This window comes from Aquarana catesbeiana, linkage group LG05 (assembly GCF_042186555.1).
Source record: "Aquarana catesbeiana isolate 2022-GZ linkage group LG05, ASM4218655v1, whole genome shotgun sequence".
In the NCBI taxonomy this organism is placed as follows: Eukaryota; Metazoa; Chordata; class Amphibia; order Anura; family Ranidae; genus Aquarana; species Aquarana catesbeiana.
Window position 1 is genome coordinate 559,793,785 of NC_133328.1, and position 72,089 is coordinate 559,865,873.

Here is a 72,089-nt window from a genome sequence, read left to right on the forward strand (position 1 = left end):
TGTGTGGTGACTCAGATTTAATTGCCTTTTAAAGTTAATATGTGATAATTCCCTGGACATGGAAGTCTCCCACCTTTAGAAATGGGACATATCTATCTATAATCTCAATGGCAACATGTCAGGAAAGAGAGCAGCATGGCTAATTTGTTTTCAATCTATTGGACAAGTATGGATTGATTAGTACCAGTGCGTGTTTATAACACCATGTAAGCTGTTGTGCTGTGTTACTTATATTATAGGAAGGATCCAAGCTTACAAAGACTATGTGTGTGTGTATATATATATATATATATATATATATATATATATATATATATACATATATATAATATATGTATATATATATATATAATATATGTATATATATATATATATATATATATATATATATATATATATAATTTATATATACATTTCTTTTCTATGCACATACTATATTAGGAAAAAAATGAAATGAAACTACTGTTACCAGTAGTGTGGTATCATTTTAATTCAGGAAATCACACAATTGCTCGAAGGTTCTTTGAATGGAGGACAGGCAGATGATTGAAAAGTCTACACCCTTCATTCATAGACCATGTTTCATTCATAGAAGCTATAGTATCCCCACTTCCCAACTATGTATTTTTGAAAGCAGAGTAGCTACTGTAGAATTGAATAATATAAATCTTCTTTTTTCTCAAATATTTCTCAAATCTCAATATTTATAGGGTACAGAAATGGTGTTAATGCAATTGTAAAGGAAAACTTTTTTTTTAAATAAAAATAACAAACATCCCTAAACTTAGCCTGCACAGAGCAGCCCCAAACCTCCTCTTCTCGGGTCCCCTGTCGACGTTGCTGGCTTCTCCTCTCTGTCCAGTGCCCCCATGGAAGCTGCTTCCCATGGGGGTACTCGTGCATGCTCGCTCCTGAGCCCCACCGCTGCGTCCATTGTCACAGACAGCGGACTCACCCCCCCTCCCCCCATCCCCACTCATCCCCGCTCCCCCACTGGCTTTGATTGACAGCACTGGGAGTCAATGGCTCCTTTGTGCCCCAGCAAAGCCAGTGAGACACGGAAGTGAGGGGAGAGAAAAGCTGCAGACGTGCCCAGCACTGAATCGAATGAGGGCTCGTGTAAGTATAAGGCGGGGCGGGGGGGTGGGTGGAAAAAGGAATACATTAAGGTAAAAAACTGTTTATGCTTTAGAACCACTTTAACTTAATGAATAAAAATTTTGCTAGGCTAAAAATCTTATGCACTATGTTGACAAATGCAGATACACAATTTTTTTTTAAATAAGCGGTGTATACAACTAAAAATATGTTTATCACTGGCATGTGTGGGGAAACCTAATGTGTAGTGTTAGGTGTTTATGTACAAATGGATGCATAACTGCATGTACATTAATGTTTGGTCTTTAAAAATGTATTTTTTGATTTTTTTTAAAATGTATGATTTTTTTAAAATTAATTTTCTTTTTATACATTTATACTGTCACGAGGGGACAGACCTACCCCTATGTGATAGTGATAGTTGATGTCAGGTACTCATTAGAAGACAGTGGGAATCTAAATAGACTCCCTAATGTGTCCTTTAGCCTCTGCCAAAGTGGGTAGTGGACAGACACCCCCCCCATCTTTAACCCACCCTGCCAGTGCTACCGATGCTGTAAAACTCCAAACTAAAAATGATAAACTGGTTCAGTCAACACAGAAGACTGTTTAACTTGAATTTACTGTTCTCCATCTACTCTCTAATTTCCTTGCAATAATATCCAGCACAGGTAGGAGCCAAGAGAGCCCCATGATCGGGAATGGGGAGCAGCATGTCTTTCCACTCGCCCAAGACTCTTCTGTACTACAAACAGAAGCCACATGTTAAACTTTTATGCCGCGTACACACAATCGGAAATGCAGCCAGCAAAACTCAGATGAGAGCTTTTTGTTGGAATATGCGACCGTGTGTATGCGCCATCAGTCTTTGGCTGACGGAATTCCAGCCAGCAAAAGATTCAGAGCATGTTCTCTATTTTTCGGTCAGGAAAGGTTCCTATCCGAAAATGCGTTTGTCTGTATGCAATTCGGACACGCAAAAAATCACGCATGCTCGGAAACAATTCGACGCATGCTCGGAAGCAGTGAACTTCATTTTCTTGGCTCGTTGTAGTGTTGTACGTCACCGCGTTCTTGACGGTCGAAAGTTCAGTGAACTTTTGTGACCGTGTGTATGCAAGGCAAGCTTGAGCGGAAATCCGTCGGAAAAACCATCCAAGCTTTTTCTGACAGAATTTCTGATCATGTGTATGGGGCATAAGGGTCCTTTCACATGGGTGTTCTGTCTTGCTATTTTTCATCCATCTGTTGATGGATGAAAAACGGACAGCAACGCACTCCTATGGGCAAACGGATGTAAACGGATAATCATCCATTTATTTCCATAAGCCAATTGATTGGTACTATTGCATGCCCTTGACTGTCCTACTTTTACATCATGCTGATTGACTGCCCAATTTGCACAAATCAGTTTCCTATTGCATCAGTGTAGCTGGAACTTTTGCCTTTTCAGAAAACATTTCAGTTTTTCTAAAACTTTAAAAAGAGCAATGTTTATTTGGGTGCTTTAAATACAGCTATTTTTTCAATTTGCAGCATTTGTGAATGGAGGCAATATGTTTTTTGAAACTTTATTTATATGGAATCTATTTTGCAGAAAAGTACTTTAACCAATTTCCTTTGTCGCAATAAATAATTGGTAATATTATTTATAAAGTAGGCATCTCTGGCACTCTGCATGAATCATGCTTTTCTATCCTTTTGTCATTTGTGAAAATGAGGCTTTTATGTATTTTAGAAATGCAATAAAGCATTTTGCTGGCTTAATTCAACAGCAGAGTCTGTGCTCTTCCTTTCCGAGAGTGTGACAAACAAATGCCTGAATGGGAAACCAATTTCCTATGTTGGCTTTGCAGGTGGGAATGAACAAAATACATTACAGCATACCAAAAGTGTTTCTAAAGTAACTGGGAGGTGACTCATCCTTAAATGAAATTTCTCTTGAATCAGCTAGCAGGAGAGAAGTTTGTTGTTGCTTTAGTCATTTTGTAATAATTGTTGAGCCTTCCATGTATAAAACTATTGGGAAACATTCTGAGGATGGACTGATGTTAAAGTGGATGTAAACCCTCTCCTATACCCAGTGAAGTGAACAGCCTCAGATGATACACGGAGATTAAACTAATCTCCCTACATAAGTTGTACATGTATATCTGCTGTCTTTAGCTTTTTATACTGTTTAGAAAGTGCACATAATGTTAGAATTTTCACTTCCTCATTCTGCACTGTGAGAAAAGTCTTGCATTACATTGGGAGACAACTGATTGGAGGAAAGGAACACCCCCCCCCCCACACCTAGGCAGAGACTTTCAGAGCTGTGCTGTGAGTAGAGCAGCTTTCTGCTAATCTATTTATTGCACCCAACCCGAAACAAAATTCAGGCTGGTTTTATCACGTTTCGGAGAACCTGTCAAAAGTTATCATGCTAATAACAGAAGAACGGGGCAGGAGAAAGCCACAGGACTTGGTGCTTTGAAGAGAGATAAGAAAACACTGCAGATATATCTGCCCAGCTCAAATTTCATGAATCGGGTTTACAACCACTTTAAGCCAAAGACATGGATATAAGTATTACAAATAAAGAATGCTGTTTACAGATTGCTTCAGAGACTCAGGGGACACACCTACCTGTGTGGTTCCACTGAGCAGAGATCATTATTGGGTACTGGACACAGGGGAGAGAACATACAATTACCCAACAGCAATGCCAAACCTTCTGTGTACAGCCCCCCCCCCCCCCTTATACTTACCTGAGCCCAATGTTGATCCAGCTGTGCACAAGAGCAGCATTGCTGCTCTTTCTCTTTCTCCTGGCTGGCCCAGAAGCAGCAGCGGGAGCCATTGGCTCCCGCTGCTGTCAATCACAGCCAGTGAGAATGGAGCAGGGACTGGGGCCGATCTGCACTGTGTGTGTGTTAATGGACACACAGAGCACAGCTGGGGAATGAGCCCACATGAGTGCCTCCATAGCAATCAGTTTGCTATGGGAACAATGAGACAGATCGCTCCTCCAGGTGAGTTTGATGATCCACCAAAAAGGAGGGGCTGGGTGCTAGGTCCGGCTCGCAACCATAAACATGTAGACAAAATGAGAGAAAATTAGCTGCACACCAACATCTGTCCAACAGGTTTATTAAAAGACTGCCACCAGGACTATCACAACGGACCAAGGGATGATGACGTTTCACACATACACTGTTTGCTATGGGGGCGCTCAGCAAGGAAGGGTGGAGCCAGGAATGCCATCAGGGGTAAATTTAACATGTTTGTTATTTTTAAAAAATCCCTTTACAATTGCTTTTAAGGACTAAGTCAATAGCACTCTGGCTTTTTCTTAAAAGCAATCCAAAGGCCATTCAAAAAGATCTCGTAACACCACTGGCTCCACCACATCTTTATCTGAATTTCTCTAAATAAAACCTATGACCAAAAGACAGTTTTGCCTTCCATGTGCTTAAAAAAAAACCTCCATGCAAACAGATAAATACATCACACAGTACATATATTGAGCTGTTCCTAAAGCCAAAAGATTTGTATTTCTGGCCATGCAAGTCCTGAGATTTACACAGCAATCAAAGCCAGCCAAGTACCTGAATTTTCTCTGCTGCAGTTATGCAACACAGCTGGGTTACCTTCCTGCCCCAGTCTGTTATTGGACAGTAAAAAAGCAGCAAAAGGGTAGTGAGGCCATCACTTTGCTCGATCCTTCTGTGAGCATGTTTCTTGTCAGTACAACTACATGAAGTGTATTTGATTGGTTCCTACACTATAAAGTTTGTCCTTCTTAGACAAGGTTGAGTAAAAAATATTGTGTCATTTACATTTTTGACTCATGCACATCAAATAAATTATTTTAAGTGAGCTTTCTAAATTCAAACTAGTTCCCAGTAAATTTAACTATATATTTAGGTTTCTGGATCTTGGAATTAATGGCTTTCAAAATGTTATATGGTCTTCATATAAGTCATAGGAATAAAGAGTCTCTAACAAACTCACAAAAAATATTTTAATGCCATATCTGTGAAGGGTCACTCTACTCAAAACTGCTCTTTTATTTATATTATCCTGTTTTTTTTTTAATTAGCTGAAATTTAGCTTTAACAAAATATTAGACCTTTTAATATAAAGAGTGAATATGTTTTTATTTGTGCAGTTCAACATAGCAAACATGGCGGGAGCCAGCGTCGGAGGAGGACCGGGTCCACAGCAGAGAAGACAGCAGCAGCAGCGAAGACAGCATCGGAGGAAGAAGACCGGAGTAAGAGCACATCGGTGGCGGAACCAGAGAAAGAAGATATGTTGGAGCTACGACGGGGGACTTTTTTCATTTTTAATAAAGGACTTGTCAAAACCATCTCTTGGTTTTATTTACACTACACTGCTTTTTTTGGGGGTGAATGGGTGGGGCCAGGATCTGGGGGCCCCCTTTTTAAAAGGGGCTTCAAGATTCAGATAAGTCCCCTGCCCACAGACCACCACAACCACTGGCCAGGGTTGTTGGGAAGAGGCCCTTGTCCCCATCAACATGGGGTGGGGGGGGTGCAGAGCCTCCCCCCCGCCCCAAAGCACCCACCCCCCATGTTGAGGGCATGTGGTCTGGTATGGTCAAGGAGGGGGTGCACTCAATCATCCTCCCCTTTCCTGACCCACCGGGCTGCATGCTCAGATAAAGGGTCTGGTATGGGTTTTGGGGTGGACCCCACAACGTTTTTTTTCAGGGTGTGGGGGTTTCCCCTCAAAATCTTTAGTCTGGTATGGTCATGGGTGGGACCTCAGACATTTTTTTTTTTTATTTGGCGTGGGGTTCCCCCTTAAGATTCATAGCAGACTCAAAGGCCCTGGTATGGTCAGATCACAGTCAGATCCCGTTCATTGAAGTCGCATGGAAGTCGGACATGAAGTCGCAGGTCAGATTGGAAGTCGTCTGACTTCCATGTCAGAGCAGTGTGAACCCGGCCTGAAGCTGCTTGGTTACTATGCACAGCTGCACCAGATTCTGTGTGCACCCATTTTAGTAAATATCCCCTATTGTGACATTATTTACCTTTTTTGGCTCATATCCATCAAATTTATTATTTTAAGTATGCTTAAGTTTCTAACCTCAACAGTTTACACAACAGCACCCAGGTAAAGTACTTCCCCTATATATTTAAGTTTCTGGATTTTGGAACAAATGGCTTCTGAAATGGGATATGGTCCTCCAATAGGTCATAATAGTAAAAGGAAGGCTCTAGCAAAAGCACACAAAATGCCGTATTGCCATATTTTGGAGGGTCCCTCTATTCAAAAGTGATACTTTATTTATATTCTCTTGTTTTTTTTTTCTCCATGATTTGAAACAGACAAACATTTAATAGGGAGAGCTGGAATCCTCAGAATGGCCACAGCAGGTCTACAGAGCCAAGAGCTAAGGTACTGAAGATCTCACCAACACAATCACTGCGAAATATACAAATGTCAATAATTTAAAATAGTTGTAAACCCTTACATATACTAGAATCAGGTGATACACAGAGTTGAAACAAATCCTCCTACCTAAGTTGTACTTGTTTATCTGTAATCTTCTCTTCTCTAAATCTGTTCAAAGTGAAGAATTTAAACACCTTCTCTGAGCTTTCAGAAATCAGGGGGCAGGGATCTTAAATTACACTCTGCAGAGCTCAGTGAGGAGAGCTGAGAGCTATACACAGCTCACCGGAACAAAGCTGAAGCTGAGTGCTAGAGCTCCCTCCCCTGTCACCCTTTTTTCCTCTTGGTGCCAGTAAAACTTGTCAGAAGTGACTCATACAGATACCAGAGGAACACGACAGCAGAGAGAAAGAACACTTAGTGCTCTGGATTGAGAAAAGTACACCCTATACAGGGCTATGCTTTATTTACAACCACTTTAACTCTTCAGCTTCTACCAAAATCTGAAATATTAATCTTGGGTGGAGAAATGCTTTAATTTACAAATAACTAAGTGTATCTAAATCCAACAACAAAAATGTAATATACTGTAGTTTTTCAGTTCTTAGATTAGGTGGCAGCGTTAGTTTTGCTGGTTAGGGTTTTTTTTTCTTTATTTCACCTGTTGGTCCTGCTAGTAACACACTTCCTATCCTCACCAATGCTCACTCACTGTACTGTGTCCATGTCCTGTACAGCTTTGTCATCCTAGGCTACTGCTTCTTATTTGGACTACAGAAGAGGAGAGTGGGATGTAGTAGAGGTGAACTAGACAGGGATGAAACATTGCTTAATATTAGCACAGTAAGTTACAAGCTCACTAGATTTCTGGTAGGATCAATAGGTTTCTTTTTGTTAGTTTGTTTGTTTGTTTTTTTGCATTTATTGAACAGATACAACAAGATGCCTAAAATGATTTTCCATACACTTTAAATAATCAAACTGACACTGTGCAAAGAGAAATTGGAGACAGGCATTCCAATCAACGCTTCAGGTGCTTTTATCAGTTTAGTTGTGAACTTGACCAATTCTGTCGGCGCTCAGCTGCCGGTAGAGCGTCCCTGGACGTCTTCCTATTTACTTCCTCTCTGCGTGCCGCTGCGGGCACGCATCAGGGAAATTCTGTGTTGGCCATGTCCCTTGGATACAGCCAATCACAGATTGTGGTAAATGGCCAATCACAGCGGCCATTTAGCACTCAATCGGAGCGTCCAATGAGAGATGATCTCAAGTGTAAACATATGAGATCATCCCTCATTGCCGGTGTTCTGCCGAGAAAGTTCCCCTCGGCGGATAAGGACCCCCTGTACTGCGCAGGCACAGCGCTTGCGCAGTACGAGCCGGCGGAAATAGCCGAAACCGAATAGTTGTAAATCAGCTGTACACGGCGCCTGTAAGAGGGCCCCTCGCCACGCTTTAGGCACGGCCTTGATGCGCTCTGCACTTTTTTTTTTCTACCTCTAGGTCCACTTGGATTGTGGGGCTTGAACCTGGACTCAGGGCGCAGGCGCCGTGTACAGCTGACTGAAGGTTTTCAGCTTCAGCTATTTTCGGCGGCTCCTTAGTCATTCGTACTGCGTAAGCGCTGCGCCTGCGCAGTACAGGGGGGTCCTTATCCGCTGGGGGAACTTTCTCGGCAAGACACCGGCTCTCCCTCCCCACACAGAGAGCGCGTGTGAGGAGGGAGAGTGACCTGTGCTGCAGATCTGTGAGTGGCAACCGTTTAGGAGTGATTTCAGTGAAAACACAGTAACATCAGAGCCCAAATAGTGCCCATACAGTGCCACATCAGTGCCACTGGTGCTACAGTGCTCATCACTGTTAGTGTCACAGTGCTATCTGTCATCAGTGCCATCAGTCATCAGTGCCATCTATCAGTGCCATCAGTCATCAGTGCCCTCTGTCAGTGCCATCTGTCATCAGTGCCATCTGTCAGTGCCATCAGTCATCAGAGCCGCCTGTCAGTGTCACCTGCCACATCAGTGCCACGTGTCATCAGAACCACGTGTCATCAGTGCCACATCAGTGCCATGTTTCATCAGTGCCACGTATCAGTGCCATCTGTCACCAGTGCCACGTATTAGTGCCATCTGCTAGTGTCACGTATCAACAGTGCCATGTATCAGTGCCATCTGTCACCAGTGCCATCTATCAGTGCCATCTTGTCAGTGCCATCTGTCATCAGTGCCATCTGTCAGTGCCATCAGTCATCAGTGCCACCTGTCAGTGTCAACTGCCACATCAGTGCCACCTGTCAGTGTCACCTGCCACATCAGTGCCACATGTCATCAGTGCCACGTGTCATCAGTGCCACATCAGTGCCATGTTTCATCAGTGCCACATGAGTGCCACGTGTCATCAGTGCCACGTGTCATCAGTGCCACGTATCAGTTCTGTCACCAGTGCCACATCAGTGCCATGTATTAGTGCCATCTGCCAGTGTCACATGTCAACAGTGCCATGTATCAGTGTCATCTGTCACCAGTGCCACATCAGTGTCACGTGTCATCAGTGCCACGTATCAGTGCCATTTGTCATCACCAAGAATGTCTAAAAGATTATTTTCAGCAACGGGGAGCTCTCCGCTTCGGATTTCTCCTCATATTCAGATTCTGAATCGGACGTTCACTACGAGCCTGTCCTAAGCAGTGAAACACTGACAGCCTCAGAGGAGGATGAGAGTCCGCCCGCCAGACGAAGGCGCTCTGGTGAGGAGGCAGTGCCATCCACCAGCACTGCATTGCCATCCACCAGCACCACAGTGCCATCCACCAGCACTGCAGTACCTCGGCAAAGGCCACATACCAGTGGGGTGTCACCTCAGTCCCAAATGGTTAGGTCCCATGCCAACCTTCCCTATTCCCTTCAGAACCCCTTGTGGCTTCCTCCTAATTCAGGAGAAGCTATCATTCCCCCTTTCACTGCCCAGCCAGGAGTCCAGGTGGACACAGACATTTTTTCCCTGTATGGGATTTTTTTCTGTATGGGACTAACCAAAAAAAATGTATTACGTTCATATTGGTCAACCCTCCCCATCCACCACATGCCCATCTTTTCCTCATTAATGCCCAGAACCAGATATCTCATGATTATGAGATTCATACACTATAATGACAATACCCAGTGCCCTTCCCGAAATGACCCAAATTTTGGCAAGCTTTATAAAATTTGGCCACTACTAAATTATTTTTCTGAAATGTTTACCCCAGACTAACACATATGCATGGATGAGTCCCTTGTCAAATTTACTGGCAGGCTGGGCATAAAACAATTTATTCCCACCAAAAGGGCCCGCTATGGGGTGAAGCATTATAAATTGTGCGACCGAGCCACAGGGTATACATATGCCTTCATGGTATACGAAGGGAAGGACACCTAGCTGCATCCCCCTAATTGCCCAGACTACATCGGATCAAGTGGAAAAGTCGTTTGGGAACTCATAAACCCACTCCTGGAGAAAGGCTACCATTTGTATGTGGACAACTTTTATACTAGTTTGTCCCTGTTCCGCAACCTTCACAAAAAAGAACACTCCAGCATGTGGCACCGTAAGGATGAACCAGAAGGGCTTTCCTCAAAGCCTTATCAACAAGAAGCTAAGAAGAGGGGAGACGGTGAGTTTACGGAATGAGGAAATTCTGGCTGTGAAGTGGAGGGACAGAAGGGATGTCTACCTGCTTTCTTTGATCCACAACAATACATTTGTTGAGATCACCAGGAGGAATGGCCCAATCCAAAAACCAACATGTATCCACAAATACAATATGTTCATGGGGGGTGTCAACTTCAACGACCAAATGCTCAAACCCTACCTTGCCACAAGATGAACATACCAGTGGTATAAAAAAGTTTCAATTTATTTGTTTAATTTGGCCATATACAACAGCTACGTTATCTATCACACATCCACTGAAAGCCCCAAATCCTTCCTTGGCTACCAGGAGGAAATCACCACTGCCCTTGTATTCCTGAACGGCCCACCAGAAAACTTTCGATCCAATGTGATTAGCAGACTCACTGAACGCCACTTTCCCGATAAAATCCCTCCCAGACCAACAGGCCAAAAACGTCAGAAATAATGCCGGGTGTGCACCAGAGGAGAAGAGACACCACTTATTATTGTCCCCAATGTCCTTCCCAACCAGGCCTCTGCATAGTTGATTGTTTCCGCCGTTACCATACTTCATTCAATTACTAGTGAAGTATGGTAAACATAACCCTCACTTACTGCCATTTACCTTCACATCCCTTATGCCTCTACTTGCTGTGTAACTGACCCTGGCTTGTTATTACACCACGCTTCTGCCTATCGATTCTGTTTATACCTCTGCCTGATCTGGAACTGACCCTGGCTTGTTATTCGACCATGCTTCTGCCTACCGATTCTGTTCATACCTCTGCCTGATCTGGAACTGATTCTGGCTTGTTATTCGACCACGCTTCTGCCTACCGATTCTGTACATACCTCTGCCTGATCTGGAACTGACCCTGGACTGTTTGACCATCCTTTTTGCCTGCCTCTTGGACTGATCTTGTACCCTACCACTGGACTAGTTGGATTCATAACACAGGGGTCTCACATATGTGAGGGGCTCCAGAATTGTTTTTCTGGATGAAGGAAACAATTTTTTTTGTTTTCTCATTCCTAGATTAGGGTCTGGAGACTCGGAGGCTTCAAAGAGATTTGGGTGGGAGAAGCCTCTACCACTGTCCCCATTCTGTCCTGAACGAGGCCCTACTTCTGCCTGCTGCCTGTAGGACCTATGCCATCATGCCTCTGCCAGTCGCATGAACTGACCACACGACATGGACCATGTTCCTGCCTACTACCAGGACCAATTTTTTGGCACTGCTGACAACCTCTGCCTGCACTGACCCTGGACTGTATATGGACAGTATCCCTGCCTGCTGCCTGTACTGACTATGGACAGTATTCCTGCCTGTTGCCTGGACAATTGCGTTCACTTTTGCTGACCAAGTCCCTGCCTGCTGCCTGGACCAGTACTATCCTCCTGTGGACAACTGCGATACTAAAACCACAGGTAATCTTTTGTTTACCCTTTGCTCAGCAGAATGTATTTTGGGGTGTAATTCTTGGTATGTGCATGCTATGTGTCCCTAGAACACCTGACGGTGTTCCTTGTATGTGGCCAGGCTGTGTAAAAGTCTCACACATGTGGTATTGCCATACTCAGGAGGAGTAGCAGAATGTATTTTGGGGTGTAATTTTTGGACATGTGTTAGAAATATCTTATAAATGGACAACCTTGTGTAAAAAAAAATGCGTTTTCATTTTTTTCCCACATTTTACAAAAACTTCTGGAAAAAAATGAACCGTTCAAAAGACTCATCATGCCACATAGATTATACGTTGGGGTGTTAGCTTTCCAAAATGGGGTCATTTTGTGGGCGTTTCCATTGTCCTGGTGCTCCAGGGCCTTCAAAATTGTAATAGGTGGTTGAGAAATGAGATGTGTAATCTATGCTCCTAGAATGCTTGAAGGTGCTATTTCAATGTTTGGCCTCTGTATGTGGCCAGGCTGTGTAAACGTCTCACACATGTGGTATGGCCACACTCAGGAGTAGTAGCAGAATGTATTTTGGGGTTGTAATCATTTGCTTTGTACATGCTATGTGTTGGAAATAGCTTAAAAATGGACAACTTTGTGTAAAAGAAATGCGTTTTAATTTTTTTCGCACATTTTCCAAAAACTTCTGGAAAAAAATGAACCGTTCAAAAGACTCATTATGTCTCATAGATTATACATTGGGGTGTTAGCTTTCCAAAATGGGGTCACTTTGTGGGCGTTTCCATTGTCCTGGTGCTCCAGGTACTTCAAAATTGTAATAGGTAGTCAACATTTTAGATGTGTCATTTATGCTCCTAGAACACCTGATGGTGCTCCCTGCATTTTGGGCCTCTCTATGTGGCTAGACTGTGAAAAAGTCCCATACATGTGGTATTGCCATACTTAGGAGGAGTAGCATAATGTATTTTGGGGCGTCATTTGTGGTATACACATGCCATGTGAGAGAAATAACCTATTACAATGACAATTTTGTGGGGAAAAAATCTTCATTTTGCAAAGAATTGTGGGAAAAAATGACAACATCAAAAACCTCACCATGCATCTTGCTAAATATGTTCTGAATTAGAATGGTGGGCCACTGGATTTGAAACCCACTGGCTGTCAACTCTTGATAAGCCCCCATTATTATCACAAATGAAAAATTAATATCCCCACCAACGACATCTAAGACAAAATTTAAGGGAAACCTAATAAAAGAAAACCATGGAGGCTGTGATTGCTGAAAATTCTAGTTTTCCAACTGTCATTTGGACTCAGCAAAAATATTCATCTAGTTAAGATGTCCTTTGTGGGTATAGAAAACAATCACCCCCTGTTTGCTATGTTTCACATATTGTTTGCTTTGCAGACTGAAAGATAGACACAGTTTTTGTTTTATTCAGCTGTATTTACTCAGTGCAACTTATAATATCCAAGTGAAAAGAGAAAAAATGTTTCCAAAAAATCACTGAGTTGGAAAAAGGATCACCCCCTTGTGTCAATATTTTGTTGAACCACCTTTTGCTTTAATTACAATATTTAGTCTGTTTGAGATATGTCTCTACTAACTTTGCACATCTAGACATTGCAATATTTGCCCACTCTTCTATGCAGAACTGCGCAAGTTCAGTAAAATGTGATGGTGACCATTTGTGGACTGCAGTCTTCAATTCATTCCACAGATATTCAATGAGCTTTAAGTCGGGGCTCTGACTAAGTCATGCAAGGATATTCACCCCTTTCTCCTTCAACCACTGTGTGGTAATTTTTGCTGTGTGCTTTGGTTCATTGTCATGTTGGAGGGTAAACCTTCTTCTCATTGACAACTTTCTGGCAGAGAGCAGCAGATTTTCCTCAAGAATTTGATGGTATTTTGCCCCATCCATTTTTCCTTCTAGTCTGACAAGTGCTCCAGTGCCTGCTGCAGAGAAACATCCCCATAACAGGATATTAACACCTCCATGCTTCACTGTACAAATGGTGTTATTTGGATGGTGAGTTGTCTGGTGTTGAGGCCAAATAATTTAATTTTGGTCTTATCTGACCATAACACCTTTTTCTATGTGGCCTCAGAGTCTTCAAGGTGTGTTTTGATAAAGCTTAGTCATGACTGCATGTGGCCTTTCTTGAGGAGTGTTTTTTTTTCTTACAACCCTCCCATACAAGCCACACTTGTGGAGAATTTGTGATGTTGTTTCAAATGCATGCAATTGACACTCTGTCATAAATTCCCGCAACTGCTTCAGAGTTGCTGTAGGCCTCTTGGTAGTCTCTCTGACCAGTTTTTTTCCTGGGTCTTTCATCCAGTTTGGAGTGATGTCCTGATCCAAGGAGGATCTGTGTTGTATCAAATACCTTCCACTTCTTAATAAGAGACTCCACTGTGCCTCTAGGCATTGATAAAGCCTTTGACTTTTTTTTATCCATCTTCGGACTTGTGCCTGTCCACCACGTTATCCCAGAGATCTTTTGACAGTGCCTTGCCACCCATAGTTGACCGTTTGTTTGCTTCAGTTGCACTACCGGGGGGCTGAAAAACTCCAGGAAAGCTTTTTTCATGCTGAGCTAATCAAAATGACTACAGCTGATCACAGCTTCAAAGTCAAATGGCAATTGAGAAGGTGATTAGCTACACCTGATTAAGTTTACAAGTCATTATTAGGAGGTGGTGATCCTTTTTCCAACTCAGTGATTCTTATATTTTTCAGTGCCTACAAAAACAGAAAGCAGATACCTTTTATTCATTACTAAATGGGAAGTTCTCTTTTAGTACATCCCCTTCGTTAATCAGATATTTGGATAAAAAGGTAGTATGAATAATTAACACCATGCTTAATAACTGTTCTCACTAAGAGAAACTGTGATATGTAATTGTAGTAGAATCTCTGACCTTTTCCAGTCTAATGAGAACCTTCAAGGCCAAAGATAGCTGACATTCTTCAATATGTGGTGGGTTGTGAGGCATAGTGGGTGCAAAGGTGGTAAAAGTCATTGGGTGCCAGACTCTTCTTGAATGTAAAGAGATTTTATTTCTTTGACAGTCCTTTTTATATTTTGAAAGGGAAAGAGGTTTAGGGCCAGGACACCCTTAAGTAGTTGTAATTTCAATGGTGGACTCCGAGACTTTAACAGGAGGACAGCCGTACAGGGAAAGGCCCCAGCAAGGTGCCACTTCTGCACATGCAGGATTGCTGTCTCCTATGGTAACAGTACTTGAGTTCTCAAAGTAACAGTTCTTTCAGCTCTACTACAACTTCTCCTTGTAGTTCTTCAGCCCCATGAGCTCCCGGTCTCTCACTAGACCCTCTGATTCACCGACTCTGAATTCTGTGAGCTCCTCAAGGCCTTTGGGATTGAATCTTCCTCAAGCGTCACCCATGCTTCCCTGCTGGGTCCCTAGCTTGGCACTTCGGATACCTTTAAGCTTCTCCCCTGCTGACCGGCTCGGTCCCTATCTTGGCATACAAGGCTGCTCTGCAAGCATCACTTCTGCTGGTTGGGTCCCTGACTTGATCACCGCCTGAAGTTTCCCGATTCTCCACCATGCCCATTGGAGTAGAATACTGCTCCGGTACTTGCTTCAGTTACTCACTGTGGTCCCTGGTAAAGGCAATTGGTCCCTTATTGTCGACAGCTTCCCTTCTACCTCTGACCACAACAGGTTGTCTGGCCGGCAGAACCATCACTTCTGGTTGGACAACCCTGCGCTGCCCTCTTATGCCCCGTACACACGGTCGGATTTTCCGATGGAAAATGTCCGATCGGAGCGTGTTGTCGGAAATTCCGACTGTGTGTGGGCTCCATCGGACATTTTCCATTGGATTTTCCGACACACAAAGTTGGAGAGCAGGAGATAACATTTTCCGACAACAAAATCCGATCGCTTCAATTCCGACCGTGTGTGGCCTGTTCCGACGCACAAAGTGCCACACATGCTCAGAAGAAATTCCGACACGGAACAGCTCATTCTGGTAAACTTAGCGTTCGCAATGGATACAGCACTTTCGTCACGCTGCAGTGTTAAAAATGGTTTAATACAGCGCACTCTCTTCTTCTTTATAATGTGACAAGAATTAAGTAGTTTTGCTGCTCATATACACACACACTTCTCACAAACTTATTTCTTTACTATTTATCAGGATTCCCTCAATATATTTTGATTTCTCACATCTGACAACATAATTTTGTTGTATTTTTTTTTTGGTTTGGCTTTAATGTAGATTCTTTTTTTGTGTTTGTATTTTTTTGAAGGGTGTTATTTTTTGGGGGGGATTTTTATTTGTACTCCCGAAAATGTTTGTGTTTGTTTTTTGTGTCAAGTTACCACAACACCATTGATATGTTGTTCTATTTAATCTGTAGGAGATTGTTTGGTTTTGGTGTCCCTTGTTAATTTCACATTTTATGTTAGAAATGTACCTGAATCGTCACCAACAAACTGTCCTTTTTGGATTAAAACACACACAGGAGAGTAGAATTTCCCTAAAAAAATTTTATTAAAAGGGGTCACAACTAAACAAAGAGGGAGGCAACGCTGGAGAAACAGCAGAAGTGGGTGAAGCCTTGGACCCCCAGTGCAGACATCACTAATTTTCAAGCTAAATTGGTGGCCTGAGGAGTCCTTATCTAAGGGAGGGCAGTCTGGTCCAGAAGTCCCTGAGATCCGGAAAGCAGCAGATGACATCTGTGTCCTCAGGCTGTGGTCATACGAGAGACTGCAGCTTTTGTCAGTGCAGAATGAACCCAGGGCCATCACTCTCTTGTCTTCCTTCCACGCTTCCTTCCACGCGGTGGCTCTGGTGGTGGAGTTGTGGCAGCAGGAGGAGGATGGTCCAACTCAATCACGTCGGTCTTGGGTGTTAGTTCCCCACTCACCCCCTTACTTAGGACTTTATACAGAAGGTCCTCACAGAGCTTTCTTTGACCCTCCTGCATGCCCTGCAGTTTTGTGGCAGCCATGCAGGCAAAGGCCTCTTCAGGAGTGGGTAAGGCTCGGAGGGATGCAGAAGCCTCCTGAATCAGCCTGAGCGCAGAATCATGCACGGGAGTCGTCTTCCTCGCCCTTTTATATGGAAGGCGGAGGGGAGGAACCTGAGATTCAGTCGGGCTGCGACTGGTCCCAGGCTTCTCTTGGCTCACACTTAGCCCCGCCTCCTCCTGGCTACCACTAATCCCTGCCTCCTCCTGGCTGCCACATTCCACAACTTCCTCCTGGCTGAGGTCTTCCTGTGTATGAAAAAGGGACATATTTTTAGTTTTTTATTCATCAATCACACACAATTTTCATCTCATGACTGATGCAAATTGACTGTTACCAAATATAACAGACTATCCTTCTGAGCCCAGCATTTTTCATTTTTGTCCCAATTTTGGGTGCCCACTACTGTCTATTGATATGTAAAACACTTTTTGCAATCAGCAATTAGTGATCAATAATAACATCTAATAAACATAATTTATTTATTGACCAGAAATCTGTGGAACAATGCTATACCTGACTCCAGCTGGGCTCCTCCACTTCTTCCTGGCTGGAAGGCCCAGGTTGGACATCGGAAGCCTCAGCTGGGGTGGAAGGAAGAGTGGAAGGAAGAGTGGAGAGGGATTCCCTGACTTCAATGTGGTCTGACAGAAATCGCAGTCTCTCATAGTACCACAGCCTGGGGACATAAACGTCATCTGCTGCAGCTCCGGACCTCTGGGAATCCGTGACCTTCTTGCGCTCCCTAAGATAAGTGCTCCTCAGGCCACCAATTTTGGTTTTTAAATAGGGGATGGTTGCTGTGGGGACCGCCGGCTTCACCAACTCCAGCAGTGTCTCCAGCGCTGCCTGCCTCTTTTGTTTATGATTATAATGGGGATGTCTCACCTGCCACAGACAGGGCAGCTCCCTGTATTTGTCTATGAACAGGGGGAGGAAATTGTGGTCGTTGAACCCATCCATTTTCTCTGCAAGACACAACACAAGACAAACCCTAATGTCAGGCCAAACTCCCCTAATCTTGTTACAATATAGGCTTCCATTTCGAAGCAGTATAGGCCCAAGTTTAGATCCTACCTTCGTTATCACGATCGGCGCCTCCGATGCTCCTTCCTCCGCTCACAGATCGTACGTAAGACGCACGTGTGTTACGCTTTATACACACTGCGCATGCGTGTAACTCCGCCCGCCCCTGATGTTCTTTCTAGTCTATTCCCTGCCCCTTTTTGTTCGGCGCAGTGGGGGAAGAGCACATGGTGGAGACACAGCAGGATCGTGATAATTGTAGCAACAAGGAGGAGGAGGAGGAGGAAAGCCCGGATCCGGAGATGTCCCGATCCAGAAGGAGATTTAAGGCCTCAGATATGTCCTTTGGGGAGATGTTGGAGATGGTGGACATCCTGAAGAGGGCCGACTATGATGGAAAGTATGGGCCTTACCCCAACCCCAATGTCAGAAAGGCCAAGATCATGGCGAAAGTGGTCAGGAGTCTGCACCGGAAATTCGGGGTACGACGATCGAAAGATCAGCTCAGGAAGCGGTGGTTGTACCTCAAATTAAGAGAACATGAGCAGTACAGAAAGATCCGGAGAGTGCTGCAAAAAAGTAAGTAGTAGTAGTAGTAGTAGTAAGTAGTAAGTTATTACGTTCGTGCTGCTCCATGTGCTTTTAGGAACTGTTGTACAGTTTAAAAAGGCAACTTTCATGTTCATGGGCACATTATTCGTTCGTATCAAACATTTTTCTTTAGGACTATAAAACACCATTGTTTAGACCATATGCAGTTGGCCACCATTATTACGCCCTATACTTGTCTTAAAAGAATTTGGTTGTGTAGATGGCTTTGTTACTAGAATGAAATGCAAACTAGATTCTGTATAAGGAGAGGACACTCAGCAGCTGTTTTCACATCTGGACACTGGAGCACTAGTGTGGGACACAAGAACACCATTTTTATTAGGGGGCCACACAGGTGCTCCAGTGTATACTATAGGGGGAGTGCTACATCTGTGAAGCTTGTACCAAACAGGTAAAGTATTGCAGCTTGACAAAGGACACTGAAAATGCTACATTTTGGAACTCTGCTAAACTTGCCCATTGTACCCCACCTTCCAAGCAATGTTTCCTATTTATAGTTCTGCCATCAAATATCTGTGTGCGAATTATACCTTTTTGTTTTACATAGGGGAGAAAAGACTCGGAGGACACCCCTCATCCGAGGAGACCAGAGCCTACCCCCCTCTGGAAGAAGGGGAAATCCCCCCAACACAAGCTGAGCAGGAGGAAGAAGACGTGGTGGAACTAGTCACCACAACAGGTGAGTGTCTGCGACCACAGGCTCAGGTAAGAGATGGATGCCGGCAGATTTTTGAGACCTAATTTTTTTTTGGGGTTGTTCTCTTTTTAGGTGATCGTGATGTTGTGGATCCAGATCCTTTCACATCTGAAAGTGCCCAGATCCTGATCGGGGAGATCATGGGGTGTAATTTACAATTGGAAAACATCAAGAAAAACATCAATGATGTTATTGGAAAAACTAAAAACATCATTGATGTTTTGGGGCGAGTTTAAAGCCCCTCCAAATCCCTTTGTTTTTTGGTGTGCTACAATGTGCAAAATGTTTTTGTGATTTTTCCAAAAGACAAATTTGGAGGATGCACACAGTGTGTCAACATGTGCTATCTGCCATCACGGGAGATCAATGGATGCGTTTTGGGGGTGCAACCCCTTCCTCAATAATAAAGTAGCTGAGAGGAAGGGGTTTCTCATCCCAAACACGTCCCTTGATCCCCCGTGATGGCAGCTAGCACATGCTGAAATTCGTAAATTGCTGTGCATCTTCCAAATTTGGCTTTTCCTGGGGTGACTTCACACCATGTGAACGCAATATCAAACACAGTTCCTAAATACTCATGTGTGATATTGCCTTCAAGTTCTACAGTTTGTAAGTTCAAGATTTGTGTCTTTCTTGTTGGTTTTACACAGGCCTGTTTTATCGTAAATGGACATTTCTATTCTTGATAATGCTACCCTAAAAATTGGTATACAACAAACATGTTGGTTTGTTTGAAAAACCTTTGGTAAATGCACATGTGATTGTGCAGGTTTAAAAAAGTTTGTTAATCAAGAATGTGTGGATTATTGTCTCAACGCTACAACACTTTTTGGGTGATGTCATTGCTGTTTTCAGAGAAAATGGGGGTTATTTACTAAGGGCAAATCCTCTTGGCACTACAAGTGCAGTTTCAGTGCAGTTGCAAGTGCACTTGTAGTGAAATGTGTCTTTGCATTTAGTAAATAACAGCCAACAGTGCTTTGTATAAGGTTACACAATCACGCCATTTTCTGGAATAAACACATTTCTGTCAGGGTCAGCTAAAACAAACACAAGCAGTAAATATCCACAAAGAATGTTTTTTTTTTTTTTTTTATTATAAAAAGGCTTCACATATTTGCTGGCATATTGATGGCCCCCCTACCCACAAAGAACTCCAGGTATCGTAACCGGACATCACGGGCACTCAGGGAGGGCAAGCCAGGATGGCCGCTTTCAAGCGCCGTCAGTGTGGTTTCATGTATCATTCCGGCCTCAGGCCCAACTGAGCCAGCATAGTTGGCCGAATGTTTCCTTAAAAAGTTATGGAGAATACAGCACGCCAGTATAATATGGTTCAGTTTATACTCCGCCATATGGATAGGTGTCAGAAATAGGCAGAACCGGCTGGCCAGGATCCCAAATGTGTTCTCCACCACTCTTCGGGCTCTGGCCAGCCGGTGATTAAAAACCCTCTGTTCCGGGGTGAGTGTCCTCATCGGGAATGGCCGCATCAGGTGGTCCCCCAGCGCAAACGCTTCATCAGCCACGAACACAAATGGGAGTCCTTCCACATTGTCCTCTGGAGCTGGCAAGTCCAAGCTGCCATTCTGGAGATGCCTGTGGAACTCCGTGTGGGCGATGACTCCACCATCGGACATCCGGCCATTCTTCCCCACGTCCACATACAAGAAGTCGTAATTAGCCGACACCACCACCAACATCACAATACTATTGAACCCCTTATAATTATAATAGTACGACCCCGAGTTGGGTGGTGGGATGATGTGGATGTGTTTCCCATCAATTGCCCCTCCGCAGTTAGGAAAGTCCCACCACTGGGCAAAGTGGGAGGCCACAGTCTGCCATTCCTGTGGCGTGGAAGGAAACTGTTGAGGAAAACAAAAAAAAAATTAGTCTTTTTGCACATTAAAACATGGAAAGCAGATTAGACACAAACATTCTTGGCCAACATCAAGATAACATTTATTAATGGGAATTTTTAAACACCAAAGTATAAGGTACATCTATCATATTCCCCCTCTCCCCCCTCTCCTGGGCCATTTCTAACATTATAGGGGGGAGCTTTTGGACAGGTTACCCTCTCCACTTCATTGAGAGATGAATATAAAGAGAAGAAAAGAGGAACACCTTATATTCATCCAAGGTAGGTTTGGGGTATAGTCAGGATTAATTTTACCGCCTATAGTTGCCTACCTGAATAATTGTACCCTTTATACCACTAGTCCATTGTTGATTGGAATGGCAATAAATGATCGACAATCAAAAATGGTTGTTCTAGGGACCAAATTAACATATGTAAAAAGAAGGGGAGGAGGGGAGAACCTCCAAAAGACAGTCCACTCAAGAACATACGGGTATTAACCTAAATATCTTTATTGATTATCCCAATTAAAACAGTATATCTATCCAAAAACCATTAATTAAAAATTAAAAATAGGACAAGGGTCCTACACAGCACTGGTGGCCACCGATGTTATCCACATACATAAATCACTCATGCATCCGTACACACGTCAACTTCTAGGGAAGACCCGGGTCTGATCTATATTTCATCTACTTCCCAAATAAAGTTTATAAATAGATTAGTTATTGCCATTTCGGTCCTCACTAAGTGAAGTGCAGGTGCTGGTGATTGAAAAGATATCTGTCCGGATATTAATGATGAGCAAAAACAAACTTCAATACATAGCAGGTTGATGAATAAAGTGTCCCCGTATTACCGGCTGTATAGCAGCAGTTGGAGGGCAAGATTATATTATATACTCGGTAAGGAAACAAACGGCAGATGGCAATAAATAGTGTGCCTCCGTGTATGTTGGGGCACTACATAGCTCACCGTTTGACGTCTTCAACCAGAGAGTTCCAGGGCCCATAGAGGACAGTAGTAACCGCGTTGACTTGGTGTGGGGGAGCAGACATGCGGTGTGCTCGCCTGTGCTGACAGGAGCTGTTGCTTCCGGGTCTTTCCTTGGGAAAGTACGGTGTGTCACAGGGTTCAAAAGTGTTCCGCGCTTGGTCTATCAGTTTACCAGGGGAAGCGTTTAATCCCAGTGTTCACCGCAGGGCTAAACCCGATGTCCTGAAAATTTCTCAGATCGCTTCTGTATATTCAAAGTTGATTCCTCATCTGTGTGTGGAGATCCATGTCCCACCAGTGCATAGGTTAGACGTTTACGCGTTTCACTTGTTGCCAAGCAGTTGAAATAGTACGACCCCGAGTTGGGTGGTGGGACGATGTGGACGTGTTTCCCATCAATTGCCCCTCCGCAGTTAGGAAAGTCCCACCGCTGGGCAAAGTGGGAGGCCACAGTCTGCCATTCCTGTGGCGTGAAAGGAAACTGTTGAGGGAAAAAAAAATAATTACTATTTTTGCTCAGAAACATGGCAAACAGATTAGGCACAAACATTATGGGGCAACCTCCAGATAGCATTTATTAAGGGGAATTTAACAACGCCAAAGTATAAGGTACACCTAACATATTCCCCCTCTCCCCCTCTCATGGGCCATTTCTACCTTTATGGGGTGTGTGGAAATCTTGGACAGGTAACCCTCTTCACTTCATTGAGAGATGAATGCCTAAATACAGGGTATTACTTGGAACAGGCCCTCCTTAGTTACATTATTGGCAGCCCACTGGACAGGTAAGAAGTGTCATAATACAAAGATATAATTACACACTGTACACATTTGAGGACATTTGGACATTATGCTATTACCTGTCAAGATAATAATAGGATACAAAAACTTGAAACAGTACCATTGGAAAGTATACAGGCAGGCCCTTGCACTACATGCTTTGGGTAATTCATCCATAAATCAGAGCAAAAAACAGATAGGTATAGTGTGTATGGGTTTGGCAAAGTCAGCAGATAGATGATTGAGGAGAGATAGAGAATTGGGATCAGCTGACTTACCAGTTGGGGGAGGGAGGGTTACTAAAAATGATTTAGGGACACCACAAAAAAAGCCTCTGGCACTCTGCCTGAATTTAAAGCTAAAATAGCATTTCTAAACATTTTAGGGGGTGTTTGGGGTAAAGCACTACTATGGAGCTGATAAAATACATTGTTAAGTGACTACATGAGGTGAATATAGGGCCAGGAGAGAACATGTTGGGGAGGTTATTGAAGGCCAATCTGTATGAAGGACCTAAAAAATAATGACATAAAAATCCAGCATGCATGAGAACAAAGGGGACATTCACAGCAGATTCCAATCATGGTAATTAGGGAATGAGGAAAGAAATACAATATATTATCAAACATTCAATACAATAAAATGTGATATTAAAGGATAAAACTCTTACCTTCATATACTCCTTCTGCAGGACCTGTATGATGGCAGAGCAGGTCTCTGGGATAATGATCCCCAGAGCCTGGGGGGAGATGCCTGTCGAGAACTTCAAGTCCTGCAGACTTCTCCCTGTCGCCAAATACCGCAGGGTAGTGACGAGCCTCTGCTCCGGAGTGATGGCTTGCCTCATGCAGGTATCCTGCCTGCTAATATAAGGGGTCAGCGAAGCCAACAGACGGTGAAACACGGGGTCCGTCATCCTGCGAAAGTTCCTGAAATCATCAGGATTATTCTCATGGATCTCACGGAGCAAAGGCATATGAGAGAACTGGTCACGCTGAAGCAACCAATTCTTGGTTCATGAACTCCTCCCCACCCTGTTCATGGACTGGACTTGTGTCAAGGTCAGGACCCCAACACCAAGCCCCTGCACAGCACGAACTCTATGAGGAGTACGCATACGCAACATGGCTAGAAAACGGTCGGCTGCTCAGAACGAAGTAACAGAACGCACTGAAGAACAGCAAGGCCTGTGAAGAGCGACCTGAAAAACAGTAACGAACAAACAAGAATACAATGACTAATTAAAGTCACGCGGAACTTGCTTGCACGCACTGAAGAGCAGATACAAACCCACAAGCACAAACTGAACGGCAGAAAACGTTCTGAAAGCCACGAGTCTGAAAAAGCGCGAATCGTCTCTCACCAAACTTTTACTAACACGAGATTAGCAAAAGGAGCCCAAAGGGTGCCGCGCTTGGTTCTGAACTGGCCTTTTCTAGTCTCGTTGTACGTGCTTGACGTCACCGCGTTCTTAGCGATCGGAAATTCCGACAACTTTGTGCGACCGTGTGTACGCAAAACAAGTTTGAGCCAACATCCGTCGGAAAAAATCCTAGGATTTTGTTGTCGGAATGTCCGAACAAAGTCCGACCGTGCGTACGGGGCATTACTCTGGATAGGTCCTCACATAGCCTGGCAGCCTGACCCTGGGATAGGCCCAATCTCCACCCTAGCAACCTGCGGCAGACAACACCTTTCCACCCAGATGGCGGTGTGGGTGGCACTCAAGAACCTGGATCACCTGACCTCATTCAAATATATAGGCTCTCCCAGCAGGCCAAGGGATTCAACAAAATCCCTGCCCATTGGCTGAGATACCCTATAACCATAACATGACCTTGAGTGGACATTCTCAATATAATACCTCCAAGTGCCCGGCAACTTGGTGGTAGGAGAGGAAAGTACAACCAGGCCAAACTTAGGGAGAAGTCAATGGATCCCTAATAATTAACTACAGTAGCTACTTCTGACAAGGAATCTGGCGAGAAGCTCCTTGACCAAACCCCAGGGAGCTACATAATCATGGGAATTATTTGGGAATTCTTTTGTATTCTCGTATCCGTTTTCCTGTATGCTTAATTAATTCAGAGGAAGACACCCCTCTGGTTGATCACCTGTGTTTCCCTGGGGTGACAGTATAGAGGGTCGTAGGAAGGGTTCAATTATCTGAATAGATATCCCCCATGTTGGGCCCTTATGGATGAAGTCATAGTGTCAATTTTAAATCGTGCTTTTTTGAGCTACATAATCATAGTAAGGCATTAAATCTATGATGTTTACAATACAGTTTCAAACAGTAAACCAGATGTGGTGTGTAAATGGATAATGCCTATGGTTCCACTATAATCCATACTTAGAAATGCTAATTAGAAACTATGATTTCCTATTTGTCTTCACTACCACTTAACAGTAGTGTAGCAATACAAGACTAATGACATCCTGTACTGACATACTGAACAATACTTCACACAAAAGCTCAATCTTTGAGAGAAAAGGGAATTGATTTCAACTGGATACAGATAAATAACATTTAGCACAGTGCCTGAAACAAACAACTATCTCCTAACTGTAACAATGTCACGGAATTCAATAAAACTCCAATTCATTGGGACAGGCCGGGATTTGCATTGTGACAAAGCAACTGCAGGTTTGACTCTCACAAGGAGAATAGTGATTAAAGCAATTTCAAAAGAGCTGTGCCTAGAGAAATGGAGCTAATTGCACATGGGGAGAACAATGAGACATTTATTCTGTAAGGGTCAATACCTGTTGAAAGAAAGCGACTGAAATCACAAGGCAGCGGAAGGTCATTGTGTAGCCAATTAGCAAGAGAAAAGTTATAACTAAACTACTTACAAACTTGAATGGGAAGTAAAGTTACTGTAGCTCAGGACTTTAGCGAGCAAAACTAATCACAGAAATATTACTATTGCTGTACTAATGTTGTTGCTGATATTGTTAGTATTATATTGTATGAGGGACACATTTAGTGCTAAAAAATGTAGACAAAAGGTACTCCCTATATAATGTTAAATGAAAAAACACACAAAAAACAAAACAGCATATAGACTCTAAAAAAAAAGTAAAGTTATATGCATTTACAGATAGCTTTAATTATCAACATCATCAAATAGAAAAAAAGCTACTACAAAAAACATAAAACACATAAAGGGATATTATAAAGGTTTGGGGTCTATTTTATTTTGTAGGTTTCTTCATTTTTAAGTTGATATTTTATCTGTTTTACCATGTATTTAAAATATTCATTTACAGGTAAAAGTTAAATGCAATGGGGGGTTTAATTGGTGTGGTTGTTCTAAAAATAGAGTATAGCAGTAGATGTTTGGTTTTAGACTCTCTTTCTTTTCTCTACTTGGAATTCTGTACTCTGTACAGGAAAGAGAGGAAGATGGCAAGATAGAATTCCTGGAACTCGTTCAGCTGTGTGTACTGTATAGTTTGACCTTGAGCTGTGGAGCTCTGTATACAGGCTTTTTTTTTTTTTGATTTTTTTTTTTTTTTTTAGCAAAGCAGGTCAAATAGCTTGATAAAGAACTCTAAAACTCTAACTATAATACATTTTCAATATATTTGAAAGTCATATTCCATATTTACCTATGGCCTCATTTGCACTGGGCATACTAAATTGAATGCTTGTAGAGAGCTGTTTTTACCTGAACGGGTTTTCCATGCACCTCTGTGCAGGCAGACCCATCTATGTCGATTGGGACGCAGCCGCTGCATGGACTGAGCCACTATTTCCAAAAAGATATCTACATGGGTGCAGGTGTGTGTCCCCAAACAAAGTGTGCATTTGGGAACACGCAACCGCGCACACCCGCACACACATGGATGTCACATTGGGAGTGGCAGCTGTGTCCATGTAGCTGCTGCATCCCATTTGACATCAATGGGACTGCAGTCAAACAAAATCATCTGCTGCAATAGGTCAGAAGTTTTTCAAAATCTGAATTAGGGTAACCTCTAAGATTAGGGCTAAAACCAGATTTGTACAAATAAGTTTTCACATTGCAAGCTTATATGTAAAGATGTAATGTTTTCTTTTTCTACTCTAATAAAAAGAAGATAATATAAAAGTTTCAGTGAAAAAGGAAAACTCTTTTGAACTAGCCCATCAAGTGCAGATTCATCAAGTTGTATATCATCGGAGAGCAATCACTCTGATGATGTATAATGTTGAATGTCATGGCTTTGATGATGGATAAGGCAATGCACCATTACCTTGCTGATATGCTCTTGTCTGGGAGAGTCTGCTTGTAAAATTCCTTATTAGGATAAGTTGCTCTAAATGATTAATTGTCTGAGCAATGGTGCATTGTGCTACAAATCTTCATAATAAGGTGCAATTGGGTAAGATATATATAACCTCTTACAGTTTTAGATTAATTGATATCGGTAAGTGCTCATCCCTAGAGAATGTCAACCTATCATATGTCTATCTGTAAGTTCATTTTACTTATGCAATACCTAGAGTAATGCTGAGATAAAATATATCCCTGTTATGACAAACTCTTTAGAAAAAATAACTGAATTAAAACCTGTATAATAAAATAATATACTGCTTATATACACCCTCTAAATAGGCAGTTACAGCTAAACTCCAGGCAGAAATAAAAGACACAAGTTAATGCAACTCTGTATTTGCATTTTTTTTTATATATAAGCATAATCGCAGTGCCCCTAATTTGACTTAGTATCAGCCTCTTGCAGTCCCTGTACAGCAGAACTGAGAGACGGGGAGGGAGAAGCATCATGAACAGCCAATCAAGTGTGTATCAGTAAAAGTATGCTGATAGGAGGAGATAGAAACGTGATGGAGAGATGAGCTTATTAGTATGCTGTTTCTCCTTTCACTGTACCAAAAAAAGAGTGTGGGTGGGGAGGGGTCCTGAAGGAAAACATAAAACTGCGTCAGTGAAAAATCAGGTCTATTTCATTGCTGGGTAAGGCCTGGATGAACAGAAATACAAATATTTTGGCAGGTAAAACAGCTCTCCTATATGTATTTTATCTCTCCTATATGTATTTTATTTAGCTACATTCTTGGAGTTCAGCTTTAAAGTTTACCTAAACGAAAAGAAACAATGGGGTGGATTTACTAAATGCAAATAGACGGTGCACTCTGCAAGTGCAGTTGCTCCAGAGCTTAGTAAATGAGCAGAAACTCTGCTGACTTCTCTGCTCTGCTGACTTCCATCATCCAATCATGTGCAAGCAAAAATGCACTCTTTTTTATTCTCCTTGCATATGATTGGTTATTCTTTGCAAAGTGAAGCTTTACCTCATTTACTAAGCTTTGGAGGAACTGCACTTACAGAGTGCAACTACACTTTGTGAATCCACAGTCTATTTGCCTTTAGTAAATCAACCCCATTATATTTTCCAGCTTACCTGCTCTTTGATTTGGTGACTGTATTAGTTATATTTTTTTCAGGTTAAGATATTCTGCAAATACAGAAAAAAATCTTGTTGATACCACTGGGAACTCACCATTGTGCTTGTAGCTTCTTGTGCACTGAACTGTAATATTAAATAATGATAGCAGTCTTTTTAGTTTTCTTCTGTGAACTGTAAAATACCCCCCCCCCCCCCCAGGGGCGTACCTATAGAATTTGGCACCCGGGGCGGATCTTATATCTGGCACCCCCCCCCCCCCCCCCCATGTAAAAACACCTACAAAAAACACCCTCCTCTGCCAAGATCAGTGTTCTTGAATTCAGACATTTAAAACCGGAAAACCGGAAGTGACACTGTGCTGTTGCTTCCAGTTTTCTACGTCTACATGGCTCAGGTCTCCGGGTGGGATGGAAAACCTGGGCGGAGCAGTGGGGGGATGGGGACGTCCCCTCCCGCTCCTTGTAATTAACAGTCGATGCTGTTCATCCATGGCAGCCAGTGACAATGGATGGGACAGGCAAGAAGTGTCAGTCACTCAGGTGTGAGCAGATCCCACATTTTTGTACAGATTGTGCCATGGTCAGGGAAGTGGAGAGCTGGACTGGAGCTGCTATGAGGGAGACATCAGAGTGAAATGGGGATGGTGTCAGACAGTGTCACCCGACCCGGTGCGGAGTGCACCTCATAGCAATGCCACTCGGCCACTGACACCCCCCCAATGTGTGGCACCCAGGTCAGACCACCCCCCTGCCCCCCCTTGGTATGCCCCCCCTCTATGTTATAAATATGAGAAAGAATGGGGGAGCAAGCAATCTAGGGTAACAATGCCTGCAAGCAGCATCTTTGGGGCGCTTTAGGAGCGGTGTATACACCGCTCCTAAAGCGCCCTTGTCCATTGAAATCAATGGCCAGCTCCGCTGAAGTGCCTGCAAAATGCCTAGGCAGCGCCGCTTTGCGGGCGCTTTTAACCCTTTATTCTGCCGCTAGCGGGGTTAAAAGTCTCTAAAGTGACAGTAAAGCAGCACTAAAAATAGCCCCGTTTACTGTTAACACAGCTGCGCTGTCAGTGTGAAAGCGCTCTTAGAGAAGAGGTGAGTATCTGTAGCTTTAGCACTATTTTAAATTTAGTGGCTGCATTCATTTTTTTTTTTCTTTTATACCTTTTTCTCTTTATTTTTACATAGTTATTCTAATACTAAGTCTGTTTTTTTCACCTTCTTTTAACAAACCAAGCTGTCCAGCAAAAGTGGCACCTAGAGGGTTGAGACAAACCATTTAACACTGACAGAGGTGCATACAATGGTCATCTTTTGGTCAGCCATTTAACGTTACCTATTTTGGCCTATAGCTTTCACCCAATTGAAAGCTTTAGGCTTAAATAGATTACGGTTAATTGGGGTGTTAGGAATTCTGTATAAAGTCCTATAGAACAGACAGTGTGCAGTCCACATGTGGTTTGTTTGATGCTTAACTGCAAACAGGAAACAAATTTTATTATATAGAGAAAAGACATACTGTAGAGTTTAACCATAGAACAGCTACAAACGTATAAACAGTGCCATCTACTGGCTGATGTAGTTGTTGTACAAAAATACATGAACAATGTATTTCAACAGGGGGTATACATCTTTTATAAGTAGATTTACACAACCATATTAAATATACACTGCACATTCAGACTCCTGCAAAGCCCATCTTGACATTTTATAAAAAGTTCATAAACCGCAAACATTTACTTTTCATCGCAAATTAATTGGCCAACTTAGACACCTACATTATGGAGTAGTGGAGATATTTGGTCATGAAAAATACTTTATTAACTGAGCGCAGATTGCAGAGTGTCATAATTGAAATTTCATATCGACACAGCCGGAGTTTTTATATTATCTTAATATTTGTGTGCTGCGATAAAACCATTCATGTTTCAGATAATTATTCTCCTATATGCTAGAAAGCAATCACTGAGCCGGCTCCCCATCAACATTTAACAGACATGCAGAACACAGCGCCAATTATTTATGAGTATAAAGGAAATAAAATAACACTATAGCCAGTTATGTTGTGTCTCCAAAGGAACTCCGAATAATATTATGCATTTCATAATAAAGGCCATTTGTTAAAGTTAAAATATTTGTGGCTATGTTGGTACTGATGAGCATTATATTATATGTACTGCTTTTTATCCAGATGTTTCCTAAGTGCAACATATAAAATAAAAGAGCATTTTGAAGCAGTGCTGTCTTTTGGGGTGTATGCCAAACTTTTATTGACCATTGTTGTGAACTGGTCCTTTTAAAGCGTTATGGTCAGTGAAACATAACAGATTTATTTTTTAATTTACTGCTGGAAAAGGCTGAGCATTATACCTAGAAATGCTTTGTGCTGCATCTATCTAATTGGTTTGGAAGTGCTGAAAACAGTGTGAAATTAAATGAATTTTACAGCCCAATACACAGTAGCAGCTGTATTGTCATTTTTCTCATTTATGGGTTTATGATTTCTTTCTGCGATTTACTAAAGGAAATGAAGGTATGGACTCACAAAAATAACAACAATACTTTCAAAGAGCACGTATAATGAACTAAACTCACCCTTGCTATAATAAACCCATAGGTGTGCACAGCCTATTGCATTAGGGTGTGCACCTCAGGGCTCAAAACACATTTGTGTGTGCATTTGTATACATACACACTGACAATATCAGTAGAGTAGTGGCTGGTGTCAGTAGGGCAGTGAATGGTGTCTATAGTTTGTATTATATTATTTTTTACATTTTTCTTTCCAAATTTTTAGGACCCCCATTAGGGGGCTTTGGTGAAATATCAGGGGTTTTAACAGGGGGAATCTGCACCACACAGGGTGATTAGGATGTGCCCAGGCACACCTGGCACACCCTGTGCGCACACCTATGAATAAACCTTATATTGCAATGACATATATAATGAAAATGGCAAGCTCCAAGTCTCCCTTTTCACAATTTATGTAATGAGGTGCGTGCTTGTCAACTGCTGTTTACAGAGGCATTGATGCAACAACTATTCTCATATGGTGTGCTGTGTTAGTAGTTCTTCCACTAGGTGGCAGTGTAATTGTAATGCATTCTCCCTTGTTGGTATGATGTCATTTCTTGTCTCATTCTGCTCCTGTTTTAATGCAGAAAAATTCTCATTAGCCATGTGCCAGTGTTCTTTATTTTCTCAATCAAATATTGCTGGTGAATTTGCAAACTGGAGAGATTGAAAAACGAATATAATGAGCAGGTTTCAAAAATCTGTCAGGCTTTTTTTGCTCTCTATGGCTTCTAGCCTTGCAGCACCAATGCCGCGTACACACGATCACACATTCCAACAACAAAATCCATGTTTTTTTCCGAAGGATGTTGGCTTAAATTTGTCTTGCATACACATAAATCTTGTCGAATGCGGTGACGTACAACACGTACGACGTGCCGAGAAAAATGAAGTTCAATAGCTCTTTTGCTTGATTCTGAGCATGCGCGGAACTTTGTGAGTCGGAATTGTGTACACACGATCGGAATTTACTACAACGGATTTCATTGTCGGAAAATTTGAGATCCAGATCTCAAATTTTGTTTGTTGGAAATTCCGATGGAAAATGTCCAATGAAGCCTATACATGGTCGGAATTTCCGACAACAAGCTCCCATCGAACATTTCCCATTGGAAAATCTAACCGTGTGTACGCGGCATAACACCCTCCTGCTTCTTGTCCTGGTGTCACATGGACAGAAAGTGTGGTGACACAGACAGCAATAAAAACGTCATGATAATTCTGACTCATACCCACTGTATTGCATACAAAAAGATTAACCACGTGCTTACTGGGCACCTAAACCCCCCTCCTGCCCAGACCAATTTTCAGCTTTCAGTGCTGTCACACTTTGAATGATAATTGCATGGTCATACAACACTGTACCCAAATGAAATTTTTATCATTTTTTTCCCTCAAATAGAGCTTTTTTTGATCACCTCCTGGGGTTTTTATTTTTTGTTAAAAAAATGAAAAAAGACCGAAAATTTTGAATAAAAATACAAAACAAATTTATATTTTGTTATAAAATTTTGCAAACAAGTAATTTTTCTCCTTCATTGATGTACGCTGATGAGGCTGCACTGATGGGCACTGATAGGCTGCACTGATGGGCACCGATAGGCTGCATTAATGGGCACTAATAAGGTGTCACTGGTGGGCACTGATAGGCGGCCCTGGTGGGCACTGATGAGGCATCACTGGTGGGCACTGATGAGGTGGCACTGGTGGGCACTGAGAGGTGGCAGTGATGGGTGGCACTGATGGGCGGCACTGAAGGGCATCGATAGGTGGCACTGAAGGGCACTAATAGGTGACACTTATAGGTTGCACTGATAGCTGGCACTGATGGGCACTGATAGATGGCAGTGATAGGCGGCAGTGATGAACAGTGATGGGCACTGGTAAGTGACACTGATAGGCAGCACTCCATGGTGGTACTGATGAGACATTGATTGGCACCACTGGTGGGCATTGATAGGTGGCACTCGTAGGCATTGATAGTTGGCACTGATTGGTGGCACTAATATACACTGGTGGACACTGACATGCACTGTGTGGGCACTGGCAGGGGCCACTGGCAGGTGGTACTGGTTTGCACAGATGAGGCGGCTGTGCCTCTTCCTCTTTGGGACCAATGTCTCTTACACAGAAGATGGTCATCGGCTTTTGTTTCTCCTCACGCTGTCAGCGTGAGGAGAAAAAAAAAAGATTACCGATCTTCTGTTTACATGACGAGATCAGCTGTCATTGGCTGGCAGCTGATCACTTGGTAAGGGGCCAGGATCGGCCCCTTACTCCAATCTGTGATCACCCGAGTCTCATTGACTGATGTAGACATGCGGAGCATGCAAAGGGAGCACGTCTATTGACGGCCTCCTGGCAATGTGGGTCCGCGCTGTAGCCGTCATTTGGCTATAGCAAGGATGGGAACAGGTTAAAGTGTAACTCCAGCCCAAAAAATTTGTTTTTGATAGAGTAGGGAGGGTTTTATAGCTGCCTGTTCCTTCATTGGGGAGATTTAGGCTGGGTTCACACTGATACTACACAATAGGGATGAGCCGAACACCCCCCAACATCCAGAACACGCAAACGGATCAAAAGTTTGCACAAACTTTCTAACACCGTTAAAGTCTATGGGACTCGAACGTGAGAAATCAAAAGTGCGAATTTTAAAGACTAATATGCAAGTTATTGTCCTAAAAAGGGTTTGGGGACCCGGGTCCTGCCCCAGGGGACATGTATCAATGCAAAAAAAAGTTTTAAAAATGTCTGTTTTTTCAGGAGCAGTGATTTTAATGATGCTTAAAGTGAAAAAATAAAAGTGATATATTCCTTTAAATATTGTACCTGGGGGGTGTCTATAGTATGCCTGTAAAATGGCGCGTGTTTCCCGTGTTTAGAACAGTCCCTGCACAAAATGACATTTCTAAAGGAATAAAAGTAATTTAAAACTGCTTGCGACTGTAATGTAATGTCGGGTCCCGGCAATATGGATGAAAATTATTGAGAAAAATGGCATGGGTAACCCCACAGCCCATTACCAGGCACTTTGGGTCTTGTACGGATATTAAGGGGAACCCTGCACCCAAATTAAAAAAAGAAAAGGCATGGGGCCCCCAGGCCCTATATACTCTGAACACCAGGATACAGGCGGTCCCAAGAAAGACAGGGACTGTAGGTTTGTTCTTAAGTTGAATCTGTTTGTAATTTGGAACAGGTACATTTTGTAAGTGTAGCTCCAGCCAAAAAATCTATTTTTAAGCTTTTTGGAAAACATAGGGAAGGGTTATCACCCCTGTAACATTTGTTTTGCTGTCTGTGCCCCTATTCAGAAGATTTCACCTCACTTTCTGTCCCAATGACAGTTGTATTTTGAAAATTTGGGTTTTTTAGGGAAACCAGGATTGGTGATAAAGTATCAGTGAAGGATTTCCGTTTTCCCATATTAACTCTTACAGGAGAGAATTTCCCTTCCTAGGGGTAGATTTCCTCTCACTTCTTGTTGTCTCCCTCCGTTTGTAAGTAGGAGTCGTTTGTAAGTCTGATGTTTGAAAGTAGGGGCCTGCCCTATATACTCTGCAGAAATTTGGGCCTTAGGTGTTGGTGGTACCAGAACACTGTACGCCCTCACAGTTACTCTTGGTGGGCGCTGGAACGGGCCCTGCTGTGAAATATTATACCAAGAATTGTAATTATGTGCCGCTGTTGAACAGGGTCAGAAAAATTGGGCCTTTGGTGGTGGTGAGGTGGTGTTGCCACAACACTGTAAGCCCTCACAGTTTCTCTTGGTGGGCGCAGGAACAGGCCCTGCTGTGAAATATTAGATCAAAAATTGTAATTACACGCCCCTGTTGAACAAGGGCAGAAAAATTTGGCCTTAGGCACTGGTGTTAGTGCCACAACACTGCAACCCCTCACAGATACTCTAGTTGAGCGCAGGAACAAGCCTTGCTGCAAAATATTACAGCAAAAATTGTAATTACACGCCCCTGTTGAACAGGGGCAGAAAAATTGGGCCTTAGGCACTGGTGGTTGTGCCACAACACTGCAACCCCTCACAGATACTTTAGTTGAGCGCAGGAACAAGCCCTGCTGCAAAATATTACAGCAAAAATTGTAATTACAGGCCCCTGTTAAACAGGGGCAAAAAAATTGGGCCTTAGCCACTGGTGGTGGTGCCCAGAACCAAAAATGTTCTTACAAGCTATGAACATAAACAATGAGAAGGAATAGGATAGTCACTTAGTATAACAGGATAGTCACTCAGCATCAGCATAGGCAGTCTTCAAGGGATCTCACATTCATAAAAAAATTAGTCGGTTGCATCAGCATCAGGTGCTTGGTAGCTGGTGATCCAAGACTGATTCATTTTTATGAAGGTGAGCCGATCAACTAAGTCGGTGGACAGGCGCACTCTGTGATTGCTTACAAAGCCTCCAGCAGCACTGAATGTGCGGTCCGAAGGAACGCTGGATGTAGGACAGGCCAGTAGCTCAACTGCATACTGTGCAAGCTCTGGCCAGTGATCCATCCTCAAGACCCAGTAACCCGGAAGATTTTTGGTTGGAAAGGTCTCCAAGTCTGATCTTGCCACTAGGTATTCCTGCACCATGTAAATCAGACGCTGCCGATGATTGCTGGAACCGATCAGACCTTGGGGCTGCGGACTAAAAAATTGTCTGAACGCATCTGTCAGACGGCCACCTTCTCCACTGCTCCTTCTGTGACTGACCGAAGCCTCAGCAACACGTTGTCCAGGACCAGGAATTTTTAACCTCCCAGGCTCTGGAAACGCTTGCACAAACCTTTCTGCAAGGCCTCCCGAAGATGTTTCATCCTCTGCTCCCTCTGCGACGGCTGGATAAGTTCTGCAACCTTACCCTTGTAACATGGATCAAGGAGGGTTGCCACCCAGTACTGATCCCTCTCCTTGATACCACAAATCCGAGGGTCCTTTCGCAGGCTTTGCAGGATCAGGGAGGCCATGCAGCGTAGGTTTGCTGAGGCATTCGGTCCGGAGTCCTCTGGGTCACTAAAGACGACCTGATCCGCAGCCACCTCCTCCCAGCCACGTACAAGTCCATGGGTTTCTGGGGACTGTAAACGATCCCTTGAAGACTGCTGCTGATGCTGAGTGCTAGGCTCCACCTCCATGCTGACACAACCCTCCTCCTCCTCTTCCTGTGTGATCGGCAGGCACACAGGAACACTGTCTGGATAAAGGGGGCCTTGAGAGGTAAGGAAGTCCTCCTCTTCCTCCCTCTGTTCTGCCTCAAGTGCCCTGTCCATTATTCCACACAGCGTGTGCTCCAACAGGTAGTCAAGAGGGACATTATCACTGATGCATGCACTGTCACTGCTCACCATCCTCGTGGCCTCCTCAAATGGTGACAGGACAGTGCATGCATCCTTGATCATGAGCCACTGGTGTGGAGAAAAAAATCCAAGCTCCCCTGACCCTGTCCTGGTGCCATAGTCGCACAGGTACTCATTGATGGACCTCTGCTGCATGTGCAGCTGCTGCAGCATGGCCAACATTGAGTTCCATCTGGTGGGCATGTCACAGATTAGGCGGTTCTCGGGCAGGTTGTATTCCTTTTGGAGGTCAGCCAGCCGAGCACTGGCATTATATTACTGGTGGAAATGCACACAGACTTTCCTGGCCTGCCTCAAGAGATCCTGTAAGCCCGGGTATCTGCACAAGGACCGCTGCATCACCAAATTAAGGACGTGAGCCAAACAGGGAACATGGGTGAAGTGTCCCTGTCGGAGGGTGGAGAGGGGGTTGGTGCCATTGTCGCAAACCACCATTCCTGCCTGAAGCTGGCGTGGCGTCAACCACCTCTGAGTCTGCCCCTTCAGAGCTGACAGAATCTCTGCCCCAGTGTGGCTCCTGCCCCTAAGCACACCAGCTCAAGCACCACATAGCATCTTTTTGGCTGAGTGCTTGCGTAGCCCCTTGAACGTCTACGGAGCACCGCTGGTTCCGAGGACAAATCTATAGAGGAAGAGGCCATGGAGGAAGAAGAAGAAGAGGGGGTGGAGGAGAGAGGTGTGTCAGAATCACCACTAGTAGCATTTTGGAGGCGTGGTGGTGGAACAAGCTCCAACAATACTGCTCCCTGCCCTGCATCCTTCCCAGCTGCCAGCAGGGTCACCCAGTGCGCCGTGAAAGATAGGTAACATCCCTGTCCATGCCTGCTGGACCATGAGTCAGTGGTAATATGCACCTTACCGCTGACTGCCTGGTACGATCTGCTAAACACGTCTCAAAAAAGGCCCATGCCAAAGAACTTTTGGAAAAAAGCATGGAGTCAGCAGCACCTTGCACATGCAGAGCCCTGGAGGGCATCCTGCCTCGTTGGAGATGTGCCTCCTCCTCCTCCCCTCTCCAATCAGGCACCCACGTAGAGTCAGTGACCTCATCATCCCCTCCCTCCTCGTCACTAGAGCAAACCTGGCAGTATGCTGCAGCTGGGGGAACATGACTGCCAGATTGTTGTCCTTTTTGGGCATCCCCTCTCTCTGGGCTGATGTTACTGCCTTCCTCAATCATCGGAGCCTTCAAAAAGCTGTGCATCCTCCTACAGCATGTACCCAACACTGTGGTCGAACAGTTCGGGGGACTCCTCAGGGCATGATGGTGGGGCTAGGGAAGGAGTGACTGATGACATTGAGCTGATTGAAGAGGCCACGTTGGCAGCTGCATTGGCAGCCAAAGTACTCTGAGGCTGGGTGACAGAGGATGAGGAGGATGAGGACGGCTTGGTCATCCACTCTACCAACTCTTCTGCATGTTGTGGCGCAACACGGCCAGCTGCCCAAAAAAAAGGACAAACGTGCCCCACGGCCACATGCTGAGGATGGACCGTGTCCACAACCAGCAGTGTTGGCTGTAGACACAGAGCCTGCTTGCCCTCTTTTAGTGGCCTGTGAGCATCTGCCTCTCCTTGTTGGATTCCAGACATACTGTATTTGATGTATTTGTAATGTATTTGAATAGGTACACCAGGAATGGCCTACAGTGAGATGTAGCTGCACAAAGCTGGGATGTATATATATATATATATATACTGAATATACTGCAGCTAACTGAATGAACTGCCTGCCTGTAGTATATTAGAAACAGAACAACAGGAACGGTCTGCTGTGAGATCTAGCTGCACAGGATACAGCACCGAATATACTGCAGCTAACTGAATGAACTGCCTGCCTGTGGTATATTAGGGAGAGAACAACAGGAACGGTCTGCAGTGAGATCTAGCTGCACAGGATACAGCACTGAATATACTGCAGCTAACTGAATGAACTGCCTGCCTGCAGTATATTAGGAACAGAACAACAGGAACGGTCTGCAGCGAGATCTAGCTGCACAGGATACAGTACTGAATATACTGCAGATAACTGAATGAACTGCCTGCCTGTAGTGTATTAGGAAAAGAACAACAGGAACAGTCTGCAGCGAGATTTAGCTGCACAGGATACAGTACTGAATATACTGCAGATAACTGAATGAACTGCCTGCCTGTAGTATATAAGGAAAGAACAACAGGAACGGTCTGCAGCAAGATCTAGCTTCACAGGATACAGTACTGAATATACTGCAGCTAACTGAATGAACTGCCTGCCTGTAGTATATTAGGAACAGAACAACAGGAATGGTCTGCAGTGAGATCTAGCTAAACTGGATACAGTATATATATATATATATATATATATATATATATATATATATATATATATATATATATATACACACACATACAAAGCCTGGAATGTATATACTGTATATACTAAATATACTGGAGCTAACTGATTCAACTGTCTGCTCAATCTATCTAAATTAAATTAAACGACACTCTCTCTCTCTCTCTGAACGCCGGAACACACTACACACGGCCGACATGCAGGTGGCCTTATATAGTGTGGGGCGTGTACTTAATCCCCTGAGCCATAATTGGCCAAAGGCACCCCGCCTTTGGCCAATTATGGCTCTGTTTGCTTACGGCGCTGTGATTGGCCAAAGCATGCCGGTCATAGTGCATGCTTGGCCAATCATAAGCCAGCAAATCACTGCGATGACACAGTAAATTATGGGCCATGACACGCCGCTCGAATTTGGCGCAAACGGCCCATAATGTTCGATCTTCGTCGAACGATCGAACAGCTGATGTTTGAGTCGAACTCATGTTCGACTCGAAAACTCGAAGCTCGTTCCTACTACACAACAGTCAGCCTGGGTTTGCACTGGTGCGTCACGACAGCCATCCTACTTTGGATCCGATGTTGCTCTGCGACTTGAAGCCGACATACGTCCAACTTTCAATGAACAGGGATCAGACTTGGATCCCCGCCAATACCAGGCACTGTGTTTAGAATGAAACTTGAGGGGGAACTCCGCGCCAAATTTTAAATAAAAAACCGGCATGGGTTCCCCCTCCAAGAGCATACCAGGTCCTTCGGTCTGATATGGATTTTAAGGGGAACCCCCTACACTCTCCGGCCTCTTCTCCCGGTCTCCGGTTCTTCTCCTACTCTCCGGTGAGGGACCTCAGGTCTCAGACTGCTCAGGTCTCAGGCTGCTTACACACAGAAGGCTTTTTATCTTAATGCATAGAATGCATTAAGATGAAAAAAACCTCTGACTTTACAACCACTTTAAGGATCAAGTTGAAAAGCTTCCTTCCAAATCCTTGTTCTCCCTAGCAGGCCTTGACTTACAACTTGTTATTGCTGCTTTGTCCATTTTCCAGACTTTGCCAGAATTTAAGCTGGAGCTTATGCTTGCTGCATTACAAAAGTGTGTTGACTGCTTGGTGGATATTGTCAATCTCATACCCAGAATGGATCTTGTATCTATTATTATTTTGAGAACTCCTAGGCTAAAATGCTGGTCTGCAGAGCAGCATTGTAAAAAATGTTTTATAAAAATTTCATTGGCAGAAAAAGTACTCTTTTATCAAAATAAAAGAATCCAAAGCCTCATACTTGAAAATTTTCTTTGGCCTCTGATGCCAAAATGAGTCTCTAAATCTAGGCCCAAATCTTTGCCCAAACCCAGTTCATTCATAAATCCTGGACTCCTAGCTCCAAAAAGTCAAGCGGATATGGGGATACGGTACAAACCTCCTTGGCTCACAAAAAAAATTAAAGGGAACGAAAAACAATTGGAGAACTACAGCTGAAAAACACAATTCTTACACTCACTGTCAAATCCTTTTCTTGGAGTTCATCATGGCACACAGGCCCCACCTCTCTATGTTTATGATCTACTCCTAACACTGCTTTTTTTTAATTCGAAAAAATTAGGGATCATGGGGGTTGGAGGGGTTATATCCTTAATTGAGTCCTAATGGCCTTTTGTTCCCTTTTTTTCATTTTGCTTCTTGCCATTGGTGATTAGTAAGCACGGGGACACCTATGTAAAAAACAAGAACCCTCTAGACTCAGTCTGATTGTCTTAGACCAATTGTATACTACACACAGGTAAGACTAAAGAAAATATTTCAGTGTTTGTTGAAATTCCTTACTAGAAAAACATTTATGGGGCTGTATTTTGCTCATTCTTGCTGTTTGTCTAATTCTTGCAGTAAAGCCAAGGAACCAACCCAGAAGTATTCATAATTTGCCTTTACTAAGCAAAAATGCTGCCTATATAACCTATTTACAGTTATAGAGAAACAATACAAGTTATACAGAGTGCTACAAATAGCAGACATATGCACATGCATATACTACCTATCCTTTCTTAGCAAAATGCAAATACACTAGTCTGTATGCAATAGGGATGCACTAAAAGTAACTTAAGTAGTACACAAAAAAAGCACTCCCAGGTTACAAACAAATGATAGCTCTAAGGTATACAGGTTAAAAGTTATTACATGCTGGTGTAATCCATGTTAATTCTGAAAATGTTTGGCTTATATGGTACCCGGTGTCATAACAGGTGTAAAGTTGGGAGATGGAACTAGCAGCAGAATTATACACCACAGCGATATCCTTGTGTTGGAATAGTGGTCCTGATTCCTGGTGCTGATGTTAAGTGTAGCTGTCAAGCCATCTACAAGGGAGCGGAAGATGACCACCGACGTCTGTGTCAGCCAAGGAACCCACATTACCGGAAACCTGAAGTGGCCAGAAGCATACCAAGGAGACACGCATAGGAGCACCAGGAGAAGGAGATGGCGTAACCGGGAACCTTGACAATGTGTTTCAGAGTATGGCCGCTTTCTCAAGTCATAGGGCGGAAACCGGCAAGGTGATTTTTGTACCATTAAACCGGGATTTGGTTTATTTAAAGGCATATATATACAGTGACCGTTGTATTGCACAATAACCAATCTAATTGCAGTACAGATAACATAATCAGTGCAATTTGCAATATAACCAATAAATAATAAAGGCAAGATAATCAGATTAATAAAAAAACTGTTAAAAATTAAATACATTTAAAAAAATTTGCACACACAATCCATGATGATATACTACAAGTAAGTGACACTGTGATAAATCTAAAACCATATAACCAAAAAGTATTATTAAATACTAAAAATATAGTCAAATAAAATAGAGGTATAAAACATTTAGGTGATTCGTCTGTACAATTAAACATTATACAAACATCATTAATAAAAAAAGGTAAAAAAAAGGTTGTTTACTTTAATGCAGAGAATGCATCAGGTTAAAAAAACTTCAGCCTTTACTACCACTTTAACACTTGATAGGGCATTGCTAAACTGTGGATTCATAGTTTGTGAATATTTTAAAACAGATGATAGTTCAGTTAAGCTAGTCATCCAACATTCATTTTGAATAAAAAGAAGAGAGGAAAGATCCCTGGTGCCGCACATCCACAAAGTCCTATAGTGGTATGCAGGGGTGATGCTAGGTCTGCAAAAGATCTGGGGATAGAGCCCATAGCAGCGGTCACCAACCATTTTGCATGCCAAGCAGGGGGGGGGGGGGGGCACGCCGGTGGTAAGCAATTTTTTGCGGGCAAAGGTTGGTATTGGCGTTTTAATCATCATGGGCACATGATTGATATGGTGTCAGGGTGATCGAAGCGCATTGTTTCTATTGTTACATTCTAATATATAATGAAGTGGTTCAATTCACCATAATGAAGAATCAGTGGGAGCCCTGGGCGTGTCACTTGTCACATCTCCTGCCACCAGATGCAGCATGTCACCTGCCACTGTCGCCTGTCACCAGATGCAGCTTTTTAACTTGCCACTTGAGGGCAGGAGAGCGGAGATGCGGGGCAGGCAGTGAGAGATGATGTCATCTTTCTGCTCCCCACCGCACCTCCGACATTGAAGAGCCTGCGCTGTAAAAGCGGAAGAGTGCTTATGTGTGGCGGGCAGTGAGAGATTTTGTCATGTCTCTGCTCCCGCCGCACATCGCTCCCACATTGAAGTGGCCCGGCTGTGAGGGCGGAAGAGTGGTGACGTGGAGCGGGTGGAGAGAGATGATGTAATCTCTGCTCATCCGCCTGCTCGTCTCTCTCCTCCACTAAGGCAGCCTGCCCGCCGCAGCCGCGACCCTGCGGCAAGAGACTCAGGATTATGGGCTCCAGATTCGGGGCTACAGCCTCGATAGCCACCCCCTGGTGACACCTATGGTGGTATGAGAGGGACAACCTCATGCCTGGGTTCCCACCAGGCCACACCCCCAACGTGTTTCACTCAGCCCCCTGGAGCTTAGTCATGGGAATCATGATTTATTTTGAGTAATAAGGGCAGGGTATGACTAAGATGGCATCTTCAGAGCAGTAGAAATCATGGGGGACAACTTTTCATGTAACATCCCCAGACGAACGGCCAAACGGAGAGAAACAATCAAACTTTGGAGCGGAGTTCTCTTATAACAACTCTCTGCATTCTGCCATCAAACGCCATTCTTCGCCAACTATGGTTTTCATCCATCCTTTTTACCCAGTTCAATACCCGATTGCACCACCCCTGCAGCTTCCGAAATTATGGAGTTCTTCTCTGCTAATAACAAACTTCTACAAGAAACCATGGCCAAATCCCAGGCCTATTACAAGAAGATTTTTGACAAAAAGACGTGGGGAACTCATTTTGGAACCTGCCAACCAAGTGTGATTGCCCACAGCTAACTTGAGGATGGCCTGCCCTTCTAGAAAACTGAGGCCTAAATTCATGGGTCCTTTTCCGGTGAGGAGGAAGGTTAACGATGTTACATATGAACTTGATTTGCCTGACTCTTTTAAAGTGCACCCGGTTTTCCATGTGTCTCTACTGAAACCGGTTGCCTCTAATCCCTTTACAGGCCACATAGTACCGGCCCGCCCGAACCTGTCATGATCAACAACGAGGAAGAATTTGAAATTGAAGCAATTCTGGATTGCAGAAAAAGGCGCAACCAAACCCAATACCTTATCAAATGGAAGGGGTATGGACCTGAGGATAACTCCTGGGAGCCCGAGAGTAACCTTCATGCCAAGGAACTGTTTGTCAAAAGTAAGTTGTGCTTTTTAAGGACAGGTTTCCCGCACAATAATTATTATTGAGTAATTTTTAACGAGGATATTTTTAAGATACAAAATCAATCTATATGACACAGTCTATGCATATGAAACTTATTCACGGAGACATGTGATCATACGAAATAGTTACATTTATTGGTTGACAAAAACAAATACTTACATGAAACTAAAATACCAATTGCGTTACATGAACGTCTTGAAAATCAATAAAAACACTTGCAAAAATGGGCGTGCAGTCCCTTTGACATGATACCACCATGATAACTTCTCGGTAGAATCAATAACCTTGTGAACTTGACAATGAAACAGAACGTCTGTATGTCACACGTCCAACCATTACTATACTGCAGGTAAGTAAGTGGTTAACAATGTGAAATAAATTAGACGTTTGTTTTGTCAATAAAAGTGGCAACTGTGCAAAAAGAAAAATATAATGAAAAATTTGAATCTTTAGAGAAAAATCTACAAGGCGGTTATTGATTCGGGAGAACGATTATCAATAGTATAATATTCAATACATCAATATTTGAGAGAACATATCAATATTTGAGAGAACATACAAGATAAAATCAACATGACATAATTACCCATTCCAAAATGGCTATTGTTCCTAATGGCTGGTTACCAGGCTTAAGATGGCTGCCGTAGCTTTCAAAAATGGATACTCTTAAAGAGGATTTACTTCTTGTGACCTCCGAGTTCCAAGGATCAGGGTTCAGGAATCTTCATGAATGTCAAAATATGTATTCATGCATGGTGCATGAGTGTCAGTCTGTCTGGGAGTGTGGGTATTTTCCCAGTGTCCGCCCTCAGGGTGGATCCCTCAGTATGTGTCAGGGTGGGTCCCTGAGCCCCCTGAGCTCTCTCCTCTTTTTCTCCATGGCATCTTACTTGCCTCTAAATACCATTTCAGATAATGAGACCATAAAAATTATAATGGCTCTGCCCAAAAGGATGTGGCTTCTGTTCTATTGGTTAATAAAAAACGTAATCATTTACCTTTCCCGGAAATTTAGTGAGTTCAAATAATACCACCTTTAACCACCAGGTGTCTCACATGTGTTTTGAGTTTATCTTTTTAAGTTAATACGTTCTATTTTCATGTGTATAATGTTGAGAAGAGTATATACCTTTAAATATTCTGGTAATCGGTCTAATGTAAAATACACTCAGTATAAGTTTGATTAGTCACCATTACATAACTTGATTATATTATATATATATATAAAAACTGGTCTATATATGAAAGACACATGTTGTTATATATACTAATCAATACTACCTAAAAAGGATTATCTATATGGATACCTGTATAATTCTGGTATCTCCAATGAATATTTGTTTATCTAAACATAGGCTACAGTCTTATATAGTTATAATCATAATGATATGTTTTTTATAATACCAATTCGTTTCTTAAAACACTTCTACGTATAAAATCACACTTTCATATATATTTTCTTTATACCAAAGTCGTTGGGTCCGCATATACTAAAATTATAATTGTCTCTGTGACCTACACTATCATATATAGATTGAAATGACTTATCATAACCTTATAGGTACTTTTAAAATATTTTTGACTTGCACAAACTTCAAATCTTTCCCACCGTGTGTTGAATTGACCTTAGTTCAAGGGATGTTTAGATAGTTTAGCTCAGTTTGTCCAAATAGTTCCTAAAAATTCACACAATAGGTTTTGTTGGCCAAAGTGTTAGCTATTTAAACAGTTCCTCACTCGAACACAATGGTTTAGGCCAGGTGAGGTAATTTCTATGCGATAACAGTCTGTATAACCTTGTTTCCTATGGCCGTGAGGGTAGTTTTTGTTTATCCACTAAAACCATGTAAATATCTCCTTGTTTTTTGACTGAGAACTATCATTGTTCCATCGAGTTTTTGTCTCAAAGCAGGCTTGTAAAACTTTAAGAGATGGATGATGCATTAAGCTTTGTAAAGTGTGTGAGTTCACCTATTTTGCATTAAAGGGTTCCAATAGATGAACAGTTCAATTATTGCAACATCACAGTTCATCTACTTTTTGAGGCCTGAGCAACTCTCATATTTCTGACAGTAAATATAAAATGTATTTCTTCATGAATTCACAACATTTTACAAACATTCAAAAATTCCCATGCAACCAGATTGGCCCAACTGGGCATCCAGACGCTGCCCTTGAGGAGGGGGCACTGTCAGAGAGGTTACCTCGGTGGACATGGTGTTGTTCGCCGTGGTGTGCGTCGGGGTGCGCCGGTGCAGGCTGGCGCGCGTTTCTGTTCGTCCTGGTGTGCGCGCTCCTGTAGGCACTGGTGTGTGCGACTCGGCTGGCCCTGGTGTGTGCGTCGGTGTTCAGGCACGTGTGCGTGTGTTCCTTTGGGCACTGGTTCGCATTATCCAGTGGATGCTGGTGTGCGCGCCGGTGTGTGGGTGCGTGCGTGGGCATGTGCGGGTGCACGCGCCGCGTGGCGCCAATCTGCCTATTTAGGCTGGCTGCACTCTCTGCTCGGTGCTGCCTGATCAACAGCTCTTCCGTTCCCCCTGTTCCTGTTTACTGTGCCTGTACTTTGATCTCCTGACAAACCCGGCTTGCTTCTTGGACTCCTCTGAACTCTGCCCGCACCTGACCTCTGGCCTGTTTGACTACTCTTCTGCTTGCTCCTTTGTACCTTGTTGCCTGCCTGTTACCGGCACTTATTCAAAACACCCACCACCAGCCCACAATCCACACCCACATACATTGGTGACCATGTTCTGCTGGAAGCTGCATTTCTGTGTACATGATTAAGCAATGAGATCAAAAAGTAGAAGGTCAGCACATGCTTCCAAACCATGTTTGCATGGTCAGACAGGAACAATACACACATAACATTGACAGCATGGCCACATAAACCCACTTTTGATGGAAAAAATGCACACGCAAAACAACCCTAGTTGGGCATTTGTCATTAGCACAATATCACTCCTTCTTCCCCCACAAATCACAACAAAAAACCTGACCTTCTCAGGCCAAACGAACCCCCCCTACTGCAGTCCTTTATATAAGGTAGGTTGTATTGTTAGCACACTGACACACGCCCAATAGAAGTACACGCCCACCAGTATCTTTCAATCTGTCTCTTCATGTATGTCTAAAGTGATTGCACCTGATGAGCAGGAACACATAATACTATTTGCAACTGTGTTAGCCCTTGGCTATGTGCATCAAATCTCCAACTACAGACCAAAAAGGTCGAAGTCTATTTTCATCCACATAAACAAAGCAACAGTTTTCTAAGCATATGTACCTGTGCATTGTAAACTCTACAATTGTAAATGTCCAAGTCCCTAGGCATGATTAGTGCTAACAAACATTGGAGGTTATTTACGAAAGGAAAATCCACTTTGCACTACAAGTGCAAACTGCACTTGAAAATGCACTAAAAGTGCACTTGGAAGTGCAGTCGCTGTAGAGCTGAGGGGGACATGCAAGGAAAATAAAAAACAGCATTTTAGCTTGCACATGATTGGATGATACAATCAGCAGAGCTTCCCTCATTTCAGATCTTCCCCTCAGATCTACAGTGATTGCACTTTCAAGTGCACTTTGAACTTGTAGTGCAAAGTGGATTTGCCTTTCGTAAATAACCCTATATAACATCAGTCCCTGGCTGTAATGAGCTTCCAATCTAAAGTCCAAAACTAACTTACATCTAACATTAGAGACTATTTCGACAGGAGACAAATAGAATGCCAGCATGTCTTTGGATTGTGGTCAGAAAACCACACAGGGAGAACATATAAACTTCAACACAAGCATTAGCATGTTGGGGAATTGAACCAGCAACCCCAGTGCTGCTAGACAGAATCACTACCCACTTAGGCAGCAGGCAGCCTCACACATGTTCTCTGCATCTCTGTGGTGTGAACCAACACTAAGTCCATAGCAATGCTTAGTGTCACAAGCAATATACAATATCTTGGCCTAAGTATTGGGACGCCTGCCTTTAAACGCAACTGTAATGGCATCTGAGTCTTAGTCCATAGGGTTCAATATTGAGTTGGCCCACCCTTTGCAGTTACAACAGCTTCAACTCTTCTGGGAAGGCTGTCCACAAGGTTTAGGAGTGTGTCTATGGGAATGTTTGACCATTCTTCCAAGTGCATTTGTGAGGTCAGGCACTGATGTTGGACGAGAAGGCCTGGCTTACAGTCTCCACTCTAATTCATCCCCAAGGTGTTCTGTTGTATTGAGGTCAGGACTCTGTACAGGCCAGTCAAGTTCCTCCACCTCAAACTCTCTCATCCATGTCTTTATGGACCTTGCTTTGTGCACTGGTCCAAATCATTTGGTGGAGGGGGGATTATAGTGTGGTGTTGTTTTTCAACTCTTAATGCTTCAGCATACCAAGACATTTTGGACAATTTCATGCTCCCAACTTTGTGGGAACAGTTTGAGGATGGCCCTTCCTATTCCAACATGACTGCTCACCAGTGCACAAAGCAAGGTCCATAAAGACATGGATGAGCGAGTTTGGGGTGGAGGAACTTGACTGACCTGCACAGAGCCCTGACCTCAACCCAATAGAACACCTTTTGGCTAAATTAGTGTAGAGACTGTGAGCCAGGCCTTCTCATCCAACATCAGTGCCTGGCCTCACAAATGCACTTCTGGAAGAATGGTCAAACATTCCCAAAGACACACTAAACCTTATGGACAGCCTTCCTAGCCTTCCCAGAAGCTGTTCTAGCTGCAAAGGGTGGGCCAAATCAAATTTTAACCCTACAGACTAAGACTGGGCTGCCATTAAAGGTCATGTGGGTGTAAAGGCAGGCGCCCCATAGTGTATCTGGCAAGATTTACAATGGTGGTGGAACCCTCCTACACATAAATACTACATTTAGACATAGTTTTAGGATCTGGGAGACGAGACAACTTCTCTACATGAAGTGGCATACTTGGGACTCGAACCCAGACATACTCAGGGATGCTAAGCAGAAGTTCTAACCTCTAAGCCACAGAGCTGCCACATGTGAGAACCTCCTACACATAAATACACATAAATACTGCATTTCTTTGGACATTCAGGTGATGGAATTACATTACTCAGGAGTTATTCTTCTTGATTTATTCAGTGATATTTGATGGTTCTTTGTGGGTGAGTGTATAGTGATATTCGTAGTGAATATTGATATTATCCTCAAATTTTGGGGAATTACATTTTGATTTCTGATGTTGGTACACATATCACATTTTTTGGGCTCAAATTATGATTTTTTGGAAATAATAAAAAGCACAAAAAATTGTGACTCATTTTAAATTTGCATCAGCAATGGTATTGTTTGTGCTTTGTAAAGACACCTGTGTGAGTTTGGGGTAAAGATTGTTGTGAGATGGAGAGTAACAAGTGAAAGTGACAGAGAAAAATATATTTTACCAAATCAAAACATTCCACATTCTAGTATTCTTAAAAACAAAATAGATGAGAAAAAACAAAATAGAAGCAGCAACTTTGTTGCAAGGAACATTTATTTTAGAGAAAGATACATTTCATTTCAACATAAAAGTATTTATTTATTGTACCATAAGGCCCCTTTCACACTGTCGGACACAGGCGCTCCATGCTAGTCTATGGAGCGACGGATGTCAGCGATGACATGCCTGCTGACATCCGACCCGCTAAAAGCAGATGGATGTCCCTACATTCGTATCCGTCCCTGGCGGATCGGATCGGGTGAGATCTGATGAAAACGGATATGTTGTCCGTTTTCGTCCGATCTCTCCATAGGCAGCATTGGTGCTCGACAAGCCCCTCCCTGCTCAGTGAGCAGAGAGGGACCTGTCATCCGCCGGCTCAGCAGAGATCAACGGAGAGATCTCCCGCTGAGCTGGTGGACAGAGGCGGACTCCGAGGCAGCGGATCAACCTCGTGGGAATGATGCCTTAGAATCAAGGGCTGAAACTTGTATTGGACTATAACAGCGCCGATTTTCATTCTCAAAAACGCATTTTAGCCAAGCGATCAATTTGGTATTTACTATAACGCCTGGTAAAAAAGACACTTGAGCTAAAATCAGAGCTATTTGCAGGTCTGAGCATGCTCAGTTGTGTTGGCACCTAGTTGTACAAAAACGGGGAATAATTTATCTCTTCTCAGACTTTTAAAGATATTTCAGTGTAGAAATCAGTTTTTCACACAGTTTAAAAACAGATTATCTTTAAATAATATATCGCATATTTCAGTATTATTTAGGCAATTATATCATGCTCTAAACATTATTTCCATGTGCAATTCTCCAGATTTTAGCAGAGTAAGGATTTGGGCGCTATTTAGTTTCAGGGAACTATAGTAAATTCGATTTTAAGAGTACTTTCTCACCAGCGCTATAGTGAATACCGTTTTAGCACTAATTGCTGTGAATTAGCGCTAATTCACTGCAATTAGCGCCGCGGCGCTATAGTTAATGACCCCCTATATGTGCTATTGATAACTCAAAAAACGTAATATTTGTCTTTTCAATACATTTTATTTTTACATTAGGTAGTCAAAACATTCAACTTTTGAATTTTACAGTAAACAAATGTAAAAACATTTTACAATTACACTCCTTTGTAACAGATGTTTTTAACGAGAGTAAAAAATAAAGTATGTATGTACTGTACAGTCAAGTGGTTGTACCTGTACATAGTGTGCAACCACACAGAACCTAGATACACTCATAGTTAGTAGTAAAAAGTTCATAACATATGGACATTCACAAAGCTTATCAGGAGAATCTATATTGATAGCTGTGTTTTTTACCACCATCAGTCTACAATAGAACGTTACTATTTGCACCGCCCTGTGAGTGCAAATTCGCAACAACTTGAAAAATACTGTATCTCATTATATTTAAGTCCTACTGGACATGCTTTAGTGTCTAACAAACATTCCTTACAAGATAGGTAATTTTGTTGCTCTCTCAAAATAATAATTTACGGGTGGAATTATGAGAGTTTCAACATATTTGGACTATATTTTTCTGTTAAAGCTATACTGGACTGTTATTCTGAACCACCAAAAGGGTATTAAATAGATAAAACATAAAGTAAAACAATCACAGCTATCTTTTTCAACTTGTGAATGCAATCTTATGGAGTACATTATGTGTAATGCTATCTAATTTAATGCACTAAACTGCAATGATCAGCAATGATACAAAAAACACAGTCACTTCCAGCGCTAATAGGTCTTCCAAGGTGTGGAGTAACAGATGTCAGATAAAATGGTGGTGTGAAAGGTATATATGGTATAAAAACTGGGTGGATGCTGCCTTCCTCAGAAGGGGGAATCCGAAAGGAACTACAAGAAAAACAGAAATGAAAGGCGCGCACACCTAGTGCATTACCAGAGATAATTTAATAATAAAAATGCTTTATATAAAAGTGGGTACTCACAAAATGCAACTGACAAAAGGCCAAAAAACAGGACACAGGTGGAGCCGGTGGAGCCAGGTGGAGCCTGTGACGGTGACGTCATTACATTTCTCTAGGTGATTGATGGGACACACACACAGTAAGCTGGAGGAAGCTCGTGGAGACGCCGTGATCTTAACCTTGATATATCACTGCTGTTACGCTTTTAAAGGATGGAACTTCTTGTAAGTACAATTCATTCAGCTTATTAAATTACGTTGTTTGAACTATTACACTATGGGAGCATTCTTTGTTTTTGTTTTCTGAGTACCACGATCTGTGGATGTCAGTATAGGTTAGTGGGAGACCTGAATTTCCCATATGCCTGGTGAGACTACTTGTATGGTGGTCATCTATAGTTGGTAAGGAGTCTCAATTCTCACTTGGGTGTGAACTACCTTGGATGCTGTACTTGTCTTTCACTACATTTCCTTTGGAGCATTATTTTCACATTTTATATGGACTTTTCTTAGCTTGAAATTTTCCTTGCACCATTTGATATTGGGACTCTTTTTGCACAATTTGTAATTGGGATTTTTATATTTTTATTTTTCTCCTCCCTCTAGTGTTTGGTTTATGAGAGTTCTCACTGTTTTTCATTTCTTTTATTTTCAATTATAATATTTTTTGTGATATTTATTGAATTATTTTTTTTTTTAGATATCTGCCTTAGTTTTCTATGTGAGACTTGTTTTCACCATTACTTTTATCAACATTTTAGTTTCATTTATGTGTTTGTTGTGTTAAAGTTTGTTGGGCTATCACCCTTAGTCACTTTTGGTGTGCTAATTGTCTCAGCTTATAAATTTACTTTATTTTTTGAGAGTTTGTTCACCATCAGTCTTTTCGCATTTATAATTTTATATTAATTTTCTAGGGCTGCACCCTTATTTTATTTTACTATTAGATAAATCAAAAAAATCATCCATGCGATTCAGTGTTGCATCCATGCAATTCAGTGCTGCATCTATGCAATTCGGTGCTAGTGCAATGTTCAAACAATATTAGATACAAATTTAAAAAAAAAATCATCCATGCGATTCAGTGCTGCATTAATGTAATTCAGTGTTGCATCTATGCAATTCGGTGCTGTGTTGCTTTGTGCAATGATCAAATTAACAATCCATAAACATTCCAAAATCTATTCATGTGTTTCAGTGAACACACACAAAAGTGCTGTGTGCTCATACAAGTGCTCCCCCCAGGTGATAGCCCCTCACCTTAGGGCGTGTGACCTTACAACTAAGCTTGGTCAAAATGCGCCTTAGAACCTCTATGGGTTCGGTGTTATATGCAGGGTCCTGGATAGATACACTGGTGCCTCTGTTCCTCACAGCAGTCCCGTTTATACCTTGGTATATCAATACAAAAAGAACTTAATGGTGCAGTATGTACTATATTTATTAAAATCACAATAAAAATCCCACAATGGGTACTCACAATAGCAAGGCGCTTACAGGGTGCCACACTAAAATAGCGGTAATGAACAGGTGACAGCGGCCGGTAATGGGGTGGCGTACTAATCGTTCCCAACAGGTTGTGTGTGTAGCGTTCCGTCCTGTCCCCTTCCCCAACGCGTGTCGATACAAGGGGTAAATGGGGAAGGGGACAGGATGGAACGCTACACACACACAACCTGTTGGGAACGATTAGTACACCACCCCATTAACGGCCACCGTCACCTGTTCGTTACCGCTATTTTCTTGTGGCGCCTTGCTATTGTGAGTACCCATTGTGGGATTTTTATTGTGATTTTAATAAATATAGTACATACTTCACCATGAAGTTCTTTTTGTATTGATATACCAAGGTATAAACGGGACTGCTGTAAGGAACAGAGGCACCAGTGTATCTATCCAGGACCCTGCATATAACACCGAACCCATAGAGCAGGGATATGCAATTAGCGGACCTCCAGCTGTTGCAAAACTACAAGTCCCATCATGCCTCTGCCTCTGGGTGTCATGCTTGTGGCTGTCAGAGTCTTGCTATGCCTCATGGGACTTGTAGTTCTGCAACAGCTGGAGGTCCGCTAATTGCATATCCCTGCCATAGAGATTCTAAGGCGGATTTTGACCATGCTTAATTGCAAGGTCACATGACCTAAGGTGAGGGGCTATCACCTGGGGGGGAGCACGTATATGAGCACACAGCACTTTTGTTTGTGTTCACTGAAACACATGAATGGATTTTGGAATGTTTATGGACTGTTAATTTGACAATCGCACAAAGCAACACAGCACCGAATTGCATAGATGCAACACTGAATTACATGGATGCAGCACTGAATCGCATGCATTATTTTTTTGGAATATTTATCTAATATTGTTTGAACATTGCACTAGCACCGAATTGCCTAGATGCAGCACTGAATTGCATGGATGCAACACTGAATCGCATGGATGATTTTTTTTAATTATTTATCTAATAGTGTTTGAATATTGCACAAGCTTTTTGAAATATTTATTTTTTGTATTGCACAGGCTTATTGGAGCACTTCCATCAATTTATTTAGTTATTGAAGTTTATTGCACATTAATGTATATTATAAACATATTTTATATTTTGGACGTTTTTTACATGTTATGAGCAAGCACAGTATCACTTTATTAACAATTCAGTACAAAATGATATATTTATCAATTTTATAGCGCAGCGTTTTTAAAACTTGGCTGATCCAATGTGTACTGCACCAGCTCCCAATCATTACAATGCGTCTATCTGCTAGTGAGAAGGCTGCTGTGCTTTCCATAGTGGGAAAGATTGGATCTCAGGGCAGTGCTCTGGGCTCTGAGGCTTTGACCAGGTAAGGTTCTTTTATTCTTGGTTATATTTTATATAGCTAAATACAGTGTGCAATTTCAACTGGATGTATAATATAACAGCACAGGAATTCTTAGGTTAATATAATACGTTAAACTGACAAATATTTATTAATTACATGGGTTATGTCATTGCAGTTCTATGATCCATGTGTAAGTATACCCTTTTTAAAAAGCTAAGATGCTATTAATGACATTTATAACCTGTCCTCTCTCTAAGAAAAAAAGATTTCAGGGGAGATCAAAGTTAAGTGAAACTTAAGAGATAGATATAAGTAATTAGTGATTGCTACTACTGATATTTTTTGCATTACAAATTACATAGCATTTGTTTGCAAATAGTTAAAATATGGAGATCATTTTGTTTTAGGTCAATTTTTTTTGAAGGACAGCAATGTTTCTTTCTCTGCTAGCTTTAAAGCAGTAGTAAAGTCTCTTAAAAAAAAAAAAAAAAAAAAAGGTCCCCCTGCAGGTTGATGTCATAATATGCTAGTATGCACCACATACTAGCACATTATGACAGACTTATCTGTCACCACTGACAGGGCTCCCATCTTCACATGGTCTTTCTCTGAGTTGGCAGGCTCCGCCCATTTGAATGGCCAGGCCGCGATGATGTCACTCCTGTACTTGTGCACAGGAATCACGTTCGCGGAACAGCACTCTGAATGGCACATTTGAGTCATGTGACCAGCCGCTGCAAATGTGAATAATATACTAAACAGTTTACATTTTGGAAATATTCACTGTGCCTACAGGCCTTATTATAGGCTTACATGTAGGTACAAAAGAATAAGTAGAATTTACTACTGCTTTAACACCAAGGAAGGAATACAAGATTGAGCAATTTGCTTTGCCGGTGTCTATACAAACAGTGACTAAAGGAAAAATTTGCATACTAAATGCTTACAGTTCAACAGGGAATTTGTTATTTCTGCAACATATCATATCAACCACAGAATCATAAGTGTGTGTGTTTATTAATATCTGTTTCTTCATTTTCTTTTAGGCTTTTCCTTAGCTTCCCCCAAACCAAAATTTATTTCACCAACTTTGACCTGACCCCTGGCTCTGCTGACCTCAACACACATGGTGGAAAGATTATTAATGTTCTTGCAGGTGCAGCCAATCACCTGGATGACCTTGCTGGCAACTTGTCCTCCCTCAGTGACCTGCATGCCTACAACCTAATGGTGAATCCACAAAACTTTTCTGTAAGTACTACTGAATATTTCTATACAATAATATGATACCTTGATTCAGGTGAACAAAATGCACTGGGTTTAAATGTGTATGCAGCATTGTATAGTATTGAAACTTGGGTGCTGTCACGTGTGTTTATGTACAAAAAAATATTATATCTTCTTTTTCTCATTGTAGCTGCTGTCTCATGTTATGCTGGTGGTCTTGGCTACTCACTTCCCTGATGATTTCACTGCTGAGGTTCAGGCTGCCTGGGAAAAATTCCTTGCTCTAGTCTCTGCAGTCCTCACCTCCAAGTACAGAGACCTTCATCCTGCATAACAGGCTACATCAGAAATTAAAGCAAATAAAACAACATGTGATGAGAAGTTGTTTGGGCCCATTTCAATTACAACACAGTTGCAATGATCTTTGAAGAGTACTTACTTGTGTATATTGTTTATCAAATATAAATCTGGTGTACCATTGAATAAAGTCCAGCATACTTTTCATTTCTGCCTCAACTGTTTCATTATGTTTTGTTCTATGATGGTTTGATATTCTTACAAGTATTGATGTAGTCTCTTGTAATCCATTTTTATTAATGTGTCCCTTTAAAAAAAAAAAAAAAAAGTAAAACCAGGTTTTGGGTTGATTAAAAAATATGATTTCTGTCTAATCTGATCACAAATTTAGGTGAACATGGGTTTGCACTGCAGCACAATTATTTATTTGATTCAGTTTAGTAACACCTCAATTCTCCACAAGCATTCAATGAATTAAAGTAAATGTATAGCCAAAATTAATTTTCTTCTTGTCAACACTTGCCAAGTTTGTGTTACTGTCTGTGTACCCAACTAGTAGAGTCCCTCGCTATTTGTCGATAACCATTATCAGCAGAACAAAAAATAATGGAAAATCCAAACTTTTTGAGCTGTCACCAGAGAAGAAGTGAGGAAATATCCTCCAATGGAGACACTTGTTCTGTTGACAGCTGTCTTAGATGGGAATTATTTTCTTTCATCTCGGAGACATTTTAAGAAAAATCTCTTCAATAGAATGCAGACATCTGACAAAAAGAAACTGATATTTATTTTAAACAACTCAAAAATGGCTTTACATACACTTTAATTGTAAAGTAGGCAGTATAAAACATGAGTGTATATAAAACTCCCATTTGCTTTAGTGTAAGCCATATATGAAAATTATAACAATCCACAGATATAAATGAAATCATGTAAGCGAAAAAAAAATCCTAATATGTGATTGTCAATTTTTTTTTTTTATTATTTATTTATTCATCCAACTTTCCCATGTGAGATATTGTACATTCACAACACCACTGTCTAACTTCCAACTTAGTGAAAACTTCCACCTTCAGTGCCCCTTTAAGGTATGTCGCTCACCTCTATAGTTGGACGCCTGTTTCCAGGTATGAATGGAATAGGTTCTACTTTTTCATGATTAGGCCAACATATAGGTCATTTCATACAACCTCTGGCACAAAAGATAGAAGCCTACCTGCAAGATACAAACCATCTGTTTCAGATTAGGTATGGAGAATTGCATATTTGCCACGGCAGAGTTTAATTCTCTATATTAGGGGTTTTTCATTTAAAATTGATGGAGGTCCGATCAGTAAAATGTTCTACCAGCGGTCTGAATCACGTTTTTGTGCGATGACCCAAATTATTCACATCACAGCCCTCTCCGCCTATTTCACAATCCTTTTCTTAACATCAGTGTCCTCAGTCCCCAGCACATTACAGTCCCCTACTTCATATCACAGTTTACGCTTCAGAGTACTGTTCTCAGGCCCCCTTCACATCACTCTCTACCCCTTCACAGTAGTGTACTGAACCCCCTTCACATCCCACACCCTCTTTATTCACAGCTGTGCCATCAACCCCTTTCAAATCATCATCCCCCCCCCCCCTCCACCACAGTACTGTCCTGTGCCCCTTTACATCACCCCTCCATAACACTACCCCTTCACATTTCCCCACAGCACTGGCCCCCTTAACACCCCTCACAGCACTGCCCACCCTTTACATCATTCCCCACAGCATTCCACCCCCTTTATGTCACCCCCTTTTCACATCACAGATCCCCCATAATAGTGTGCTTTTCCCATCACCCCCCCCCCCACAGTGCTGCTCTGCCCTGTTCACATCACCTCCCCCACAGCACTGTCCCCCTTTACATCACCCCCTACCTCACTGCCTTCATATCACCTGCTCCCCTTTAGACCTTTAGATCACCCTCCCATAGCACGCCCCCCCCTCCACAATAGTGTGAGCTGCCCTCTTCACATCAGCCCTCCAGAGCACTGCCCCACTTCACATCACCCTCCTACAGGAGGCCCACTCTTACATCACAGACCCCCCCACAACAGTGCATACTGCTCTCTTCACATCACTGCTCTCCCTTCAGATCCCCCACAGCATTACTCCCCTTTACAACAACCTCCCCACAGCACTTCCAACCCTGTACATCACCTCCTCCACTGCACAATCACCCCTCTCCCACAGCACTGCACCCCTTTCACTACCCTCTTAACATCCAGCCACTACATCTTTCTCATAACCCTCCCCCACAGTAATGTCTTCTGCCCCTTCACTCATCTACCTTAGAAAGAGCAGCCAGCAGGATAGTAATGAATGTGCTGTGACTACGGCACTCAGTTCATTATTATCCTACCACCTGCATTTCGCTCTGTCTTGAGAATGACAGCCAGGGAGGCTGGGGAAAGAAGCACATACTTACCAACTGTGCAGAATTTCCCGGGACATTCCCAGGATTTGTACCTTTTTCCCGATTTCAGCATTTCCCAGGAAATTCTTTTTTCCTGATTTTTCATGGCTCCCCGCCGCCTCCGCTAGAGGTCCACGGCCGTAGAAGACAATGTCTCCACCGGCCGCCATTTTACCAAAGACCAAGAACAAGAGGCGGAGCAGGCCGACAATAGAAATTGAGCTGCGGCACCGCCCGCCCCGCTGCCGGTCTGTTTGAGTCCTGCTGTGGAAAGGGGCGGGGGGTGGGCGGCGCCGCAGCTCAATTTCTATTGAAGCCAACCGGCCAGCTCCGCCTCTATCTTGATTACGGTAATGGCTGCGGAAACTCCGCTGCAGGCACACAAGAAGCAGCTCCGCTGGGAACACCAGATGTAAGCAGGGGCTTCACTGGGGACACCAGATGTAAGAAGGGGCTCCGCTGGGGACACCAGATGTAAGGAGGAGTTCTGCTGGGGACACAGATGTAAGGAGAGGCTCCGCTGGGGACACAGGATGTAAGGAGGGGCTCCACTGGGGACACCGGATGTATGGAGGGGCTCTGCTGGGGGCACAGATATATGCAGAGGCTCCGCTGGGGACACCTGATGTATGGAGGAGCTCTGCTGGGGACACCGGATGTAAGGAGGGGCTCTGCTGGGGACACCTGATGTATGGAGGGGCTCCGCTGGGGACACAGATGTAAGTAGGGGCTCTGCTGGGGACACCTGATGTATGGAGGGGCTCCGCTGGGTACACCTGATGTATGGAGGGGTTCTGCTGGGGACACCTGATGTAAGGAGGGGCTCCACTGGGAACACCTGATGTATGGAGGGGCTCCGCTGGGGGCACAGATATATGCAGAGGCTCCGCTGGGGACACCTGATGTATGGAGGAGTTCGGCTGGGGACACCAGATGTAAGGAGGGGCTCTGCTGGGGACACCTGATGTATGAAGGGGCTCCGCTGGGGACACAGATTAAGTAGGGGCTCTGCTGCGGACACCTGATGTATGGAGGGGCTCCGCTGGGGACACCTGATGTAAGGAGGGGTTCTGCTGGGAACACCTGATGTAAGGAGGGGCTCCGCTGGGGACACCTGATGTATGGAGGGGCTCCGCTGGAGACACCTGATGTATGCAGAAGCTCCGCTGGGGACACCTGATGTATGGAGGAGCTCCGCTGGGGACACCTGATGTATGGAGGGGCTCCGCTGGAGACACCTGATGTATGAAGGGGCTCTGCTGGGGACACAGATGTAAGTAGGGGCTCCGCTGGGGACACCTGATGTATGGAGGGGCTCCGCTGGGGACACCTGATGTAAGGAGGGGTTCTGCTGGGGACACCTGATGTAAGGAGGGGGTCCGCTGGGAACACCTGATGTAAGGAGGGGCTCCGCTGGGGACATCTGATGTAAGGAGGGGCTCCGCTGGGGACACCAGATGTAAGGAGGGGCTCTGCTGGGGACACCAGATGTAAGGAGGGGCTCCGCTGCGGACACCTGATGTAAGCAGGGGCTCCACTGGGAACACCTGATGTAAGGAGGGGCTCCGCTGGGAACACCTGATGTAAGGAGGGGCTCCGCTGGGGACACCTGATGTAAGGAGGAGCTCCGCTGGGGACACCTGATGTAAGAAGAAGCTCCACTGGGGACACCAGATGTAAGGAGGGGCTCAACTGGGGACACCTGATGTAAGGAGGGGCTCCGCTGGGGACACCTGATATAAGGAGGGGCTCTGCTGGGGACACCTGATGTAAGGAGGGGCTCCGCTGGGGACACCTGCTGTATGGAGGAGCTCTGCTGGGGACACCAGATGTAAGGATGGGCTCCGCTGACTCCACTTTCCTGCACAGATGTCTAGTGAACTCACATAGGTCCCAACTGTCCCTGATTTGGAACAAAGTCCCTCTGTCCCTCTTTCCTCCTCATTTGTCCCTCATTTAGTTCTGATCTGTATAGTTGTATATGAAATGCACTTTTTATCTTTTAAAAAGGGTTTCCCAGTGCTAAACCTTTCATTTCTTTTCTAAATTGCTTTGTTTGTAAATTTTCAAAGCCAATCTAAAGGAATATTATTGGTAAAAAAAAAAAAAATCACTTAGAGGTTTAACTAATATTTTTTTTTTTTGAATAATTCTCCTTTAACCACTTCAGCCCCGGAAGGATTTACCCCCTTCCTTACCAGTGCACTTTTTACAATTTGGCACTGCGTTGCTTTAACTGCTAATTGCGCGGTCATGCAATGCTGTACCTAAACAAAATTTGCGTCCTTTTCTTCCCACAAATAGAGCTTTCTTTTGATGGTATTTGTTCACCTCTGCGGTTTTGATTTTTTGCGCTATAAATGGAAAAAGACCGAAAATTCTACATTTTGTTATTAAACAAATCCAATAAACTCAATTTTAGTCATACACTTAGGCCAAAATGTATTCGGCCACATGTCTTTGGTAAAAAAAATGTCAATAAGCGTATATTTATTGATTTGCGCAAAAGTTATAGCATCTAAAAACTAGGGTACATTTTCTGGAATTTACACAGCTTTTAGTTTATAACTGCCTATGTCATTTCTTGAGGTGCTAAAATGGCAGGGCAGTACAAAACCCCCCAAATGACCCCATTTTGGAAAGTAGACACTCCAAGGAAATTGCTGAGAGGCATGTTGAGCCCATTGAATATTAATTTTTTTGTCCCAAGTGATTGAATAATGAAAAAAAAAAAAAAAACAAAAAAAAAAAAAGTTGTCACTAAATGATATATTGCCATAGGTGTGCGCAGCCTCTTGCATTAGGGTGTGCACCTCAAAGCTCAAATACATATGCATGTGTATATGTACTGATGGTGTCAGTAGGGCAGTGGACAGTGTAATTTTGTTAATTTTCTTTTCCCAAAAATGTTTGGCTTGTGTAACATTTTTTGGGGGGTGAAATATCAGTGGTCTAAACAGGGGGGAATATTGCTCACACAGGCCATGGGCATATGTGGAATTGCACCACAAAATACATTCAGCTGCTTCTCCTGAGTATGGGGATACCACAAGTGTGGGTCTTTTTTGGGAGCCTAGCCGTGTACGGGGCCCCGAAACCAAGCACTGCCTTCAGGCTTTCTAAGGGCGTAAATTTTTTATTTCACTCCTCACTACCTATCACAGTTTTGAAGGCCATAAAATGCCAAGATGGCATAACCCCCCCCAAATGACCCCATTTTGGAAAGTAGACGCCCCAAGCTATTTTCTGAGAGGCATGTTGAGTCCATGGAATATTTTATATTTTGCCACAAGTTGCAGAAAATTTACAAACTTTTTTTTTTGTGTACAAAGTTGTCACTAAATGATACAGTATATTGCTCACACAGGCCATCAGCATATGTGGAATTGCACCCCAAAATACATTTTGCTGATTCTCCTGAGCACGGGGATACCACATGTGTGGGACTTTTTGGGAGCCTGGCTGCGTTCGGGGCCCCGAAAACCAAGCACCGCCATCAGGATTTCTAAGGGCATACATTTTTGATTCACTCCTCACTACCTATCACAGTTTCAAAGGCCATAAAATGCCAAGATAGCACAACCCCCCCCCCCCCATGACCCCATTTTGGAAAGTAGACACCCTAAGCTATTTGCTGAGAGGCATGTTGAGTCCATGGAATATTTTATATTTTGACACAAGTTGCGGGAAAGTGACAAATGTTTTTTATTTTTTTTTGCACAAAGTTGTCACTAAATGATATATTGCTCAAACATGCCATGGGAATATGTGGAATTACACCCCAAAATATATTCTGTTGCTTCTCCTGAGTATGGGGGTACCACATATGTGGGACTTTTTGGGAGCCTAGCTGCATACGGGGCACCGAAAACCAATCACCGCCTTCAGGATTTCTAAGGGCGTAAATTTTTGATTCACTCCTCACTACCTATCACAGTTTCGAAGGCCATAAAATGCCAAGATAGCAAACCCCCCCCCCCCAAATGACCCCATTTTGGAAAGTAGACACCCCAAGCTATTTGCTGAGAGGCATGGTGAATATTTTGCAGCTGTCATTTGTTTTTGAAAATGAAGAAAGACAAGAAAAAAATGTTTTTTTTTTTCTTTTTTCAATTTTCAAAACTTTGTGACAAAAAGTGAGGTCTGCAAAATACTCACTATACCTCTCAGCAAATAGCTTGGGGTGTCTATTTTCCAAAATAGGGTCATTTGGGGGGGGGGGGGGGGGGTTGTGCCACCTGGGCATTCCATGGCCTCCGAAACTGTGATAGGCAGTGAAGAGTGAAATCAAAAAATTGGTTTTCAGGGTCCCGTACGCGGCTAGGCTCCCAAAAAGTCTCACACATGTGGTATCCCCATACTCAGGAGAAGCAACAGAATGCATTTTGGGGTGTAATTTCACATATTCCCATGGCATGTTCGAGCAATATATCATTTAGTGACAACTTTGTGCAAAAAAGAAAAAAAAAAAATTGTCTTTTTCCAGCAACTTGTGTCACAATATAAAATAATTTTCATGGACTCGACATGCCTCTCAGCAAATAGCTTGGGGTGTCTACTTTCCAAAATGGGGTCATTTGGGGGGGGGTTTGAACTGTCCTGGCATTTTAAGCACAACATGTAGAAGCTTATGTCACACATCACCCCCTCTTCTAACCACTTGAAGACAAAGCCCTTTCTGACACTTTTTGTTTACATGAAAATTTTTTTTTTTTTTGCAAGAAAATTACTTTGAACCCCCAAACATTATGTATTTTTTTAAAGCAATTGCCCTACAGATTAAAATGGTGGGTGTTTCATTTTTTTTCACACAGTATTTGCGCAGGAATTTTTCAAATGCATTTTTTTTGGGGGAAAAAACACACTTTTTAAAATTTTAATGCACTAAAACACACTATATTGCCCAAATGTTTGATGAAATAAAAAAGATGATCTTAGGCAGAGTACATGGATACCAAACATGACATGCTTTAAAATTGCGCACAAACGTGCAGTGGCAACAAACTAAATACATTTTTAAAAGCCTTTAAAAGCCTTTACAGGTTACCACTTTAGATTTACAGAGGAGGTCTACTGCTAAAATTACTGCCCTCGATCTGACCTTCGCGGTGATACCTCACATGCATGGTGCAATTGCTGTTTACATTTGACGCCAGACCGATGCTTGCGTTCGCCTTTACGCGAGAGCAGGGGGGGACAGGTGTGCTTTTTTTTTTCTTTATTATTTTTTTGCTTTTTTATTTTGTTTTTAAACTGTTCCTTTATTTTTTTTAATCATTTTTATTGTTATCTCAGGGAATGTAAATATCCCCTATGATAGCAATAGGTAGTGACAGGTACTCTTTTTTGAAAAAATTGGGGTCTATTAGACCCTATGCTCTTTTTTTTTAACTGTGGTGGTGAAATCACCTCTGACAGCGCTGGAGTCACGGCTTTATGCATCGTGGGAGCAAACGCTGTTGCTGTCAAGATAAATAAATCCACGCTGCATCTGAATGGCGTACCTGAAAACAAAAAAATGGTTAACAAGAAAACACAGTAAACAGTAAAGTATAAAAAAATGACATACCTGAAAAGCAAACATGATAAAACAAAATAATAAAACATTGCAGAATAGAATACAGTAAAAAATAGCAGAACAATAGAGAGAGAATAGAGAGAGAGAGAGCACAATAAAACGACAACTATTTTTGTTTTTTTTATTTTATTTTTTTGTGTTTTTTTTTATTTTTTACTTTTTTTTAAATTTTTTTTACACTTTTATTTGTAACTGTAATGCCCTGTACACACGGTCGGATTTTCCGACGGAAAAAATGCGATCGGATTGTGTTGTCGGAAATTACGATCGTGTGTGGGCTCCATCTGACTTTTCCCGTCAGAATTTCCGACACACAAAGTTTGAGAGCAGGATATAACATTTTCCACCAACAAAATCCGATCGGTTAAATTCCGATTGTGTGTACACAAATCCGACGCACAAAGTGCCACGTATGCTCAAAATAAATTAAGAGACTATTGGCTACTGCCCCGTTTGTAGTCCTGACGTACGTGTTTTACGTCACTGCGTTCAGAACGATCGGATTTTCTGACAACTTTGTGTGACTGTGTGTATGCAAGGCAAGTTTGAGCCAACATCCATTGGAAAAAATTCCTGGATTTTGTTGTCGGACTGTCCGATCAATGTCCGATCATGTGTACAGGGCATCACTATAACTGTAACGGTTCGGTTCCAAGTTCGGGTCTCTCAAAATGTGATGGCATCTTGGGAGACCCTGTGAAAGTGTGCCTAGTCTGAGCAATGCTGTACCCTACACTAAAACTCCACTAGTGTATGGTAGCGTTCAAAACATTCACCAATGCAAAGACCAGGACTGTCAGTACAGGAGGGACAAAAATAGCGGGTGTCACGCCTATATCCACGCTTTCTACAGATACGACATCTTCTTTGGGGGGCTTGTTGGGTAGGGATACTCGGGAGGACATACAGAAAATGCCTCTCATTCAGCCGGCTTACTGCATTTGGATTGGGAAGGTGAGTTGGAGCACCGTCTGGAAGCAAAAGGGCTCTGACGATCTCTTCCTGGAATTTAAGGAAGGATCCAGTCCATCCTGAAGCTCTGTATAGCACATGAGCGTTCAGCAAAGCCAATTGAAATAAATAAACAGACCCTTTTTTATACCAGTGTCTGGCCTTACGGGCAACTAGGTACGGAGCCAACAACTGGTCGTTGAGGTCCACCCCTCCCATATTTTGGTTATATTTGTGGACCCAGAGGGGTTTCTCCACAACACCAGTCACTGTAGTAATTTGGACCATCGTGTCTGCATGAAGGGAGGTTAGAACGAAAACATTCTTATTATCCCTCCACTTCATAGCAAGCAAGTTATTACACTTCAAGCAGGCTCTCTCCCCCCAGCCTAAGACGAGAATCTACAAGCCGCTGGTCAAAGCCCCGGCGATTAGATCGCACGGTGCCACATGCTCCAATCTGCTGATCAAACAAGTGACTAGGGATGAGCCGAACACCCCCCGGTTTGGTTCACAGAACCTGCGAACGGACCGAAAATTTGCATGAACGTTAGAACCCCATTGACGTCTATGGGACTCGAACGTTCAAAATCAAAAGTGCTAATTTTAAAGGCTAATTTGCATGGTATTGTCCTAAAAAGGGTTTGGGGAACTGGGTCCTGCCCCAGGGGACATGTATCAATGCAAAAAAAAGTTTTAAAAACGGCCGTTTTTTCGGGAGTAGTGATTTTAATGATGCTTAAAGTAAAAAAAAAAAAAAAAAATGAAATATTCCTTTAAATATCATACCTGGGGGGTGTCTATAGTATGTCTGTAAAGTGGCGCGTGTTTCCTGTGCTTAGAACAGTCCCTGCACAAAATGACATTTTTAAAGGAATAAAAGTCATTTAAAACTGCTTGCAGCTTTAATGTAATGTTGGGTCCTGGCAATATGGATGAAAATAAGTGAGACAAACAGCATGGGTACCCCCCCCCCCCCCCCAGTCCATTACCAGGCCCTTTGGGTCTTGTATGGATATTAAGGGGAACCCCGCACCCAAATTATAAAAAGGAAAGGCGTGGGGCCCTCCGGCCCTATATACTCTGAACAGCAGTATACAGGCGGTGCAAACAAGACAGGGACTGTAGGTTTGTTGTTAAGTATAATCTGTTTGTAATTTTGAACTGGTACATTTTTAACGTAAAAAAAAAAAAAAAATCTATTTTAAGCTTTTTGGAAAAAATAGGGAAGGGTTATCACCCCTGTGACATTTGTTTTGCTGTCTGTGCTCCTCTTCAGAAGATTTCACCTCACTTTCTGTCCCAATGACAAATGTTTTTAGAAAATGTTTTTAGTGAAACAAGGATTGGTGATAAAGTATCAGTGGAAAGGAGAAATGTTTTTCCCATATTAACTCTTACAGGAGAGAATTTCCCTTCCTAGGGGTAGATTTCATCTCACTTCCTGTTGTCTCCTTCCATTTGCAAGTAGGAGTCGTTTGTAAGTTGGATGTTTGAAAGTAGGGGCCTGCCCTATATACTCTGCAGAAATTGTGGCCTTAGGTGTTGGTGTTGCCACAACACTGTAAGCCCTCACAGGGCCCTGCTGTGAAATATTATATCAAGAATTGTAATTACATGCCCCTGTTGAACAGGGGCTGAAAAATTGGGCCTTTGTTGATGGTGGTGGTGCTGGTGCCACAACACTGTAAGTCCTCACAGTTACTCTTGGTGGGCGCTGGAAAGGGCCCTGCTGTGGAATATTAGATCAAGAATTGTAATTACATGTCCCTGTTGAACAGGGGCAGAAAAACTGGGCCTTAGGCACTGGTGCTGGTACCACAACACTGTAACCCCTCACAGATACTCTAGTTGGAGCGCAGGAATGAGCCCTGCTGCAAAGTATTGCATCAAAAATTGTAATTACACGCCCCTGTTAAACAGGGGCTGAAAAATTGGGCCTTAGGCACTGGTGCTGGTGCCACAACACTGCAACCCCTCACAGATACTCTAGTTGAGCGCAGCAATGAACCCTCCTGCAAAATATTGCATCAAAAATTGTAATTATACGCCCCTGTTAAACAGGGACTGAAAAATTGGGCCTTAGGCACTGGTGCTGGTGCCACAACACTGTAAGTCCTCACAGTTACTCTTGGTGGGCGGTGGAAAGGGCCCTGCTGCAAAGTATTGCATCAAAAATTGTAATTACACGCCCCTGTTAAACAGGGGCTGAAAAATTGGGCCTTAGGCACTGGTGCTGGTGCCACAACACTGCAACCCCTCACAGATACTCTAGTTGGAGCGCAGGAAGGAGCCCTGCTGCAAAATATTGCATCAAAAATTGGTGGTGAACCAGAACCACAAATGTTCTTACAAGCTATCAGCATGATCATTGAGGAGGAAAAGGATAATCACTCAGCATAACAGGATAGTCACTCAGCATCAGCATAGGCAGTCTTGAAGGGATCTGACATTTCAAAAAAAATTATTCGGTTACATCAGCATCAGGTGCTCAGTAGCTGGTGGTGATCCGAGACTGATTCATTTTTATGAAGGTCAGTTGATCGACTGAGTCGGTGGACAGATGCACCCTGTGATCGGTTACAAAGCCTCCAGCAGCACTGAATGTGCGTTCCGAAAACGCTGGATGCAGGACAGGCCAGTGGCTCAATTGCATACTGTGCAAGCTCTGGCCAGTGATCTATCCTCAAGACCCAGTACCCCAGAGGATTTTCGGTGGGAAAGGTGTCCAAGTCAGATTTTCGGTGGGAAAGGTGTCCACGTCAGATCTTGCCCCTAGGTATTCCTGCACCATGTAAAACATATGCTGGCGATGGTTGCTGGAACCAATCATACCTTGGGGCGGCGGACTAAAAAAATTGTCTGAACGCATCGGTCAGATGGCCACCTTCTCCCCTGCTCCTTCTGTGACTGACCGAAGCCTCAGCAACATGTTGTCCAGGAACAGGAGTTTGTAACCTCCCAGTCTCTGAGAACGGGTTGCACAGACCTTTCTGCAAGGCCTCCCGAAGATGTTTCATCCTCTGCTCCCTCTGCGACGGCAAGATAAGATCCGCAACCTTACCCTTGTAACATGGATCAAAGAGGGTTGCCAACCAGTATTGATCCCTCTCCTTGATACCACGAATATGAGGATCCTTCTGCAGGCTTTGCGGGATCAGGGAGGCCATGCAGCGTAGGTTTGCTGAGGCATTCGGTCCAGAGTCCTCTGGGTCACTAAGGATGACATGATCCGCAGCCACCTCCTCCCAGTCACGTACAAGTCCATGGGTTTCTTGGGACTGTAAATGATCCCTTAAAGACTGCTGCTGATGCTGAGTGCCAGGCTCCACCTCCATGCTGACACAATCCTCCTCCTCCTCCTCATCCTCTTCCTGTGTGATCGGCGGGCACGCAGGAACAGTGCCTGGATAAAGGGGGCCTTGAGAGCTAAGGAAGTCCTCCTCTTCCTGCCTCTGTTCTGCCTCAAGTGCCCTGTCCATTATTTCATGCAGAGTGTGCTCCAACAGATGGACAAGGGGGACAGTGTCACTGATGCATGCACTGTCACTGCTCACCATCCTCGTGGCCTCCTCAAATGGTGACAGGACAGTGCATGCATCCCTGATCATGGCCCACTGGCGTGGGGGAAAAAAAAACAAGCTCCTCTGACCCTGTCCTGGTGCCATAGTCGCACAGGTACTCATTGATGGCCCTCTGCTGCGTGTGCAGCTGCTGCAGCATGGCCAACATTGAGTTCCACCTGGTGGGCATGTCACAGATCAGGCGGTTCTTGGGCAGGTTAAATTCCTTTTGGAGGACCGCCAGCCAAGCACTGGCATTGCATGACCTGCAGAAATGCACACAGACTTTCCTGGCCTGCCTCAGGACATCCTGTAAGCCCGGGTACCTGCCCAAGAACCGCTGTACCACCAAGTTAAGGATGTGAGCCAAACAGGGCACATGGGTCAGTTGTCCCTGTCGGAGGGCAGAGAGGAGGTTGGTGCCATTGTCGCAAACCACCATACCTGCCTTAAGCTGGCGTGGCGTCAACCATCTCTGAACCTGCCCCTGCAGAGCTGACAGAATATCTGCCCCAGTGTGGCTCCTGTCCTCCAAGCACACCAGCTCAAGCACCGCATGGCATCTTTTGGCCTGCATGCTTGAGTAGCCCCTTGAACGCCTACGGAGCATCGCTGGTTCCGAAGACAAATCAGCACAGGAAGAGGCCAAGGAGGAGGAAGAAGAGTAGGGGGTGGAGGAGAGAGGTGTGACAGAATCACTAATAGTAGTATTTTGGAGGCGTGGTGGCGGAACAACCTCCAACACTATTGCACCCTGTCCTGCATCCTTCCCAGCTGCCAGAAGAGTCACCCAGTGCGCGATGTAAGATAAGTAATGTCTCTGTCCATGCCTGCTGGACCATGAGTGAGCGGTAATATGCACCTTACCACTGACCGCCCTGTCCAGCGAGGCCAAGACATTGCCTTCCACATGACGGTAGAGAGCCGTAATCACCTTCCATGAGAAAAAGTGGCGTTTGGGAACTTGCCACTGAGGAACCGCACATTCCACAAAATCACGGAAGGGGGCAGAGTCTACCAACTGAAAAGGCAGCAGTTGAAGTGCTAGCAATTTAGCCAAGCTAGCATTCAACCGCTGGGCATGCGGATGGCTGGAAGCGAACTTCTTTCAGCAGTGCAGCAGCTGGGGCAGGGAAATTTGCCTGGTACAATCTGACATTGGTGTATCGATAGCAGATTGCCCCCAAGTACTTGGCTGTGACACACCTAATTCTACACCTTCATTCCTCTCAGTGCAGGTCTCAGAGAGGACTGAAGGTATAGTGCGGTTGGAGATCCCAGCTGATGAGGAGCAAGGAGAGGTCCTCTTTGTTCTTTGGTGTAGGTCTTTTAGATACGCTTGGCAACGAACTGCATGGCAGGTCAACATATGTCTGGTCAAGCATGTGGTGCCCAAGCGGGAGATGTTTTGGCAACGCGAGATACGCTTGAGACATATGTTGCAAATAGCAGCGGTGGGATCTGATGCACTCGTCTCAAAAAAGGCCCACACCAAAGAACTTTTGGAATAACGCGCAGAGACAGCAGCGCCCTGCACATGCGGAGCTCTGCAGTGTGATGCAGTCAGTGTGCTGCCCTTAAGCTGGCCCCTGGAGGGCATCCTGCCTCGTTGGTGCTGTGCCTCCTCCTCCTCTCTCCTATCAGGCACACACGTGGAGTCAGTGACCTCATCATCCCCTCCCTTTTCATCACTGGAGCAAAGCTGGCAGTATGCTGCAGCTGGGGGAACATGACTGCCAGATTGCTGTCCTTCTTGGGCACCCCCTCTCTCTGGGCTCACGTTACTTCCTTCCTCTAGCTGGGTACCATCATCGGAGCCTTCAAAATGCTGGGCATCCTCCTGGAGCATGTACCCAACACTGTGGTCAAACAGTTCTGGGGACTCCTCAGGAGGACATGGTGGGGCTAGGGAAGCAGTGACTGATGCCATTAAGTGACTGATGCCATTAAGCCAAGGGAAGAGGCCGCGTTGGCAGCTGCTTTGCCAGACAAAGTATCCTGAGCCTGGGTGAGAGAGGATGAGGAGGATGAGGACAGAAGTCTTCCGCATGTTGCGGCTCAACACGGCCAGCTGTCGAAAAAAAGGACAAGCGTGTCCCACGGCCACGTGCTGATGAGGATGCTCCACAACCAGCACTGTTGCCTCTAGACACACAGTGACTGTCTGCCTCTCCTTGTTGGCCTTCCAGATATACTAATTGCCTGCAGTGAGGTGTAGCTGCACAATATTGCAGCCATTTGCTAAAATCATCAATAAAATTCATTTTTTTCCTCATTAATGTACACACAGCACCCCATATTGACAGAAAAACACAGAATCGTTGACATTTTTGCAGATTTAATAAAAAAGAAACACTGAAATATCACATGGTCCTAAGTATTCAGACCCTTTGCTGTGACACTCATATTTAACGCAGGTGTTTTTCATTTCTTCAGATCATCCTTGAGATGGTTCTACACCTTCATTTGAGTCCAGCTGTGTTTGATTATACTGATTGGACTCGATTAGGAAAGCCACACACCTGTCTATATAAGACCTTACAGCTCACAGTGCATGTCAGAGCAAATGAGAATCATGAGGTCAAAAGGAACTGCCTGAAGAGCACAGAGACAGAATTATGGCAAGGCACAGATCTGGCCAAGGTTACAAAAAAATTTCTGCTGCACTTAAGGTTCCCAAGAGCGCAGTGGCCTCCATAATCCTTAAATGGAAGACGTTTGGGATGACCAGAACCCTTCCTAGAGCTGGCCATCTGGCCAAACTGAGCTACTGGGGGAGAAGAGTCTTGGTGAGAGAGGTAAAGAATAACCCAAAGATCACTGTGGCTGAGCTCCAGAGATGCAGTCGGGAGATGGGAGAAAATTGTAGAAAGTCAACCATCACTGCAGCCCTATACCAGCCGGGGCTTTGTGGCAGAGTGGCCCGACGGAAGCCTCTCCTCAGTGCAAGACACATGAAAGCCCGCATGGAGTTTGCTAAAAAACACCTGAAGGCCTCCAAGATGGTGAGAAAAAAGATTCTCTGGTCTGATGAGACCAAGATAGAACTTTTTGGCCTTAATTCTAAGCGGTATGTGTGGAGAAAACCAGACACTGCTCATCACCTGTCCAATACAGTCCCAACAGTGAAGCATGGTGGTGGCAGCATCATGCTGTGGGGGTGTTTTTCAGCTGCAGGGACAGGACGACTGGTTGCAATATCATGGACGTAAACCTTCTCCAGAGTGCTCAGGACCTCAGACTGGGCCGAAGGTTTACCTTCCAACAAGACAATGACCCTAAGCACACAGCTAAAATAACGAAGGGGTGGCTTCACAACAACTCCGTGACTGTTCTTGAATGGCTCAGCCAGAGCCCTGACTTAAACCCAATTGAGCATCTCTCGAGAGACCTAAAAATGGCTGTCCACCAACGTTTACCATCCAACCTGACAGAACTGGAGAGGATCTGCAAGGAGGAATGTCAGAGGATCCCCAAATACAGATGTGAAAAACTTGTTGCATCTTTCCCAAAAAGACTCATGGCTGTATTAGCTCAAAAGGGTGCTTCTACTAAATACTGAGCAAAGGGTCTGAATACTTAGGACCATGTGATATTTCAGTTTTTCTTGTTTAATAAATCTGCAAAAATGTCAACAATTCTGTGTTTTTCTGTCAATACGGGTTGCTGCGTGTACATTAATGAGGACAAAAATTAACTTAAATGATTTTAGCAAATAGCTGCAATATAACAAAGAGTGAAAAATTTAAGGGGGTCTGAATACTTTCCGTCCTCACTGTATATACTGATACTGCCTGCCTGTAGTATTATTAGTATGAGAACACCAGCAATTGTCTTCAGGTAGCTTTAGGTGCACACTGTGCAGAGGATGCAGTACACTAACTTTAAATACTGTAACTGTCTACCTGTGGTATTAATAGGAGCAGAACAACAGCAATTGTCTTCAGGTAGCTTTAGGTGCATACTGTGCAGAGGACACAGTACACTAACTGTAAATACTGTAGCTGCCTGCCTGTGGTATTAATATAGGATCAGAAGAACACCACCAATTATATTCAGGTAGCTTTAGGTGCACACTGTGCAGAGGACACAGTACACTAACTGTAAATACTGTAGCTGCCTGCCTGTGGCATTAATATAGGATCAGAAGAATACCACCAATTTTATTCAGGTAGCTTTAGGTGCACACTGTGCAGAGGACGCAGTACACTAACTGTAAATACTGTAGCTTCCTGCCTGTGGTATTAATATAGGATCAGAAGAACACCATCAATTTTATTCAGGTAGCTTTAGGTGCACACTGTGCAGAGGACACAGTAAACTAACTGTAAATACTGTAGCTGCCTGCCTGTGGTATTAATATAGGATCGGAATAACACCACCATTTTTATTCAGGTAGCTTTAGGTGCACACTGTGCAGAGGACACAGTACACTAACTGTAAATACTGTAACTGCCTGCCTGTGGTATTTATAGGAGCAGAACAACAGCAATTGTCTTCAGGATCTTTAGGTGCACACTGTGCAGAGGACACAGTACACTAACTGTAAATACTGTAGCTGCCTGCCTGTAGTATTAATATAGGATCAGAAGAACACCACCAATTTTATTCAGGTCGCTTTAGGTGCACACTGTGCAGAGGACACAGTACACTAACTGTAAATACTGTAACTGCCTGCGGTATTAATAGGAGCAGAACAACAGCAATTGTCTTCAGGTAGCTTTAGCTGCACACTGTGCAGAGGGCACAGTACACTAACTG

The 72,089-nt window shown here is 43.4% G+C and overlaps 1 protein-coding gene across 1 annotated transcript; it reads left to right on the forward strand.

The window, feature by feature from the left end:
* The first annotated feature begins 50,543 nt into the window (after positions 1-50,543).
* On the forward strand, positions 50,544-54,994 carry LOC141146137 (hemoglobin subunit alpha-3-like). The gene is made up of 4 exons (XM_073632893.1): positions 50,544-50,663; positions 53,130-53,284; positions 54,310-54,514; positions 54,681-54,994. The coding sequence occupies exons 1-4, from the start codon at positions 50,652-50,654 to the stop codon at positions 54,822-54,824; spliced, it is 516 nt and encodes a 171-aa protein (XP_073488994.1). The 5' UTR covers positions 50,544-50,651; the 3' UTR covers positions 54,825-54,994.
* The last annotated feature ends 17,095 nt before the right edge of the window (positions 54,995-72,089 follow it).

Bases quoted from the DNA above. Each gene is read 5' to 3' on its own strand.
- LOC141146137 (XM_073632893.1), top strand. The intron at 53,285-54,309 runs GTAAGGTTCTTT...ATTTTCTTTTAG, and splicing joins GGCTCTGAGGCTTTGACCAG to GCTTTTCCTTAGCTTCCCCC. The intron at 54,515-54,680 runs GTAAGTACTACT...TTCTCATTGTAG, and splicing joins TGAATCCACAAAACTTTTCT to CTGCTGTCTCATGTTATGCT.